This window comes from Passer domesticus, chromosome 3 (genome assembly GCF_036417665.1).
Source record: "Passer domesticus isolate bPasDom1 chromosome 3, bPasDom1.hap1, whole genome shotgun sequence".
NCBI lineage: Eukaryota > Metazoa > Chordata > Aves > Passeriformes > Passeridae > Passer > Passer domesticus.
In genome coordinates this window covers 5,089,781-5,150,728 of record NC_087476.1, presented here as the reverse complement: position 1 = coordinate 5,150,728, position 60,948 = coordinate 5,089,781, and the positions used below count along the sequence as shown (strand labels likewise).

The 60,948-nt window shown below is 39.1% G+C and overlaps 3 long non-coding RNA genes across 5 annotated transcripts; 2 read left to right on the top strand and 1 right to left on the bottom strand.

The window, feature by feature from the left end:
* Positions 1–749: 749 nt before the first annotated feature.
* LOC135295860 (uncharacterized) lies at positions 750–6,763 on the bottom strand. Its single transcript, XR_010357924.1, has 3 exons — positions 6,480–6,763; positions 3,310–3,388; positions 750–829 (listed from the first exon to the last, which is right to left on the bottom strand). It is a non-coding gene; the product is annotated as an uncharacterized LOC135295860 (long non-coding RNA).
* Positions 6,730–22,397, top strand: LOC135295859 (uncharacterized). Of its 3 annotated transcripts, XR_010357923.1 has the most exons (6): positions 7,124–7,424; positions 7,763–8,046; positions 15,569–15,730; positions 19,976–20,065; positions 20,752–20,839; positions 21,300–22,397. It is a non-coding gene; the product is annotated as an uncharacterized LOC135295859 (long non-coding RNA). The 3 variants fall into 3 exon arrangements; XR_010357922.1 differs by lacking the exons at positions 7,124–7,424; positions 15,569–15,730 and adding an exon at positions 6,730–6,849; XR_010357921.1 differs by lacking the exon at positions 15,569–15,730.
* Positions 22,398–41,970: 19,573 nt separating this feature from the next.
* On the top strand, positions 41,971–44,622 carry LOC135297870 (uncharacterized). Its single transcript, XR_010359797.1, has 3 exons — positions 41,971–42,056; positions 43,016–43,174; positions 43,757–44,622. It is a non-coding gene; the product is annotated as an uncharacterized LOC135297870 (long non-coding RNA).
* Positions 44,623–60,948: the final 16,326 nt, after the last annotated feature.

Below are 60,948 nucleotides of genomic sequence, written 5' to 3'. Positions count from 1 at the left end.
AGCAGAACACTGTAAGGTATTTAGAATTTTTTTAGAGGTGTTGATATTTAAGAAACTTAACTGAGACTCCACATCTTCGCTTTGAAACTGTGAATGTAGATTGGCTGAGGCAGTATAACCAAACTATTATTTGGTTATACTGCCTCAGCAGCACCTTTCTGAGCTGCTTATGAGAGAGATTAATATGTATGTGTAGTGGCATGAAGTGTGTCAGCAATGATGTTTTCCATCTAGATAGAAAAAGCAGAGAGAGAAAAATTACTCCTTTTTCACCTTGCAAGTATTTCTTAATGGTAATAAAGCAAAAGAGAACCAACAAGGACCATAACTCCTAATGGCTTTTAGATATGTAGAAAATTTTTAGCCTTTTTAGACTTTTAGAAATTTTCATAGGTTTTGGCATGTTTTAGCATCATCCCAAGTGCTCCTGAAGCAAAGTCTCTCACCCAAAGTCTCACAGGGCTAAACCAAGGATTCGGCACTGTGCATTTGATCTGCATCAAATACTTTACACATAAACCTGCCCTCGCATTTTTTCAGTCGAGTGGGAGAAGGGTTGATCTCATTTCTCATTTCCTACAAGAGTCACATGCTATTTCCCTGGAATCCTGCTGAACACCAGCCTCAGGTGCCTTCCTGCCCTCCTGAGTGTCAGAAACAGTCTGTGGAAGTCACACTTCTGAGAAGAGCACAGCGACTGAGGCTCACCTAACACAGCACGGACCAGGCAGGCGACAGGAGCAGCAGCCCAAGCTTGCTGTCAGATGTAGGCCATTCCTCTTGTAGCTGAACCATCTCCTGTGCACTGTAACTCAGGGAGGCTGTGCTTCTGGGTGAAAAAATAATATATGGTACATGGCTGTTGGTTAAATTATTAATTTGTAAACCTTAGAGAGAAGCTAACTTATATAAAAAGTCCAAGCAGATAAAGATATACTGGATCATTATGACAATGAAAATAGTGTAAGGATACAAGAATGAGAAATACATTACAAGGTGTAACATATGCTTTATTTTTTGCTTGATTGCTTAAACGAGGTAGCAGTGGGAGACCACTATCCTGTGACAATGTTATGCTCCATTGACTTTATAAACCAAAATAGAATTACCCCTAACTAATCTGAAGACAAAATTGCTCTATGGTAACTGTATAGATATTGCTCAGTGGAGGATTTGAATTCATGTGCTTAGTTTGCCTATAACCAGAAAAACACTCCAGCAAAATGCTGTTTGAATTTATGAATTCAAATGGAGTTATTTTTCTCATTCTAACACCTCCTATACCCCAAACAAATGTGAAGGTCATGAAGTTTTCATTTTTCTTCCATTTGTTTGCATCAAGCTTGCACTCTAAAATTTCATTCTGGATAAAGACATACTTTTGTATTTGCATCCATGTGGTTATACAGAGACTCCTACATATCTGTCTGTCCTCAAAATCCACCCTGGGCCTTTCCCAGCAAAGCCATGGCTGGGATCTGACTTGCACATGGGGACTGAAGAGCATTTGGGAGCAGTGGAGGTAAAGTCCCCTCTGGCAGGCAATCTGAGGATCATTCAAAGAATTTTGGTGGAATTTGAGGCAGAGTCTCTCCCAGTAAACTGAAACTGCCAGAGCTTCCTCTCTGGCCACATTTATTAATGTGTTTTATCTTTCAAAATAGACTGGTCTCACCCTTCTGCTCCTCTGGAACAGCACTGAGACCAACCACAGCACTCACTATTTGAAGGGGGCGAGTGCAAGCTGGTCCATGCCAAAAGATGTCAAGGGCTGCTCTAATTATATATTTCTACAAACAGGTAATTTTGGCATCTGATTCCATTGTCCTGACACTAATTTACTAGCAAAGGAGCAACCTGCAGGTACTAGCCCCAAGGCTGATGCAACTTGATGAGAATGGGGGGAACAGGTCCTTCCTGTGCTTCCCAAAACACACATCATACCAGGAAGTTCTTGTGCCAAAATCATGAAAGAGTTGTCACAGGAAACCCTGGGAAAAAGACCCTCTTCAAATATATCGAAGGCAGGAGGTGAATATTGAAAAGGTAAAACTGGCTCAAATACTGAGCATTTTTCAGAACAGAACTGCTTAGTTTAGAGCTTCAGCTTAAGGTGACATCTTATAGACAGAAAATCAAATGACATATAGTAGGAAAATGTTTTGATTAAGAGTTTGTATGTGTATGTATTTAAAATATAGCATATTACACCAATATTAAGAAATCACAGATCATTTTCTTGTCTTGAGACAAGCAGGATCTCATATAGGCTTGTGTTCCTCATCTTCCTTCTTCTGGAAGATTTTTGTGCCCCAAACCTGTTTTTTCCAAGAGATATGGGTTATTTCATGGCTGAATGGAAAGAGAAAGCAATAATGAGAATTTCTTTTACACTAAATCTGCTTTGATTTGCAAGGCAAGAAGCTTTTTGGAAATGAGCTTTGACCTTAGGCTTTGATCCTGCTAAGAAAGTGTGTGTAGAAGCTTAAATATTTGCTCATGTACATCCTGTGAATTCAATGGGATTTTTCACATGATGAGAATTACAGAAGAGTGTGAAAGATTTACTTTTGACTTCAGTGGAAACAGACCATGGAAAAATGTACTTAAAATTTAGTGTTTGTGATGCAGGAAAGTTTTATTTGAGGTACCTCTTTATGCAACCTGACAATTTATTTGTGGTTTTAGTACCTGTAGCACATTAAGAGATCACGTAATCATAGCTCAGCTCCTTCTCACATCTCTGGTGGGTCAGGAAAGAGCTGGATTAATTCTGTGTTACACCTTAAACACAGAACCCTGGTGGTAACTCAGCGAGGGACTACACACTTGAGAGACACCTCCTTATGGACACTTCAAAGAAATCATCACAGGAATTAACACAAGCAGCTGAAGAAAATTGGAACAGTTCTCTTCTTATTACACTCAAAAAAAAAAAAAAAAAAGAAAAAAAATAATAGCACTGTAAATTTAAGTTCTCCACCAGGGTGGAGTTCCAAATCCCATCTTGTCTTTTAAAGTGCTCTGACAGGGAAAAAGAGGAGGAGAAGGTGTGCTGTTATGCACATCAATGTGGAAGCATGAACACAGAAAGGGAGGAGGGGTTTTGGCGGCTTTTCAAGAAATAAGTGTACCTGAATATGCAAATGCACCCTCACTGCTTTGGTGTTTACACCTGATTCAAATGTATACAAACACATAACAGACAAGCCATTACATATTTTTGCATACACATGTATTTATTCATGTGCACACAGACACACAAGAGTGTGTTTGACAGATCTAAGGAAAAACAAGGCTCTGACTCACCCAGTATTGTTTCCTCTGTTGATGCCAGATTTCCTTTTGCTGTTTTGTGTCTTTTGTCAGTAGTAAAGATGCCATTACACTGATAAAAGTTGAAAAGCAACAAATTTTTCTCATCCTTTTTACACCTCAGCCACTATTAGGCTCCTTATTTACAGGAGTTTTAAACCAATTAACTACATTTTCCTGCACCCTTTGGAGAGCAAATGAATGAGACCACAATGAGTTTAATACAAAAGTCAATCCAAGGGACATACAACAGATAGATTTACTTCTCTACTCTTTAAAAACAAAAGCTTGGAAAACTATGCTAGGACTTTCCTGATTCTTGCAGCTGGGTCAGAAATCCAGAATCTCAACGTTCTGACTCACACAGAAAAATAAATTGTCACAATCTTGCTGCTGATGTTTCCCATTTAAAGGTAACTGCTGCTCCCAAAAACAGACTTTACTCTCTCTAATGGTTGTCTGTGGCAAACTTTATATGAATTTCAGAAAGTCAGATCTGGAGATGTTCTGCTTTGGTTTAGAAAAAAAACACCTTGCCACACAATTGCAGGAAAAAAACAACTTGTAGAACCTAAAGATTGTCTTTTTTTCACCACTGTCACACAAGGTATGTATGAGACAGTGACTTGATCACATGATTCAGCAAGACAGTACAAGGCATGGAAGTGGCATCTTTTAATCCAAGTGAGGCATCCAATCTTGAGATCTAAAGTGGCCTCTTCCCTGAGTTTACTTCATTCTTGACCCTTTCATGGTCTCTTCTGTAAAATTAAAGGACATCATCTCATTGTCTTGGCCATGGTGAAGCTTCAGGTAGGAGGCAGAAAAATTCTCTCTGAAGCTGAACTTCTGCAGACACGTGTAGCTAATGCCTAGGACACAGAGAGCTCGTACAAGGGCAAGGGAATTGGGTGTATACAAAAGAAAGCATTAATAGACATGAAGGACAAGTAAATTTATTGATATTTAAATGAGTTTTAGCCAGACTGAATTGTAGAAACAATCCATGACCAGCAAAAGAGCCCAAAAGAGGAGATGGAGGTACAGTTTGTCTACTGTCACATCATCAAAATAACAATATCTCACTGCAGAACACCGTGAGAAGGAAGCCCTTGCTGGGACTGTACCACACAGTTATATTTGATTTTCCTCAGAGGTATTAGAAAGCATTGAAAATATGATGAGATCCACTGGAACATGGATGAAATAAAAGATTGTCATTGTGTAAGCATTCCCTGCTGGTTGTTTGAATCTATTTGTCTTTCCAGAGGGCTCTGCTTCCAAAATCTTGGTGTGTTCACACACATACACAGACACACACAGGTGCAATAAATACACACACACATAAAAGGAAGATGAAACTTTTGCAGTTTCCATTTACAGGTCCATTAGAAAGACATCAAAGGAATATTCTGACATCTCTGGTCATAATCCCAGGCTGTGCTCAGAAAGAAGTGTTAGCTGTGGTGTTCTGGCTTGATTCCAAGTTATATTCAGCTTATCTAAAAAAGGTACTTTCAGGTGAAAAGGTTATCCTTCATTCCCTCTCCAGAGACCCAGGCACATGTTGAAGACAGAGTGGCTGCAGTGCTCTGCCTCAGAAGTGGCTGCATTTCAGAGGTGAGGGAATAATCCCATTCGTTCAACTTCTGCCAGTGCATGTGCACTCATGGGGGAATCAAACTTTAAAACTGCAGGCTGGAAAATGCTTTGGGACTTTCCAGAGTAGAAAGAGAGATTTTAAAATAAAAAGCAAGGAAGGCAAGGAAATAGGGAAAATGAGGAATTGATAAAGAGTGAATAAAGATGGTAAAGAACTGAGAGGGAAAAAAAAGTAAGAATTCAGAGTACAAGAATGATTTGAGATTTTTCTAGCTGAGCTCCAGGGAAAATCAGAAATGTAGAGAAGCTCCTACTGAAGAAATGTACCCAGCTGGTGGCTCAACTTGGTCTTATGATTCTGGCTAAACCAAAGTAATTTAGACATAATGGAATGAGTCTTCTTGTCAGAAATCTTATTATTCCTTCTGGTACTTTCCTGAATATTACAACCTATGGCAGAGGATGGGAAAAGCAAAAGCTTGGCTCTTATTATTGCTGATTTACAGAGAGGGAAATAAAGTCAGAAAGTGTACAGATTTAACTGTAATTTTTGACTAAAATAAGAGCCAAGCAGACTTCTTGTTTCCTTGCCCTCGGTGGAAATGATTGATAGCTGAACAAAAGCTGCTGCACCAAGTTCCAGATGATTAAGGAAATTCCTTCAGCACAGGGTCATTCACAAGCCCAAATGGTTTTGACAAAATGGATAAAATTGATTTAACTTAAGAAGGCCACAATGTTTTTTCTAGCCAGACACCCATCAAACATTAAATATACAATGCAGAGGTACAGTGATCTTGAGCCAAAGCAGACTGTATTCTCTTAAGAGACCTGACTGGTCTTTCAAATGTACAAAGTGCATCCTCTATCTGTTTAGGAGGCTGCCATGCTTTATTAGAGTCAGATCAGCTGCATGATGGTGTGAGTCAGGCAGAATTGTTCCTCCCTGCACATTGAACTGTCAATATCCACCAGACCTCTGCAATTTAAACTTGTGTATGAATAGTGTCTAGAAATGCTCCAGAAGTCTGTACACCCAGAGTTCATCTATGAAGAAGAAGCATCATCAAGCAAAGCATGTGTGTGGCACTGAGGTATCTCCAGGCTGAAAAGGGGTTGAAAAAAAATGTTAAGTGTGCATTTTAATTGTCCAGGTCTTTTTGCTTATTGAAGTCATGATTGCTGAAGGACATAGGTGATCTCCTTGGCTCTGTGTTCTTGTCCTGTTATGTCCCTGGCATTGTGGTGTCCGAATTATGTTCATTCACTGCTCTTTCAAGAAAAACATGCATGGGGTGATTTTGACGCCTTTTGGGACTACCTAAAAACAGCAGCTAGGCAAAACTAAGATAATAAAAAGTGGTTATATTTATTGAAGGCATTTAAGGCCGATGAAGTTTCCCTCCACCTCCCAGGGGCTACACTCAAAAAATGGATGATGGGTCATGGGTTTTCATACTTTTATAAGTTTCGTCCATTTGCATATTATTCTTCCAATTACAGCTGCAGGTAATGAAGTCATTTACCCCAAGTTTGCTGCACCCCAACCCATTTTTGTTTACATTTCTTGGGGCCTGAGGCAGTGAGGTGTCCTTGATTCCCAGGCCTAGAGAGGAATATTTTTGTCTGACCAAAATGTGACGACAGTAGCTAAGACTCTACACAGAGCTATACGCCAAAGAATTGCAGGATTATAAACATATGACAAATACAAAAGCTAAAATCCTAAGGCATCAATTTCTCCTCGCAAAAATCCAGCACAGCAGCGACTTGGGGGAGAGTTTTATCCTCTCCCATTGTTCTCAGCTTCCCCCCCATCCCATCCCGCCGGGCCTGAGGTGCCACCCTCCTCAGGTCGGGCGGGGAGCGGTGCCCCAGCGTGTCCTCATTGTCATTCCGCCCGTGTCCCCCCGATCCCTGTGCTCTCCAAAGGTCAGGCCGAGGTCTGAGCTGCAGAGTTAATGGGCGAGCAGCGCTCGCCAGCCGCTGCTGCCGCTGCGCCGGCACTCGGGCCCGCACATCAAGGCCCGCTCGCTCGCCGTGCTCCCTCGCCCTCCCTCCCTCCCTCTCTGCCTTGCAAATGACTCTGAGGAGCAGAGGCTGGTGGATGATTTAGATCGGGGGGGGTGAAAAGGGAAGGGGGGGTGAAAAAAAAGCACTCAATTTTTTTCCCCCCCCTATTTTTTTTTTTTTTTTGAACTGGGCTCCCAGAGAGCACTCAGGGCTGCCACGCAGTGCACGACGCCTACCTGCTCAACTGCAGGGAAACAAGCTTCTGAAGGCTTTAATGGGATTTTGCCCGAGGCTGTTTTATTAAGATGTCGGCTTTTTCTGCTGCCTCTGCAGCTGACACCATTCACTGTCAGCTGCCCCCCTTCCCCGGTCCCCCTCCTCCCGTCCCCCCCAACAATGCACCAAATTACTCGCTTCATTTAGTGCTCATGGCTCAGCACAGGCAAATAAGAGGAAAGAGTTCGACTTGACCAGATGAGTCTCAGCGAGGGGAGGTGAAAAGACACTGCTGCTTAACTGGGGGGTTTCAAGCAGAAAAGGGAAAAGATCAATACCACTGGGGCTTACTCCCACTCTATTAGAAAGAATCATATTTCATATTAACATAGCCAATTTAGAAGCCACATTTACATTCCTAATTTGCATCTTGGCTTTAAAAGCTCATTTGTAATGCATTGTATAATTATTGATGCCTTATATGTGAATATACCACACAGTGGCAGGTTGGAAAGGGGAGGAAATCCAGTCTGATTTCAATAAACAAACTAGTTACAAGTTTTAATGAATGTTAGTCGTTAATAAATGACTTTTTTTTTTCCTTTTTCCATCTCAGGTTAAAAAAAGAAAGAGCGGAGCTGGACGAGCTAATTAGAGGCTGTGTATTTCAGTAGCAAGAGTAAATGAGATACGGCACAGCAGTGGAAAATGTTCTGTGTAATGCCCCTTTCTCCCTTGTTGTGCCTGAGTGGTACTGGCAGACCGAAGGATGGTTTCCTATCTAGAACTGAGCAGACTGAGGAAATCCTGTCTGGAAGGCAAGGCACGCTTTGCAAGTGTCGGAAAAGATTATCTCTGATATCTCTCATTAAGTTCTCCAGATTTCCATGGAAGCTTAAGGTAAGCTGAGAGGAGGAGAGGAGTGGACAGGAAAAGTAATGATCTGTGAGTCTTGGCAAATGCGTGCTCACTTATTTCTTAGTAGGTTATTTTTCTGGTTGGAAGGCTGGAATTATCACTGAGGTGGGGTAAAATTATCTCTGCATAAGGAAAACAGAAAGGTCCCTAAAGCTGAGGATAATATCATCAACTAGACTGAGGACTCAGGGGCTTGCTGCCTCTGCTGAGGACATGGATGAGAGGAAAAGTCTGGGCAATTCAAGCTCTTTGACTTTCAGAAGCGAAGTGACAAGACATGGAAACCCTCAAGAGACCCCTGTGTTTAACCCTCTCATGGGTGAGCCCACTCTTTGCCTCCAGTCTTGACAATAAATAAAGCTCCTTGATAAATTTCCTTGGCTCTCACAGGAATTTCATCCATTTGACAGACAAACTTCTCACCAGAACACGTTGAATGAGCCTTCACAGGAGGTTTGTTTGATGGCAACACTTGGAATGTCCTGGGTTATGTGCAAGGCTTTTGAACTGGGAATTGGGAACAGAGGGATGGTGTTTTACCCCAGCTGAACCCAACACCACTTTTTATGCATTTTGAATTTTGCAATTTGTGATGTCCTTTACTTCTCCATTTAATTTCTTTCATCTGTCAGAGCAAATGCTTTCTGATTTGAGCTGTTTGGAGTTTTCTCTTCAGCCTTCCTGCAAAAGTTTTGCTCCTTAGCACAGGACATCAGTGACTGCTGTAGATGGACAGATTTTGGATGGTCTGTGTAGACAGCATTTGAAATCCATTTTGTTCATATGACACATAAAAATTCAGATTCAATGAATACAGGTGGAAAGCTGAAATAAAGGCAGTTAAAAACAAAAATTTGCCAAAAGTCAAAATATCTTTTCGGAAGGTATAAAAGAAATAATTTTTGAAAATTTCCTTCTCTTCTGCCATTGCAATTCCTATGTTCAATCTCAATTCACAACTATTTCTTGTTTTTGTCAATTCAGTTTATCTCTATGCAGCTTGAGAAGAATTCCAGGGGCTGTCAACACATATCTAGTGCATCTTCCTCATGTAACACCAACAAAAACTGAGAAAAGGTCATAAAATGTGTCTCTTTTTCATGAAGTATCGTGCTTTTTAGTCACACTGGATATGAAATTGCTCAGCCACTCCCTGTGGTACAGGGGTGTTACTACTCTGTTGATAAAATAAAAGAGTAAAATTCTTCCCAGTGTTCTGTTTCTCCCTCAGGTGCTGAAAACTGATGGAAGGAACATGGTGCTGGTCATGTTCGTGGCCAGCCCTCTGAGTCAGGATATTCCTTCTGACCCTGCAATCCCAACAACTTTCTTATTTGTGGTTGCACACAAGGAAAATTACCCACCCATCTAAATCTTGGCCATCTTCCAAACACTTTCCAAACAAAAAGGAGATGTAGTTCATGAGCTAGAAATTTAGAAATTTCCTGGAAAACAAAGGTAGAGGATGGGGTCTCCAGCTTCCTACTGATTTCCGGGGAATGCTGGCATGCTGTGCTATGCCTTTGTCCCTCTGCATCACAGATGCATCTAAAAAGAGGAGCACAGGTACCTGACTGTACTGAACAAGACAAATTACACAGAAAAGCATTCTGAGAACATGACAAGTTACACCCTGAAGAGGGATTGGGTGTAGTCATTGAAGTCTTGAGGGTTTTCTAGGCTATCTATCCTATAAAAGAGAGAAATTGGCTTTTTCAGTTTCCTATTCATCTTACCTTAAAGTAGACATTCGTAATGCATCATAGGAACTCAGTCTTAAAAGTACTCCTTTTCCCTTTGTTAGGGAAAGACTTCCTAAGAAAATAATTTGCTTAGAAGTTGACAAGTGTTATATGAATATCTAATATGAGATCACTTGATCCCTTCCATATCAGGGAGTTGGAACTATGTGATCTTTAAGGTGATTTTCAAATCAAACCATTCTCTAAATCCTACCTTTAGGGTTTTGGAGATCTCAGTCTGAGAGGAGGAAAGACAGCTCAGTGGTGGTATTGGAACTGTTTTGTTGTTTTTTTTCTTTCTGGTATAGCCCTTTCCCTGGTATAAGTTGAAACTGAAATCAACCAGGGTTTACCAGATGTTTTTGGAGAGCTTATCCATGTCACCACCTGAATCAGTGACATCCCTCTCATTTGCCTCCATCTTACAATAAATGGTAATTTCATACAATCAGTCAAATTCAAATTTTCCCACACAACTCTTTAAATGCAATTAACTTTGAAAAGAATGTCACCTTACTGGACTCAAAGTGGACACTGGTTAATCATGGCAATGGGAATAGGATCAGCACTCAAAGCAATGGGGAAAAAAAAAACTTCTGTGGGGAATGCATGATTCATCTTTTGGGTTTAACTTCTGCTACAAGTTCATTCTGCTGCCTCTCAGTAAATACTGTTTATGCACATGTGCCTGTGTTATAAACAACTAAGAAGTCACTGAAGGGGGTTGAGCAATCCTATGCAAATTATACCTTCATGTAATTTTGTTAATTTCAGAAGACATCAGTGAAAACACTTTTTTTTTAAAACACCTTGAGTGTTAAGAGAACAACAGAAAGTCTGATTTCCTATAAGCTGAAATATATTTAATGCAAAGGGTTTCTCATAGAATATCCTGCGCTTGTTATGTAGCAGATCATCCCTGTAACAGTGTGGATGGAGGAATGAAAGGAGTGAAACAACCTGGGTTTTAAGCATGCAGTTTACATTAATCACCAAAGATTCCTGTGTAATTAGCAGAGAGAAATCAGCACTCCAGGCAACTTCAGCTTTCAGGTTTCTCAGAAGAGATGGAAATATTAATCTTTTGAAAATATTAATCTTTCTCACACTGATGAGAAGTAGCTTAAATGAATAACACAGAGTAGACCTCTCATTTTTGGGTGACTAACTTTCCAAAATGAAAGATATCAACAAGGATTCAGGCTTTCTATCAGTTTATTATTCCATTTACCTGGCTGTCAGGGACACACCTGGCCTTTCCCAAGGCAGAAGTGTTGGCTGTGTAGAGAATTCAGGCACTTCAGGAAGCCGGGTTATGACTGTAATACCCTGTAGGAACATAGGTTTGACTGCTGTGGGAATTAGAAAAATAATAATAATGTTCATGTAAGGCTGAGACTCTCTGAGTGAGTTTCCTTGGGGTTTTGTTGTACCTTATTAAGAACCAGATTTCATACATTCTGCAAAATGCCCTTTTTGCACTGGAGCCATGTGGATATGAGAAATTCATTCTGCTATAAACTTTGTGCCTTGCTGAGAAATCATATACTCCAGAGGAATATGTGTGTATATGTTTCCTAACTATCTGAAAATGTAGGTAGAACTAAATGGAGATACATGCATATGCAGACACAAATATGTGAATTATCCACATATACACGTGTAGCTGGTTGGTGTCTTTTACAGTCAGAGAACAGGTTTGCCTTCAGGTATTTCAATTTAATGATATGAAGCACCTCAGCTACTCTATAACTGTTAAGCTGAATTTTGTTTTGCATTTTGATTATAAATTAGAAGAGCGGTACATTAACTCTGTTTTGAGGATAAGATTAAAAAAGGGCTCTGTTTATTAAGCTGCTACTGTGGTGATATTTTCAGCATACATTACATTTATAATTGACTTATTAAAACTTATACACTGCAAATTATAGTGATAGCACCCACAGGCTAAGAAATCATCAAAATATATAATGGCAATTTAAGGAGGTTTGTATCCACAAATGGGAATTTTTATCTGGTGCTCTCTTGTTCTAGTGTTTTACTCACAGCTTTTGCAATATTCAAATATGTAGCTGGGATGCTGCAAAGAGATATTGAAAAGCAAGCATGAAAAAAAAAGACTCAGAAGAAGAATTGGGTGATAAAAAAAGAGCCAAAGTATAGAAACATAAGACTGTTTAATGTAGGTTTTCATTCAAGCTCAAAGGAAAAATAGGGGAGTCAACTGGGTCATTTTTTTATTCTAAGCTATGGATAATGTGGGCTAATCCCTAACACTTTTTCTTCATAAAAAGATGTCATTATTTCCCTATCTACATTATTAGAACAGTGGAGGTTAGCACAGTGATGATTGCAACAAATTCAGAAATAAGTGCCAAAAAAACCCAACTGACCTCCTAATGATGTCTAATGAGCTCCTAATGACTGCCATAAAAATTTTTATCCTCCTACCATGTAGGCTGTCACAAAAGAGCGAGCAAGGAGTGTTGCAATAAACCCCAATTTAACCAAGCTTCAGCTTGAATTCCTTTGAACATATTTGGTGGCAGGTCAGTGACATGGACTTTTTCAGGCTTGGTGACACTGCACAAAGATGGTCTGCAGATCAGAGGTGGGGCTGAGGAGGTGCCAGGCAACAGGACAAGAGAAAACACAGTGCAGTGCTGTGACAGCCTCTGCCACTTATCACATAACCCAGCAGCATAACCCATGGCTGTAGCACTTTATATCATTCCTGATTCTGCAATGATTGCTTTCCTTTGGCTTGTCCTCAGGACTAAGTAGATAAAGATTTGTTGATCTGGAGATACTGGCCCTTATCATCTGGTAATCAGCATGGGAGGTTGAAATTTAGACCTTGTTTGCAGACCTTGCTGACAGGGATGACAAAACTAGACACAAAATGGTTAAACTTCAAATAGATCATAGAGAATTGCTGGAAGATGATTTATTTTCCTAGTAATAGGAAGATAGTGCCCCAAGACACACAAAACACCCTCCCCCAATCAGCAGAAACAATAAAAGGATCTGAGATCAAAATTCTTTGGAGGAGTAGCCAAAAGTCAGGAACGACACCTTGAAATGCTGTTAAGGGAAAAAAAAATCTTCTTTATTGATGGTGTTGATCAGAGTCTGCATTGGCTTTAAAGGGACCTTTGTCACCTCATTTTAGTATGGAGATCAGCACTGCTGCTCTATAGACACTGAAATGTGGCTTCCTCAGCTTGGAGCTGAGTGGCACTTTATCAGGGTAATCAATTTGTAGTTAATTAGTAAAACAAGGATGAGAAGAGTAGCACGTATCATGTGCTACAGACCATGTCTAGAATCACAAAACTCAGAACCGAGTCAGGAATTTAACTGTCTCCCACTCTTACGACACTGCTGCAAGTCAGCTCACCTCTCTCGTGGTGGTTTAGCACTGGCATTTAAAATATACAAAGTTGTAGGTAACAAATTCATCTCACACAGGTGCACTTAGACTGAGGTTTTGAAGCTAAGATACCTTGTCATGAAGCAGCACATTCCTGGGTCTCACTTCTCCTCGTTTTGAAAACTTCTCTTTTTGCTTCCCCAACTCAGAAAATAATCAGACAGAAATACTGGGAAAGTTTCCGTAAGTTCCTTTCACTGCAGGGTTTTGTGCAGGGTCTATCACAGAAATGTATTGTGCTCTGAGGTTTGACAGAGCTGTGACAAGGCTTAGGTAACCCTGGGCTGCTCAGAGCCAAGAACACATCCTGAAATTATGTGACATTCACTTCACTGAGGTATTTACTGAATGTCACTGAATGTGGCAAGTCAAGCTACGAAATGCTGAGACAGATATGGATCAAGTCCAGAAATAAACACCTTTTAGTTCTGTTGAAGGATGGTTAACATTGCATCTCACTGCAAGCCTGTGTCAACACAATTCAAGTGAAGACTGGCTGAGGCTTTGCACCCATGAAATAACATTTATGGAAACACTAATGGCCATTGTAGCAAAATATTCAAATCACAGAGAGCCTGAGCCCAGAGCTGCAGTGTATTTTCTGGGATGGAGCATGTTTTCTCAGCATATCTTCCACTCATATTTATATTCATTATCAAACCAAAAAAGTTGGTATATTAGGGTTTCTTTAACTTTAAACAGCAGTTCTCTTGCTAGTGGATTTGTTTTTTAGACCCCACAAATGCAGCTGAGTTATTCATAATTAATTTGTGTATCATAATCTTGGAAGGATGAGGGAGAAAAAGCATGAATACTTCCATTGAATAACTTTCATGATTTTGAATGCTGCCTGATTTCTGTCTTTCCTGCTGCCACTTATATCTGAGATAAACTATTCAATGCATATGAAATGTTAATCTTGACTAATTTAAGTGGATGGCTGTGAGTGTTTTTCTGCTTTAATTTGTTTATTAAAATATTATCATTGAGAAAAAATACATTTTAAAAAGGGGCACAAATAAAAAAACATAAAAACATTTGCAATTTCATTAGTTCCTGGTGGGATCTTTGTTATAGACAGGTCTGGACAGAGTAAATGAGAAGAACAAAAATATTTTATAAAAATTGAAGTCCAAAAGACATCAAATGTTTTTTAATTGAGATTGGAAACATTCCAAGTTTGAATTTCAAAAAAGGCTTTGATTTACAGTAGTTCATGTTGGGCTCATGTTGTGCCTGCCAAAAATCCAAAGTAGATCAGAGCTTTTTTTGAAATAAACACAAGCCTAATCTGATGTAGGTATTTCAAAACTCCCACTGCTTTAGTTGTAACATCATCTGTTACTGAATGATTTATAAATCATCCCTCTACAAGCACGTTTCTGCGAGGCTGAGGGTGATATATTTTAACTTGGGGACACAAGAAGTTTAAATTACAATTGATGAAGACCTCCACTGTATTTAAAAGTATTTGTGAATTAGAATGTCTCTGTTGTCCTGTATATTAGACAAAACCAGTAGCTGGGGTACAAAGGTATGATGGAGTGGTTGCTTCTTTTGGTTTTTCACTCAGTAGAAAAGGGACAAAAGGGCAATATTGCTAATAAACATTTTAATAAACTATAAAGGAATTCAGTTCATTTCTAAAAAGGAGGAAAAAAACTACCTATATTTGTATTTTTTTTTAGAAAAAGACTTTCACAACTGGTTATTTGTTTATAGCAAACCACTTTATTCAAAGTGATTATTTCACATTTGTCTGTGCCCCACCAGGCAGCTCAGTTTAGTTATCTAAAAGGAGCACATTTCTTATTTCCACTGGGGTAGATTCCTTCTGGAGCGGATCCCTGGATGTTCTCTATCTCACAGAGGGCAAGTCTTACCACTCTGACACTGTCAGGAGTATTTACCCTCAGTAATATCAATGTGGGACCGCTTTTGCCTTCCCAGAGGGAAATGTTCACCTCTTAAGTTGGAATAGGGGATATCCTGGAATGGTGGTGAGAGCTGTCCAGTCACAGCTTGGTCAAGGCTCCTACAAGGAAAGTGGAGAGAATCTGTTAACAGGAGTAGGTGTAGGTTGGATATTGGGAAGAAATGCTTCCCTGTGAGGGTGGTGAGGCCCTGGCACAGGTTGCCCAGAGAAGCTGTGGCTGCCCCATCCCTAGAAATGTTCCAGGCCAAGCTGGACAGGGTTTGGAGCAACCTGTGCTGGTTTTGGCTGGGGTAGAGATAATTTTCTTCACAGTAGCTGGCAGGGGGCTGTGTTTGGGATTTGTGCAGGGCACAGTGATGGTAATATAGAGATGTTTCTGTTATTGCTTAGCAGAGCTCACCCAGAGCCAAGGACTGTTCTGCTTCTTGAACGGCCACACTGGCAACGAGGCTGGGAGTGAATGAAAAGGGAGGAGACACAGCCAGGACAGGTGACCCCAACTTACCCGAGGGATGTTCCAGACCATGTGACATCATGCTCAGTCTATAAAGTGAGGTGAAAAAGGAGGAAGGGGGGGACATTTGGAGTGATGATCTTTATTGTTCCAAATCACTGTTACTCGTGATGGAGTCTTGCCCTCCTGGAAATGGCTGAACACTTGCCTGGCCCTTGGAAGGCAGTGAGTTAATTCCTTGTTTTGCTTTACTTATGTCTGTAGGCTTTTTCTTTCCCTATTAAACTGATTTTATCTCAATCCAAAGCTAGTTTTTTAGCTTTCACCCTTCCAATTCTCTCCCTTATCCTGCTGGTGGGGAAGTGAGCAAGTGACTCCATGGTGCTTGGTTGATGGCTGGGGTTAACCCACGGCACTGTTGTCCTTGCCCATGACAGGAGGTTTGAAACCAGACAGTCTTCAATTTCGTTTCCAACCCAAACCATTCTGTGACTGTGATTCCTCAATGCTAGGAGTAGTAGGAAGGGCTTCAGTCAGAACTGACCTGGTCTGAGTTTCACAGTAGCTGGTCTGAACAAAATGCTGTAAATACAGGACTGAAGTGGAGCAATCCTTCAAGTTCACAACTTGAATTTTTTTCACAATTTTTCACAATTTTTCACAATTTTTAAAAGATAAACCTTTCTCATGAATTAAAAACAACAACAACAACAAAAGAATAATGTTAATAGATTTTTCCCATTAATAGACTTTATTTTTAGGAAGAAAAACCACAGAAAAACCACAGAAAAACATGCAGGATATGCTGATGAACTCTGGACTTACTGAAAATCCAGAAAGAAGAGTATGTTTTCCTTTCTCCCCCTTACATTTTACATCTTAAGTGTAAAAAACAATCCCTTTGATTTTCAAACTTCAGTATAGAAATTCAAATGCTGATTCCTAACTTCATTATGACAGGGATATATATTTTGCCATTGTGGACATATTCCCTGAAACAAATGTTATGTTGCAAATGTTTTGGAAAAACAATACAGGAAGATTGATAAGAATGCATTTTACAAGCATAAATTATAATTCTGTGATCAGAGAAAAAGCAGAGCAGAAAAACAAAAGTTAAAATATTCTAATAGTTTCAGGCAAATATTAGAGATTTGAGGTTAAATATTTCAATTCTACAAAGAGAATCTCTTGTCTCATTAATCACACTTCTCCACTCTTTCCACAGAAGCAAACTATCTTATTTCAGATAAACTTTACAGCTTATTGAATTATGTCACTTCTTTAACCTGCCACATCAGAAGAACCAATCAATGCATTCCACAGTTTTATGGTTGGAACATCACAAGAAATTTTTGAAAAACATTGCATAGGTCAAATTTACAGTGTAAAAATCTTCAATATGTTCTAGGCTCTATGAATCTACATTAAAAACCACTGGACTTTGTCATGGCAGTCCTGAATGATCTGACCCTGTGAATGTCACTGTATATTAACAATTAGAGAGGCAAAGGGCAGTTTGCTTCTAAAACCTCTAAAAAAGAGCATTTTATTAAAATGCGAACTCCACTCTGAATTGTAAGACTTTATCTGTTTATTTTCTTTCTTTGTCTCTATTTTCAGAAAAAAAAAATTATTTTATTAAGCATATGGCAGACAGACAGATATCAGGTGTCTTCTCACTGGAAAGAGTTAATCATCATCCTCTAACAATGAGATAAATCTAATAATCAAATATAAGCTCCTTTGCATTAGTTTGGGTGAAGTGGCAGAGATGCTAAGTTTTATTTTAAAATGTTAATCTAATAAAATGATGCAGTTTATTTTATATCTTCAGGGAGAGGTGTTGATATTATCTCAACTTTAGATGCATCCTCGCTTGCCTGTACAGATCAGCCTTCCACTTCATCAGGGTGATGTTACTGGATATGGCAATTTATAATTGGAAATGGCAGCCTGGAGATTTTCTAAAAGCATTGGCTTTTTTCTGAATACTGTGGAATTTCATTAATTATTATTATTTTGACTATGAAAAGAGGATTTGCCCAAGGGCAGTTTTGAGGCTCCTTAAAGATTATATTCCTCCATGGAAGGTTGCCAAGATTTCAAATTTCTCTGTCAAGACACTGAGCCTTTTTGGTGGGAGGTGGCTGCAGTGATGGTAAGCATTTACAGCTTTGGGAAGGAGACCTCGAGCATTTCTCATTCTCTTTGAGGCTGTTTTACCTCCCTGGAGTGGGGGCAGCTGTCACGAATTGTAGCCCACCAAACATTCCTCACCAAGGCTGCTGTGCGCAGCATGGGGAGGGACTCGGCAGCCTCATTCCTTGGACAGGGTGTACCCAGCTCAAAGGGGAATGGGTCTGAGCAGGGTGGGGTTATTTGTAACCTTTCACATGCCAGAGAATAACTTTGCTTCTCCAGAAAGCCCTTTCAGCAACACAGCCCAAGAAGTAAATGGGAAAGGGAAGATTTGATATGAATACTGAAATCTGAAGACAGAATCACAGAGTTTTAGAGGCAGGGAATGGTTGAGGTTGGAATCTCTGGAGTTCAACTTGTGCAATCCTCCTGCTCAAGCAGGAGCACCTAGAGCCAGTTGCACAGGAACATGTCCAGCTGGCTTTTAAATATCCCTAAGTGTAAAGAAGCTACAATGTAAACCACCTTGTAAAATGGACATGGTAAGTGATGAAAGTACTGGTAAATAGATCTATTTTGCCTAGGTTTTGGAAGAAAAGAGAGAAAGGTGTAATCTTCTGCAATGAGGGCAAATAAAATGAGAAAGTGAATTGCAATGTTTTATCAAAACCTGAAAATTATTGCAAAACTTTTGAAAGATAGAACTCCCCACTAGCTTTTTTTTCTCCCCACCAAAGAGATCCTTGTGGAACAACTCTCTTCTTTCATCGTCTTCCATTGCACACATGCAGAGGAAACGGGATCAGGGCCCTTTTATACTCTGAGCCTTTCAAACAATTCCCAGCTGATGAGCAAAACACAAAGAAGTTTGGATCCACCCAAGGGCTGTGAGTGACTCATCTGTCTGGAGCAGAGCAGTCCTTGTGATGAGTCATTTTTCTTTTGATGCAAGTTTAAAAGTAATTAAAAAAAAGGTGAGGATACAGTGTTTTACAGCTCTTTTCACTGCAGAAGTTAGATAAAACCAACATCAGCTCTAATTCTGAAGCTTCAAGGTGTAAGTACCCTGCCTAACCATGATGGGAGGTTTTCACCTTGATATCGATGCCTACTGGAGATGAAACCTCCATGGGCATTGCTGCAGAAGAACTGCTGAGATCCACACTGATCAGCTGCCAATCAATTCCCTCAAAGGCTGGACTTTTTGGTCAAAGACTTGATGAACTTGGAGTTCCTTTCCAATCTTAATGTTTCCATGATTCCACAAGATGAGAGCTTCCACTCCATCTGATCTGCACAATAACAAATGGGTGATAAGGACAAAAACAACTCTAAGAGCCTTATGAAGGGAAAGACTGACAAAGATGAGTTACCAAATAATTTAAAAATTATTAATCTACCCATTTATCTTTCCTCTGTAACTCACTTTCAAATTTTAAAGCTGTGTGAGAATATTGGTTTTCTTCCATTCGTGGAAAGAAAGGGCTAAAGCAGAGAGATGATAACCAAGGAAATTAAGCAAAGTTTTCTGAAATGTGCAGGAGGAATAGCAGAAGGAGACTCTTTTAGTCAAAACTTCAGCTCCACAAGTCAGCAGCCCTGTCTAGTCAGGTTTTGCAGGCCATGGTATAGACTTTGGACACCCTGGTTTTGTCCATCCATAGTTATTTCCTGTGGATCCATGAGAAAGTTTATGGTTGGAGAACACAGTTGATGGCTGCCTCACCATCAACAAGTAAGGAGCACACACTTTACAATAAATCAATGTCTGGAGTATTTAGGAAGGACCTCAAGGGGTAGGTGTGGCCTTTAAAAGGAATTTAAATTCTTCAGCATTTGTACTTAATCAATTCCTCAACTAACCATTATGAAAGTTTGTGCACTGAAAGGAGAATCTGCTCCCATCTCTTTTTTTTTTTCTTTCTGTTTTCTCCTTGTTGTTTTTGCTCTAATTTTTCTCCTTTCTGTTTGTGTTTTCTCTGGTCTTCCACCTGTCTTTCTCTCCCTGCAGCAATTCCTCACTCACAGACTCACCCTACTCTCTTTACTGAACTGATCAGCAGCAGAATAGATTTAACGCATATGCAGAAACTTGAACACTTCTGAATATAATTTTCTTTTGGGTTTGCTTTACTTCACACTGAAAAAATTGGGAAATATGTCACAGAAGAAGGTATTCATAGCTGCTAATATTTTTATTGCAGAAACAAAATGAGGCAAAATTACAAGGATCTGCATGCCATACTTGTGGCATTAATGGTGCTACAAAAAAAAAGATTCTCCTGTGATTGAAGGTATGATGGTGTATATGTAATTCCAGACATTTGTGTCCAACCTTTAACCCAGTTGTATCATAGATGATTAAGTGTTTTGGTGGATTTGGCATTTGGACTCTTTATATTTCACTCAGTTTTCTCCATTTTTGAGTCATCTTAAAGACCAGGTGAGCCAAAGGAGCACAAGTTAGGAAAAGCTCCTGTGGTGGTTGTTCTCTGGAAAAATTATTGAAGTGGCATTTGAGCTATGACTAATTTATTTAGTATTCAGAATTTAGTGAATTCTTTTGTCACATCACCCATCATAAATAAAAGGAAAAAAATAGAAACCTGTTTGATGCCTCAGGCATGTTTTAGTTCGTTGCTCAGGTCAGTTCATTTCAATGCTTAATTTTTAATGGTTCATTTAACATAACTGTTTAGACTTGAAAATATTTTCGCATAAAACCTGGGGTTTTGGGGTCAGTTGCTGTCACCTCAAAACATTTTAAGTCTCAGATGACAGATTCAACATCAGTAGGAAAAGGTGGTCTCGTTGTTTGGGCACTTGAATGGGACTCAGCAGACTGAAGCTGAATTTCAATCTCTGCTTCTGATTCTTTATGTGACCTTGGGTAAAACATCTGTGTTGCATCTCCAAAGATCTCTGAGTGCAAATAGTTCTGTTCACACAGTCACTCACAAAGTTTTCCTGTTTGCCACAGAGTGTCCTTCCTGTGGAAGAAAGAATCTAGTACATAGAGAAAAATGACACCCAGGAGTGTCAGAAGTGACCAAAATCATCCATTTTTAGTGAGTATGAGCTTCTACTTCAAAATTATTTTCTAATAGACAACATGTTTTTAAAAGACAAAGTTGTGGTGCAAGATTTACTACATGAGCTGCACAGATTCAAGCCCTCTAATAAGCCTTCCCCTCTATATTTCTTCTTCATTCTGCTGGGTCTAGAATCACAGAATCCCAGAATGTTTTGGGTTGGAAAAGACCTTAAAGATCATCTCATTGCAACCCCTTCCCATGGACAGGGACACCTTCCACTGTCCCAGGCTGCTCCAAGCCCTGTCCAACCCGGCCTTGGACACTTGAGATAGGGCACCCACAGCTTCTCTGGGCATCCTGTGCCAGGGTCTCACCACCCTCACAGGGAGCAATTTTTTTCCTAATATGTAATCTGAACCTACTCTCTTTACGTTTGAAGCCATTCCCCCTTGTCGTGTCACTCTTGTAAAGTCTCTCTCCATCTTTCCTGTAGCTCCTGCAAGCACTGGAAGGCCACAATGAGGTCACCCCAAAGCCTTCTCTTCTCCAGGCTGAACAATCTGAACTCTCTCAGCCTTTCCTCACAGCAGAGCTGCTCCATCCCTCTGATCACCCTGGTGCCTCCTCCTGACTCTCTCCAGCAGCTCCAGGTCCTTCTTGTGCTGGGCCCCAGGGCTGGAGGCAGCTTTGCAGGTGGGTAAATACTCTGCATATACTGAGTATACACTATGCCTTTCTTTCTCCTCAAATAGTGTTAATTCTCATTAGTAATTTCATAATGAAGACCACTGTTTACTGAAACGGCACAACCTAACTTTATGTAAAGTTTTGCCCAAGATCATTACAAATTTATTGGTTAAATGCTGCTTTTATTTAAAAAGTTATTAATCATTTCACTGAACTCTCAGGATTTTCACCTTCACGACTTTCCTAATTCTCAAAAAACAAATCCATGCATGTAGAGTACTGTTAATGCTGCTTATGGTGTCTCTGCAGATAAGTGAAATAATCAAGATATTAAGACCAGGGTTATAGTGAATGAAAAGAGGGTAATTTAATAATGGTTGATTATATTCCTATTGCCAATTTTTCAATATACTCAGTAGCAATCAGTCATATATTGGGCACAAAACACTGAGATTTGCACCCAAGCCACATCTGGAGGAATAAAATCATAGAGTCATTAAAGTTGGAAGAGGTGTCTAAGGTCGTGGAGTCCAATCTTTGACCCAACACCACCATGGCAACCACACCATACATAGCACATGTGCCACATCCACTCATTTTTGGAACACTTCCAGGGATGGGATGGTGACTCCACCACTTCCTTGGGCAGCCTATTCCAAAGTTTAATCACTCTTTCAGTGAAGAAAAAAAAGTGTAAATCTCAGAGCAGTTACCTAAAAAAAACCCATTTCCAAATATTGTGAGATCATGACATTGCTGGGAAGTGCTGGAATATTTCATGAAACTATACTGAGATTCTGCAACTGGAGTGGATAGATAGTAATAATTAGAGGAGAAGGAGATTGTCTTTCATCTCAGAAAACAAAACAAAACAAAACAAAGCATAACAAAACAAAACAAAACAGTTTTACCTGGTTTTGCTAACTTTTCCTGTCTGTAGAAATGATACACCACTATTTTGTGTAGGAATTACAGGGCCAGGGCAAACTGTGGTTTAACAGCAAGAAATTCAGGTTTCACTCCTGAGAGCTGAGTTGTGCTTGTGTATAATTCTACCACCTACATGATAACAGCCTTCATTAAACCTCTTATATTTCTTTTCCTTATCAACTCTCCCTGTCTTATCCATGTAGAGTGTGCATTTTTGAGGACAGGCCTTTGCTTTCATGTGTTTGTGCAAGACCCAACAAAAGGAGACTTCTGTTACACACCTACTGCTATTCCCAGTGTTTGCAGAGTGCTTTCAAGCCCTCTGAGGAGAAGTGATCGATGTGCTACAAGGCATTAAGCACTGCAGAGAGATCCATACTTTGCTATATACAAATAGGCTGATTTCCCTGCTTTCAAAGGGAGGCAGGAGCCTGCTCAAAAGTACTCTGCACAAAGCTGTTTATTGATGCAGTGAGACAGCTCAAGTCAGCTCCCACATTTTAAAATCCAGATTTAATAATGAAATGAAAAAAAAAAGGGGTTTTTTTTGTGGAGGGCCTCTTAGATAATTTCAGAGCTTGAGATGGGGATTTTCTCCCCCAAACAGCTTTCTCTGCCTTTAGTAATGTCAGGGTAAGCAGAGAGGGTTTTCAGACACAATCTCAGCCTGTCTTGTGCCATACCATCCCTCTGCTTGTTAGCTGCCTTCCAAAAGTGAATCCAGGCACTCTCCCGTCCCGAGGAATCCGCGCTGATGAGCTGGGAGCCGGCAAATCACCCGAAAAAGAGCGCCAGGCATTTCAGCATCAGGGCTTCCCACAGGAGACATTATACCTTCAAGGGGGAGAGGCAGAAGGGGAAGGGGGGGAGGCAGGGGAAGGAGGACGGATGTGGAGTGGCAAGGCACCCGGAATGTCACTTACACTCGGTTGGCCACAGTTGTCAGGGTTCACTTCCATTAAGCTTTGTGTCAGTTCAGAAACTTTACACATGAGGCTGTGTGAAGCGTTCTGCCACTGCTGACTGCCCGGGGCTAGCCCACAGTACCTATCTTGTCACTGGTTTTCCAGAAAACCTCTCTGAGAATTAGTTGCATATGTTGGCCAGGCTAACCAGAGGAGTAGAGGTTTTGGCTGTTATTTGTCTGCTTGGGACTGGATTTTTAAAATTATTATTATTAGGTTTGAATATTTTTGTCTCATTTTGCAAGGGGTAGGTCTTGCTTTGGAGGTTTAAGGAAGACTTAATTGTTATAAAATGCTGCAAATGTTAACTGAACATTTAGTGTCATGAGAAAAAGAGAGCAGTGATGTCAATGAGGTGAGTTCTCTTATCACAAAGAAAAGTCTCCACTATGCACTTTTAGCTGTAAAAAAAGCATCAAAAGTGTCTGTAACAATGTGATGGGATTTGTTCTGAGACTGTATTTCATCTACCATAAAAATGTAGAGGTTTTTATTAAGACAACTCCAATAAATTTTTGTTGCATTCAAAACGGAAAAGTCTATGTCTATATAAATATTCTATACCACGTTTGGAAAAGTCTCACAATCCTTGTCCTTGTGGAGGATTTTCACTTATCAGATTCTGCTGGAAATACAACACAGATGAGAGGAAACAATCTAGGAAATTCTTGGAGTTTATGGAAGAGATCTCCCTAACAGCTGGTGAGGGACCTAGGTAGGGAAGATACCTGCTGGGCCTGCAGTTTGTGAACAGAGCAGGATGTGATGGTCACAGGCTGTTTGGGGCACAGTGATCAGGAAACAAGAGAGGTTCTGATTCTTGGAACAGCAAGGAGAGCAATCACAAAAAAAACCCTGCCTTGGACTTCCAGAGGGCAGATTTTGGCCAGTTTGGGTAATAGTTAAGAGATTCCCTTGGGAAGCATTCCTGAAGGGCAAAGAGGTCCAGGAAGGGTGGATTTTCTTTAAGAAGGACACCCTAAAGCAGAGGGGGCAGCCGTTCCTATGTCCCAAAACACAAGCTGGTGGGGAAGAAGATTGACCTGAATGAACAGAGAGTTTTGACTGGAACTCCAGAAAATTGAAGGACCAAAACCCAACTAGAACTTAATCTGGCTACTACCATAGCAGACAGGCAAGAATGAACCTTCTCACTCTCTACAGCTCCCTGAAAGGAGGTCAAAAGCCAGGTGGGGGTCGGTCTCTTCTCCCTCATAGCAAGTGACAGGACAAAAGAAAATGGCCTCAAGTTATGTCAGGGGAGGTTTAGATTGGGTATTAAGGAAAATTTATTCACTGAAAAAGTGGTCAGTTGTTGGAAGAGGCTTCTCAGGGAAGTGGTGGAGTCACCATCCCTGGAGATATTTAGAAGTTGTGTAGATGTGGCACTAAGGGACATGGTTTAGTGGTAGACTTGGCTTTTCTGGGCTTATGGTTGGACTTGATGACCTTAAAGGACTTTTCCAACCTAAACAATTATTTCATTCTACAACTCTTTGATTATTTCCATACTATTGCCAGGTATGGAGCTAAGGAACTGGGACTAATTTTTAAAAATCTACATACCATTAATCAGTCAGAAATAATTATACAATGGCTGTATGCAGACAAAAGTTTAGAGTTGTTTTTTTTACTAGGAACCATCAGTGTTTCTTCTGCACTGATTGTCTTTCATTTTCTTTCTGAGTTAATTTAGAAAGGAATGTACTTTTATAATAAATTGCTTGTTCCCACACTGTGATTGAGGGTTGGTGATTGAGATAGACTCTTCCACACACTAAATACTAAGAAACTATGCTGTGAAAGTTTTTTTCAGGCAGAAATAAATCCCGGGAATGCCAAACTGAATTTTATGTGATCTCTGAGCATCAAGATCTGTGCTCACACTAAACACCACCATCTACCCCTTGCTTAGACTTTGCTTATGCCTTTGCCAATCCCATACAAAGGCTGTAAAACAGGAGGAAGGCAGGAATGGAAATGTCCATTTAGAAGGTAAACCTGGGACCTAGAAAGGCCATATTTAAGTTCATGAGCTGGTTCAGATAGGAAGAGAGAATCCATGTGTGCATAATGGATAAGGCATTTGTCTCTCAGTGAATGACAGGAGTTTGAGTAGATGCCTGAGCTCTTTTCAGAAAGGGGATATGACCCTGGCTCCCCCAAAGCCTGTAAGTAAATATGTCTCTAATCTACACATTTTCATTTTCCTTGGCTGACAATAACCAGTTAACATTTATGGATCAAGCTGAAGACAATTTTACTCTGATTATAAATCTTGGGGTGCAAACTTTGTCTCCATCTCTGATCTCTGCCTCACATCTCACCAGTCAGGATGCTTAGGTTTAATAGGTGAATAATGAGGTTGGAAAAAAAAAGGTAAAACCTTTTTTTTTGTATTGTGACAAGTTCATAAGCCAATCCCCTGCTTCTAGGAAACATTTCTCCTGTTCTCAGAAAAGCAAATATGTTTTTTTATTTTATTTTAAGTTGCTCTTTTAGGTTTGATATCTCAGGCCTTTTTATTTTCCCTTCCTCAGGCTTTTTTTTTTTGACTTGCAGAAAAGGAAAAAGGGCAGGAAAGGAAAAAAGGGCAGAGAAGAAAAGAAAGAAAAAGAAAGCTGAATATTTGCCAGACAAATGTTTTTGAAACATAACATTTATACACTGAATAGAACTTTCCTTTTTCAAGTGCTAACTGAGTTTCTTTAAACTTCCAGGAGTCTACTTAAGATTGTCTCTTCAGAGAAGGGGGAGAAAATGCATCTCCTACACAGGGCTCATTCCTCCTGGTTTTAGATTGGTGAGGTAGGATGGGATTGTCTGAGGCAAAGTATCCTGATGCCTGTGTGTCATCAGCTTATTACTAGGCCTTGTGTCTAGTATAAGCATCTGCTTCCTGTCTGTAATCAGGGGAGAAAAATAAAGGAAAACATTTAAAAGAATCAATCTTAAGACCAAAGATTGTGCTACATTGACTAAGTTACCTTCTGAAAGCTTCTCTTTCTTCCCATTAAATAGGGAAATCCTAGTTTTCAAGTGAAGTTAGGCAGATGACTCAACCTGATGAGAGCTGCTTTAATGTCATTGCTAAAAATTCTGGACTCTTCAGTAAAACTGGGACTTCTGCAGCCATGGAAGAAATGGATGTCATGAGGTGATATCCACCCTGTGGCATGTAGGTTGTCTACAATTGGCAGTGAGAAAGAGGCACTCCAGGATGTCTTTAACAGCCTGCAGAAGATATCTGAGCCAGATGAGTTATTCTTTAGAAATGCAGCTTTTTATTTTTCTGATTAATTATCAAGAAAGCCTTAGGTGAGTGAATCCCCTCTGCTCAATTACAAGGCTTTACTTTTTTAGATGCCGTATATTGGGTGAAATGAACCATGTCCAGAAAGTCTGACCTGTTCCAAGAACTTAACTAGAGCAACCCAAATAATTTGCAATAAGGTAGCCAAAGCTGTGACTGGATCCCTGGATCCCTGGAAGTGCCCAAGGCCAGGTTGGATGGGGCTTGGAGCAGCCTGGGATAGTGGAAGTTGCCCCTGCCCATAGTAGGGGAGTTGGAATTAGATGATCTTTAAGGTCCATTCTAACATTCTATTATTCCTAAATTTTATATTATTCCTAAATCTTCTATTATTCCTAAATCTTCTATTATTCCTAAATTTGTGTACAAACTACACTGAACAGGTATATAATCAGAGATTAAAAGACTTCTTTGATTGAAAGGATCAAACATTTTCAAATATCTCTCCCTGTTTTGAACTGCAAATCCTGGGGAATGGCTGAACTTTACAGAAGACCATGAATTAGTATGCAAGTAACTCTGTTATTCTCAACTTTCCTCTGGGATTGTTCCATTGCCTGCCTAAATGAAAGATCACTTCTTCTGTGGAAAGTGTCAAGCCACACTGCAATGTTCTGACACAAAAAAATTCCAGGGAAAACCTAAAATAAGGGATAAACCCAGGTGGGCTTGTGTTTTGTTACATCTCAACTACATACTTTGAGGGAAGGGGAATGGAGACATGCAGGCAAAGTTTAGTTGGCAGATCAATGGAGATCCATGATGAAAAAAAAGTTCAGATCTGGCGTCTATCAGTATCAGCAAGGCTGAGAGAGATGTCAAAGGTGCAGGTACATTTCTGAATTTCTGAGTATGTTGGTGTGAGACTGTAAACACTGGTGAAAACATTCAAGGAAAATCCGCTTGTATTTTTCCTTTTTTTTTGCCTTCCACTGAGGAGCTGAAGAGGTTCCCTGTTCTGTGCCCCCAATATAGCTCAGATACACATATCCAGCCATTGTCAGTTATCACTAAAATACAACCATTTCTACAAACTAATAACTCTCAGTCCTCTTCATTATGGTGGAACAGTAACAAAAGCCATTCAAGAGTGGCTCCAGACCCAGCTCACAAGAATTGGGGTCGTGTGAGCAGAAAGCTCTTGCTAGGAAAGCCTTTAGGTTATAAGCCAGCTGGGACAGATGGTTTTCTGAAGATGTCCAGAAAGGTCTTACTGAGACAAATTTTTCCACCTTCACAAAAATTTCTATATATCATCACTTGGTTTTGTTAGGAAAATATCCCCTTTATCAAGCATGTTCAAATCCTACCACAGAGAAGGGAGGAGCCAAAAGTCCCTTGGCATTGTGCTGGGCCTGGTCACTGTGGGCCAGAATGGAAAGTACTTTGGTGTCACCGTCATATTTCTGAAAAATCTCTTTGCCCAGGATTCTTCTCCTGGGAAGCTGAGAAGCCTCCGAGAAAAATGAAAACAATAATTATCTGGTTTGCTTCTCCTGTGTTTTGCTGCTTTGGAATGTGTTTGGACATTGTTTACTAACAGATGGTTGTTTCATTGGTTTCATGTGAATTATTTTGACTTATTGGTCAGTTATGGCCAAGCTGTGTCAAGACTCTGGAAGGAGTCATGAGTTTTTCATTGGTATCTTTTTAGCCTTCTGTCTGTATACTTTCTGTATTCTTTAGTATAGTTTAGTTTAGCATTTTTTAATGTTATATAGATCTTAAAATAATAAATTAGCCTTCTAAGAACATGGAGTCAGATTCATCATTTCCTCCCTTCGTCAGGGGTCCTTGAAAATGCAAGATTTTGGTCTTTTGGAGAAGTTCATACTTTTGAGCCTTATAAGAGGTCCAAGGTACTGTGCAGCTCTAGGTACACCTTCTGTGACTCTGCATGGTACGTGGTGAGAAATAAATTCCCACAGGCTGAGCTACTCAGTTGCACATGCTGTCAGACTGATCTGTGTTTTAAATCCCATCTTTTGCCTTTCCACCTTAGTACTTTTATGGTTATATAAAATACTTGCTCTGTGGTGTCATAGCCTTTCTCCTTGAGGCTGTTTCATGCTAAATACAGATGGATGGGCATTTCTGAGGCACCAAGAATCCATTTTCAGATAATTCCTCCACAAGCCAGGCCAAATGGTAACTTGTTGGAGATGGTAATTAGAGGAGGAAAGTCAGGAGTAAGGCTGCAGCACCTTGGAGGTGATGAGCAGTGCAACAAGCACTGAGATAGTTAAAAAAGGCTGCAGAGGAAGAGGACAGCAGTTTTTTTAAGAATAAAATGGGAGTCAACCCATGGAGAGACTCCAGAGACCATGCAAATCCTTTGAAAAAAGTGAAACCAACCAACCAACCAAACCCCCTCAATGTTGCCTCATTCTAGGTTACAAGAGAAATTAATACCCTGTTTTGATTGCCTTTGAAAAACAAGGCTCATTAATATTTTTTTCTATGTGCATTGAGAACACCTAGGAAATGCCAGAACTACTCCAGTCCTTTGGAGGTGCAATCAGCAGAAGTGACCTCAAAGAATGCAGTTTTGAGCTATCTATTAGTCAGTAATTAGTGAAAAGTTAAACTGAAATAACTCTTCTTAGTAGGAATGGGGTATTTTTAATCTTTTTCCTTACACAATATGGCTGACTGCATGGGGTTTTTTTTATTTTTTACCATATGAGCAAATAACAATTGTATTTAGTGTGGGAAGATCATGGTTTATATTTTCAAAATGTGTGAAAAACATCAAAATGTTGTGGCAGGGTCATTGTAGCCTTCTGTGTTAAATCAGAAGAGACTGACAAAAATGCTAAAAGAAGTGGGTAGGTTTTGAAAAGACCAAGAGGGACTTAATTTTCTCACTCTTTTAATGGACGTTGGAAACCTAATTGTGATTTGTGCCTTAAAACTCTCTGCCTATTATAATAAAAGAAAGAAAAAAACCCAGATGTTCACTGAAAATAAGTTTGAGATCTGTGGACACCAGTATCACTTTTTCATGTATCTATAACTTTTAGGTTTCATGTGATGTGAGATTTTCTTTGACAAAAATATTATTTCTGAATCCTCAGTGGAAAATTTATGATTAAATCCTATATTGGATGTTTGATTTTAAGCACAAGCACTTATTTATGCTTGGACTAAGTCTGTTGTAATTAAGCAGACTGTACTTCTCTCTCATTTGGGACCTGCGAGTGCTAGGATAAGCATCCAAGTGATTTTGTAGGGGAAAAAAGCAATTAATTAAGACCTATGATTTCTGTATTCTGTTCCTAACCTAGCCAGATGACAGGGATGAAATTATGTCTTGAAATTAAATTCTTTGTAAAATGTAGGGAAATCTACCAACCTCCTTTGTTGAACACTTTGCAATTTCTTGAGGATCAGCAGTAAACAATATCATCACAATGAACTAACACCAATTACAAAAAGAGGGGCTCACTCATTAAAACTCCAGATGCACTTTAACTATTGGGGATAATTGGAATAACAAATAGCTCCTCACTCTGTTCCCACTGTCCACTCCTTTCTTCAATCCTTGAAATCTGTGAGGTGTGGATTGCGAGACACTGATGTCCTGAAGGGAGAGATCAGAAAAATTTTAAGATGCTGGAGGTGTCATCAAGGCTCCAGGAAGAGAAGGGCTGAGGTTGGGAAACTCTGTGGGTGCAGCCAGGTTTGAGAGTGCAGAGGTATTTTACTCTGCTTTCAGAAAAGCAGATGGATACTGTATATTACACAGGCTGATGTACAAAGGGAAAGGTATGGAAATTAACTTTCTCTCTGGCTATGATAAACCACCAAGGGAAATTCATAGCAAATCTGTCTACTACAGTTAGTGCTGTGACAGAGCTATTACAGAAAAATAAATAGTGGCAATGGTCAAAAGAATGTCAAGATGCTTTCAAGTTGGCTAAACAGACACTTCTATCCTCCAGGGGCTTAGTGCACTTTGTCCCATCCCTGCCAATCTGTTAAACTACTGATGCTTCACTGTATGAGGTCAGGAGTGGTGATTTCTCACATAATACCAAACAGCCCAGAAAAGCCCGTAGCATTTGCATCGAAAATGCTTCCTAAAGAGGAAAGGGAATACAAACAGATGAGGTGAAAGAAGATGGTGTGGAGGAACTCACAGAGACTGCATGAAGTGCACTTTGGCCTCTAGTAAGAATCCAGCAGAAAATATGGCCCACTTGACAGAAATGTTTCTGAGGCTTGATAAGTGCATTCTAGCAACACTGAATATAGTAATCAGCATTTAAAATTGATTTTTGGGAGACAAAAATACATAAAATTAAACAGGAAGTACCAGAGAATCACCCATGTTTTATCCTAAAATGGCCTGATGTAAAATCATACACAGATTAAATATATGCCTGATTTTGCTATGTAGATTTAGCCATTGAGCATTAAAAGAACAATTCCTTAAAACCTGAAAGAAATTAAGTCCTATGTCAGCAAATGAAGTTTCAGTAAAACCTAAACACTGAGCCCAAAATCTTTGTTGTAGACACAAACTGAAGCTTGACCATCCATCCTGTGGCATTGCCAGCATGATTGCTGGCACAGATTTCATCCAGAATGCCTACAAAATCCTGAAAGTATTCATAGGTCATGTGTAAGACTTGGGATGTGAACAAATGCACTCCCAAAGAGTAGCTTAGACATAAATACGAGCATTGAAATAGTAGGGAAGAGTTTGGAGAGAATTTGATAGGATGACAACAGCCACAACATTGGCTTCTTTGAAAGAATGGTTCCTGGCATTTTTTTGCTTGCTAACAGAAATATGTCCTTGAGGTAAAGTTTTCTTAGACTGGTTGAGGTCCTGCCAAGGCAGAGCAGTCCAAGAAGCTTTCCATGAAGGACAGATTCAGGAAGCTGATGATGCTGTTGTGTTGAGGTTTTGGAAAGCTCTCAGGGATGAAGGAATAAGAAAAGGTCAACCAAAGTAATCATCATTGTTACTGAAAGAAATTACATGACTAATTAGGGGGGGTGGGGGGATGAAGATAATGTTAAATCATTGATGAGAATGATATCCAGACCCAAAATTATTATGCTTTTGTACTAGAGTGTAGCTTCCTCTGGCTGAATGTGAGATAACCCTGGAAAGAATATCTATGAATAGTAGGTTAAACTGGTACCTACAGTAAGGGAAATAATTTTTTGTTGTTCTAGCAAATAATTTCTCTATCATAAGCAGCTGGTTTTTTTATGCAGGGCTTCTTGGGATTGAAGACTAATTTAACGATGGGGTGTTGGTGATGACAATTTTTTCAGGTAAAGTCACAAAACTGTTCAGGCAAAACCACACTTTCTTTCAATTCCCTCTTTAAGCTGTACAGCATGACACTGAAAAGAAAGAAAAGACACCCAAAGAAAGAAAAGTACTGACCCTCAGCTGCCTGACAACCTGGTTAATATAGAATCTTTGAGAATATTGGATAAAAGTCTCAATATGTAAGCTTAGAAGCCCGTGTAAAAACTATGTACCAGTCTATAGAATAAAGAGAAAATTACAGACTATTGAAATTGCATTTCTTTTGGGGGAGTGTGTAGAAATAATTTGAGTATGTATTGTCTAACACCATTCAGAAACAGGGAATGACAAATTTAAAGTACCTTCTTAGGATATCAATGGAGCAATATTCTCCTTTTACAAGAATCACCTTTCACAGTATCAACTACATGATTTTGCACCCTTACAGTGAAAGCAGAGTCCTTTCATCTGAAGAGCCATCATGTGAGACACCAGATCAAAACAGAAACCAGACATTCTCATCAGAGGATTATACTCATCAGAGTGTAATCCAAAACAAACACAAATTTAAGAGGATTTTTTTTTTCTAGTGAATTCCTTGATTTGTTAGATCAGAACAATGGCCTGTAAATCCCAAGTCGAGCTTTCTTCCTCCTCCTAAGCCAGAATCACAAGATCTCAAAATCATAGGACAATTCAACTTGGAAGGGACATCAGGAGGTCTTTAGTCCAAAAAGCTGCTCCAAACAGGGTCATTTTGGGGGTCAGCACAGATTACTGTGTGCAGGCTGCACAATCTCCCAGGAAAAGTAGCCCCAATACCCATCTGTCACGGAGAAATTTTCCTTCATTTTGTTTTCTGTTGCTCCTACTATTTCTCATTTTTTCACCATATGAACAGCCTGGCTAGATCTTCTCAATAACCCTATCATAAGCAGTACAGGTTGATCTCAGGCCTCTCCAAGCAGCCACCTCTCTGGGTGGAACAATTCCACCACATTCCTGCACCAAGCAGCTGCTCCACTGGTGACCCTCCTTGAACACGCTATGGTTGGTTGGTCTTTTATGGGTAAGGGACCCCAAACTGCAGTAGAGTATTTGTGATCTGAGTGCTGAGTCAAGGAGGACAATCCCTTTCCTTGGACTGCTGGCTCTGCTCAGGATCGTACAGCCCAGGGTGCTGTAGGTCCTTCCTGCTGCCAGAGCTCACTGTGGACATTGCCACAGAGCTGCCCCTGAATCTCTCAGTGCCCAGCCTGCATCACTGCAAAAGGCTTTTCCTTCCTGTGGGCTGGGCATTTGTCCTTGTTGTGTTCCATCAGGCGCCTGTCAGCTCATCAATCCCCACTGTCTGAAACCCTCTGGTCATAACCCAGCCTTGCACTGTATCAACTGGTCCCATCAGTTTGGCATCACCTGACAACTTGCTGAGAGCAGACTCCATCTCCTCCTTCGGGGCATCAGCACAGAAATTAAACAGGACAAGTCTCAGGAGGGATCATGAGTTACTCACTGGCCTCCAGCCTGAGTGTGATCCATTAACCACCACTCTCTGAGTCCAGCCACACAAGCACCTTTTTGTGCCCATCCCATTGCCCATTTCCAAATCCTCTCTCATCTCAATCTTTCCCAGAGCATGAAGTCAGTCTCCTTTTGAGGAATTTGATAGCACTCAATCAAAAATAAAATCTCAATCTCTACTTAGAATCCTGTTTTATCACAATAAGAATAAATGCCACAAGTTGAAATCTCAGCTATTGAAAGGATTTTTTTTTTTTATTTTTTCTTTTGGTTGCATATTGGTGGTCTGGATCGAGTTAAAACGTTTAGAATAAGAAACATACCTGGGGCAATTACAGACAATGATTTCTAAAGTTCTCAATACAGCCCAAACATCACTATCTAGGCTGTAAGTATTTGAGTCTAGATAATATCAAGTTGGTGGTAAGAAACTGTTCTGGCTGCCCAGGTTTGATGATAGACAGTTCAGCACATTGCTTAAATAGCTAGGAGCAATGCCAATTAAAGTGAAATTCTGCTCTAACACTGCCTTACAAGCCTTTTAAACAGACTGGCAAATCAAGAAACAGACTTCACTGGATATTATGGTGTGCATGTTTCAGAGGAACTTTGGAGGAAATTCTTTAAACCTTCATTAAAAAATACATCTAGTATCACAAAGCATGAAAAAATATTTTTTAGGCAGGTGGTTATAAAAGGAGGGCAGCCAGGGGAAGTCTTATATGTTCATATTAAAGTCCAGAGCAGAAGGTTCAAGTTGCTGGTTCCATTACAGAAATATCCCCGTCTCTATCAAAAAAAGTCTGTTTCTAAGGGGAGCTCTTTATTCGCTGTGTTGAGATGGAAACACGAATTTGATATCTATGAGAGGCCAACAGGGTTAGCAAGAAAACAGAGAGAAAAAAAGGACAGAAGTAACCTTTACAAAGCACTTCTCCATCTGATACTGTTGAGTAGACTTGGCTGAATAATCTACCTCAGATATTATTCATCAGTGTGAATGCTGGCATTTTTCTCACCCATTCCTTCCAAATAATGATTTGTAAATAATTTTTATTTGTAGGTAGTTTGCTAGTAAAAGTGCAAACATTAGCCATCAACATTTAAGTGTTTGCAAACTGATTATTTTTCCTCCTTGTTTTCCCCACACCCCCCCTCCACTCCCTCCTTCCTGCCAGATGCAACTATAAAAGAAATCCAAAGAGATGAAGCGAAAATTATATTCAAGTGTGTATTTTCCTGGAAACATTGTGAGGAGGCTGCAGCTTATGCTGCAGAGAGGAGTAAGTGGTCTGAGGCTTAAGCAGCACATTAAATGGCCAAGAGCAGCAGAAGCCAAAGCTCTGGACATTAGGTACACAGCCTCTGATGTCTCCCAGGAAAGCTGGGATCATTAGTCCTGGTTCACTGACTTAGAGTTGGAGGTTCCTGATGAAAAGGACATAACACCAGGCTCAAGCTGAGACTAATGGGAAACAATACACATCTGCAGACTCTGATGTTGCTAATCCAGCTCCTGCTGAGGAGGAACAATTGGAGCAAGGGAATATTCCTGAAGCACTGACAAACTGCAATTGAGGATTAGAAAAGCCCCCTGAATGTCTGAATTTGTAATATGTCTCCAAGTTGGCATTATTAACAGTTGTCCCATAAAGCAAAGAATTTTTTCTCACTCAGGAGTATTTTACCAAAAATCATAGCAGTGTTAAGCTTCTGGTGGTGGTGCTTCCTTTCTTCCCTTATTTTTTATCTTGCTGAGTTTGGTAGGAAATTTAATATGGCTGTTTGTATCAGCTGCAGATAAATGAGGCAGAAAGAACCCTGACACCTCAATACAATAATTTTCAATTCTAGTACATATAATTTAGTGATACTTTACATCACCACACACTCTCATATGCCCCATTTCCTCTTGAAGGTTCAGTGTAGTCAAACATACAGCAAAATCTGATCAGTGACAAACTTCAGCATTCAAAGATCCTTCTTGTTCTGTAAATTGTTTTGTGTCACACAGTATGAGCTCCAAAATTTGATTGTCTGCCCCTTTACACTATTAGAAAATACCTAGTGAGTTTTTGGCTCAGTTTAACTACACCTTCCAGCCAATTTGCAGGCACTGTTCAGGAATTGGCTTGGGCACTGACCATTTCCAATAAGCATTTAGGATGTGCTCACCTGTTTTGGAGAGCCAGAGAGGTCAGTAAGGTGGATGTAGCCAGAAAATTGCAGCTGACCTCAGAGGAGGAGCTAGAAGACCACTCAGGGTGCCAGGGTAAATTTGTCCTGATTGTCCTGGGTAACAGCCACTGCAGGTCTGAATAATTCTAGTTTTTACTACAGTATTGGAGCTGCCTGGAGTCAAACTGATTTGTTTTTAACAAGGTAATAGAAGGTAGATTTGACTTCCTGCTAAACCTGGCAGAGAACTGAGCCCAAACAGGCTGGACCTCCCAGAGCAATGATGATGCAGTTGTGATGATCTTTCTGTTAGCAGACATCCACATTTTTTAGGCTGGGGGATGAGCTTTTGGATAGAGAGGTTCAACCTGTTGCCAAAAAAGGTCCATTTCCTTCAGTTGCTTTTCACAAATGGTAGGAGGATTCTTTGAGCTCTAGGCTGTACCTAATCACAGAATCAGAGAATGATTTGGATTGGAAGGGATCATCAAAATTATCCTCCTGCCATAGGTGGGGACACCTTCAACCTTCAACTAGAAAAAAATTACTCTTTAATTAATTTTTGTTATACCTAATAATTATTATGCCCTCTCCTTTCAAAGCTTGTGCTGGGGGCCTATCTTGGACATAGGATAAGATAAGCTTGGGAGAGGAAAAAAAAGTTTATTTTTTACTCATCACTTAATCCAAAGTTGATAACTTTCAGTGAAAAAAAATATTCTGTGTAAAATCATAATAAAAGACTCCTTTACAGCTCCATTTTACTGTGAAAGGCAATAAACAGATTCAATCTATTGACTCAAGTCAACAGAATAAAACCCTGTAACAAAATTTATAATCCAGTTTGTTTTTTTTTCTTTTTTAGGCTGAGATTTGGAATTGTACATTGTTCTATAGTACAATTATTTTCCTTTTTTAATAAATAGTGGAATTGTTCTTTGAATGGTGAATACTGTAGCACTGAGGTAACCAATTATCTCTGCTCATTTTCATAAACAAAGAATATTCTTTACGATCTTTGTTGAGGAACAATGAACAGTTAAAATGAAAACAGAAAGGCTGAACAACTGTTAGGTACATATTTGATAAAAGTTCAAGGTTACAGATCTTACTTTGTGTCCTCGTAAAAGGAATTAATTCTGCCAAATACACATCCAGAACTTCTCTTTAGAATCAGACTGTGATTCATCTTCTTCTGAAGCAGACATCTAATATAAATCAGTAATGAGTTCAGCTAAAGACGTTTGTTGCAGACACCTAATTTCTCATAAAAAGATAAAATTAAGGGAGTTGAATTCCACCCTTTTCAACTAAATTTCTGAGTATTGACCCAGATTCTTAATTGTACAAACTACTCTGTAACTCCTTTTAGGAGCTACACCCATTTGTACATATTGAATATCTTGCCTTTTTCTTTTTTTTTTCCTCTCCTTACACCAGTGACATCAAAAGGTAAAAAGTGTAGATCAAAGCTCCTGCTGAAGATCAAAGATAAAAGCAAAAAGAAATTCAAGAGGCACAGTCAGTTTTCTAAAATCATGGGTGGAAAAGGATCATCCCCTCTTTTCCCTTTTATTTCAGGGAGAGCCAATAACCATCCACAAACCAAGGTTTGAATCCCTGCTCTGAATCAGTTACAGCAAACTGGTGGGGTCTTGGCATTCTTGTCCTTGAGGTTTTTTCCCCTGATTTTTTCCTAAATTCAGCCTGTGTTGTTGGTTTGGAATCCTTATTCACCTGAACACAAATAGAATTTTAGCATCTTTTTCTTGTGGCAAAGAGCTGCCCAGCCTAACTCTGCACTGAGTAAATAAACACCTTTTTTATTTGTTTTGTCCACATTACCTGAGAACTCCATTTGATGCCCCCTTGTGTTGGGAGAGCCAAGGAACAATCATTTCCTCATTTTCTCCTTGCCACTCAAGATTTTTAGAAATGTCATATTTTTCTTCAAGTGTTTTGTGCTTTTTTTTTTTCTTTTCCATTTTTTTTTCTTGCCCCCAGGCAAAGAACCTTGTCTATGTAATAGTCTGACATTCTTGTTCCCACACTGTCTTCCTGTTCATGGCTGCTCCCAGAAAGACAGCAGCAGCAAATTCTTTATGTGGGGTGAAATGGGAAAGCAGCACAACAGCAACAAAAAAAGTCAACAAAAATATTCTGTTGTGATAAAAATGTCTAAGCATTTCCAGATTCAAAAATATGAAAGCAGAATGATGACAAAGTAATAAATGGGGCACTTTTTCACCTTTTTTCCTTGAAAATATGTTAGATTTGAAAGAAATATTTCCTAATTTGCTTTGCTTCTTTATTTTCTGCTCTTTCACTTTTTTGCTAGCTGGAACTCAAGGCAAAGATAATGAAAAATATGCAAAAATTGCAGAAAGTAAGTATTGTGATACTTGATGTTCTAGAAAGAGAAAAAAAAAGTGTCATAAATTTAATCAGACACTATAATTACAATATAACTACCTTAGTTTCTGCTATTTAAGAATTTCTTGCCCCAAGAACTCCTGCTGACCCCACTGTCCTACCCACCCCAAAGCATTATTTTAAATTAATTCAGACTAATTGTGTCAAATTAAGGTGAGGAGTTTGCAGACAGATTGCTGAAACCAGGAAAAATGTTATAGAGTCGGTTACACAGTATTTATAAAATATTAGTTAAATATAGTTTGCTTCCACTCTGGGCATCTTTTAGTACATATCTTGACTTTTAATAGTTATTTGAGGAAAATTTCCTCTTTTCAAAAGAGCTAACTCCCACATCAGTAAGACTTTTGCTCTTAAGTCCTGGCTGCTGGCAACAAAAGCAATTTTAAAACCTCAGCTGCCATTTTTTCAATAGCAACTATGCATGCTTCTTCCATTACACAAGAAATAACAGTGATAACAAAAACTTTGTGATGTTTTGTCAGCAAGTCCTAATTAATGTCCTGCAAAAAAACATTTCTAGAGAAAGCAGGTGTAATTACTTTCCCATTTCTATATAGTTTTTAGAGGATTAGAAATATGAAAATGTATTTTTATGTCATCAGAGCTTGTCAAATGTTGTGGTGGTACCGTTTGAGGATCTTGAAGATTCTATGAACTTTTGTCTTAAAATCACTTTTCCTTTGAAAACAGTAATTCAGGAATAAATGATAAATTGTCTTTTAATTTTAAATTATTTAAATTTTTTAAATTAACCATTTAAAAAAAAAAATTAATAGATGAGCACTTAGGAGATTTGAAGGTTTTATCCAACTTCAAGACAAGCAAAAAACCCCTCAAAACCTGAAACACAAAAGCATTTCTGCCAGTCCCTAAGATTCACTTTTAAAAGGGCATAAAGGGACAATTCATGGAAAAAATACCACCTTCTTCTTGTCTCTAACCCCAAATCCAGATATCCATCTGTAAAAGTAATTTTATGGCAGGCTGATATTGGAATAGTCAAGATTTAGAGGAAATAAAACTGATGGCTTCTGTCAAAGTTAATAATTAATACAACATTGTACTTGAAAATTTATCCACAACATTTAAATTTTAACTTTCTCCATTATCAGAGCATCCTCCTATTCCAGTGCAAACAACAATAAGTCTGAGGCAATACCTGTGACCTTCCTATTAATGCTCACTCTGCTTCACTGACCTTCAGGACACAATGCCACATTTCTTTTATCTTATTCACTTTTTACAATATCAAAAGCACAACACTCTTAGTGCAGAAATACTGGTTTGAAATGGTCCAAGATGTAATAGAAAAAAAAATTCCTTGCAGTGAATTGAACATGTAATGTGAAATTGCATTAATGCTGTGCATAAAAATAATACACTGATTGTGGAGAATGATGTGGATTGAGAACCCTGATAGACATAAAAAATCATTGTTTTAGTTACAAACTTTCTCTTTTTCAGCCTCAGTCCCATTACACCAGATTGTTTGCACTCAGGTCATAAAACACAGACATGTTTGTCCTTGCTTTATTCTTGTGTTCAGGGCAGGAAATAAGATGAACACTATAAAGAGGTAAAGTCAATAGCAGGTTTTGTTGCCTGATTATTTTAATTTTAACAAGGATTTTTCAGGTTGGAGGGGAAGAAGGTGGATGCAGAATTACTCATGGAAATAATTCACTTGTTATTAAGTGCCTCTACCAGGTATAGTGTATATAAAAAACGACCTAAGCAGATCCTCATCCATGATGTTCTTATACAAATATATGCAAATAGTCATATTGACTAAGCAATATTGAAGAGGGGAAAACCGACTCACTGGAGTTTAGCTTTTCATGATTATGAACCATGAACCTCCAAATTAAAGGACACAAGGCTGTCCCAATCTGCTCCCTAAAGTGTGATGTACAGGCAGCAAAATAATATAACATGGTACAAATTGAGAATTTAATTGCTTTTCTATCAGTTAATTTATTTTTGCATGCTGTCCTGTTTTCAGATTGACCAAATGTATTTAGTAAAAATACCATTAATTTGTAAAGAAAAATTTGGCTTCAATGCGAATTCTTCTTTCGGTTCTCCAACTTTCTGTTGTAAGCCATGAGTCACAAAGGATTGTTTTGTCGCTTACATTGAGCTTGGTTTTTTTAAATTTTTGACTGGAATGAATAAAAATGCAAAAGTAGAGAAAAATGGATATCAAAGAACTTCAAAAATATAGCAATTAACCATCTGAATATTTTTGGCAAAAGTCAAATAGTCATTGCAAAATTAATCAGAATCCAATTCACTAAGATAACTTTTAATAAGATTTTTTTCATGTTAATGGTCTTTTAAAAAATCTAAACATTCTAAACATTTGATTTTGGTTTGCATTTTCTTGTGTTCAAAAAATTTCAATTCTTAGTGCCAAAACCTGGTTATTTTTTAGCTCAGAATTTCTCTGTGGAAATTTCTATCAAATGACAATCTTCAGATGCAGCTTCAGTTCTGTCAAAATGTTATTTAACACTTGAGAGAGGAGGAAACAATCAAACCCCTTTATTTTAGCCCCAAGTATCACTTTCAAGTCTTCTTGGATCATCTCAAATTCAAAAATTATTATCTGATGTTAGGAGCTTGAGGCAAATGACTCCTCTTGGAAATCAGGGTCATCCCAACCATCACATTTTCCTTCATGTGTATCAGGATTTACACATTAGTCAGTATTTGGCCACAGGCAGGTGAAATAAGACCAAAAGCCAACACTGGGAGAGTCATCCCAAACTTTCCTGAAACTTGAGCTCAGCCACGCTGCTTTTCTGCCACATCTCCCATGTCGGTCCAAGACATGTGTCCTCATGGTTTCCTAATCTGGAGACAAAACCATGTCTAAAGATCTCTGCTGAGAAGCAATGAATATAAAAGCCCTTGGTACCAGTTAAAGCATTTACTGCTTCTGCTGCTTCCTTGAGGGAGGATGTTCCCTGTGGTTGTTTTACTCCTGGGTGCCTTAGGCTCCAGGTTGGGAAAACCAGGGAACAGATGAGAAAAGAAATCTCTCCCTTCATTCTGCCCAGGGTTCATTTGTGAACTTTATCCTGCCCCAACTTCTTGGGTTTGTGGTTTTGGTTTTTTTCAGGTGTGCATAAATCCCCTGAAAAATCATTTTCATTTGGGTTTTCCATTTTCATGTCACCACGCTTCACTTATTCTTATTTACTTGGTTTTAGGTTTGTCAGATAGACCCCCATCAGTCTCTGAACACATTTACATAATTTAAATACAAAATGCAAACATGCTGACTAATGTCTGCCTTAAATAGACTCTCTTAGGATAAGCTAGACATGTTCCCTATCTCCAACCCCTCAGGCAAAAACCAGGGAACATAGATGAGCTTCATGCACTGCTCTGCAAGTTGACAGACTAAAGGCTGGTGTGGGCCAAGTGCAGGAAGCAAACTCCAAGGTTCAGGACCTCCTTTGGCAATGTCCAGGCTGAAATCAGGGCATTTTGGGAAAAGTCCCACAGTTGTTAAAACTTTTCACAGTGTTTGAAGTACTCTCTCAGGCTGGAGTGGCTCCCCGTATTGTGAAGCATCATGTAACACATGCCAAATTCCTCACAGCTAAAATAATTTCCAGGTAAAATTTGGTGAGTTCAGGAGGCTCTGAAACTGGAGTCCACAGGCCCTGTGACTCAGATGGCAGGAAAATGCTCTGCCTTTAGCCAAAATGAATGATTCCTCCAGAGCTTCTCCTTTCTGTGCTGGTAAAATAATATTTCTTGTCTTTCCCTGACCTCAATTTCCATGGTGGGATTTTCAGGCATCTTCAGTCTTATACATAATGGGATTAATTTCATTAACTTCTGTCTATTAGGTGGTTCAAGTTTTCTCTGAAAGAGTTGTCAGGCAGCCTCAGTTATCCATGAAGAAAACAACACTCCTCAGAACAACTTTTCAAGGTGGGATGAGTTGATTCTTTCTCTATTGATCAGAGACCAAGACTTGATGGCAGGTTCATATCAGAGATGAAGTCTTAGATGGTTATAGGTGGATTGGATGAACCCCACAGTGTTTGTGGATAAATAAGGAAGAGTTTCATACTGGGAGGTCATGAAGAGCCTAGCACAATAGTGGCCTGCACTTATCTGATCATAGAATATCCTGAGCTGGAAGGAATCCACAAGGATCATTGAGGCCAACTCCTAATAACAATAACCTACAATAAAAATCCTGATAATTTTTAGGAGAGGGCTTAAGTGTTTTTAAAATATACTTTAAGGCAGTTTTTAACTCAGATATACCTAAAAGGCTTAGAAAAAGGGAGAAAATGTGAAATTAGTTATACTCAAGGAATTATGATACAAATATTGAAAACTAGACAACCCAAGTCCTGTCAGAAATGGACATTCCCAAGTCAAAGAGAAAATCAATCTGCAAAGCTTTTTCTTCCTCATGGTTTCCTTTTGCATACTGATACAAAAACTCAAGCTACCTCTTTGAGAAACTAAACATTAAACACATTTAGACTTACACTGGGTTATACATTGCATCTTAAATATCTTCTCTAAAAATCTTTTTAAGGAAAACTTTAGACACTACATAAATGAAAGAAACACCATATGATTTAGCCAGTAGTAAGACTATAACATTTCTAAGACTGTATTAAGTCCTAGTGGTCATTGATGATTAGTGTGTCTGGTTTTGTGATTTGTCTGTATTTGGTATGTTTTACTTCCCATTAGATGCTGATTTTTAATCATTACCTTGATTCTGCAGTGCCACAATTTTTCTCTCCTTCATTTTCTTAAGCTATTCTTTATCTTTCACATTTCTGATAATGAAGAAATTAATCAATTTTTTTCTATCCTTGCAACTATAGTTTTCTTAATTTTCCTGTAATAATGGTATTTCTTGATAGACTACTGAGACCACATCAGTGCTGCTGGAAACATTGCAGGAGCATTTATTTCAGCTTTGGTTTCCTCTGAATTATGTATTTGGAAATCAGTGTCACCATACTAGCACAGGAAAAAAACAAAAATACACCTCAGCATCCTCATTGTTTGGTCTTTGACAGGTATGAACCAAATTCCCCTGGAGTGAGCCTGCAGGGTTCCACTCAAACAGAGTTTCACAAAGACTCTTAAAATTAGGAAACAACTTTATGGAGGCTGGCAACTTTTGGCCTGTCTGGTTAAAGAAATCAGAACAACTTCCCTCCTGATGATTTTATAACTCCACTTGAGGGATTTTTTTGTCAATATAAAAAATTCTTCCCTGTTGCTCATTTGATTAAAGAATAAAGCCAATTGTGTGGCAAACCTGGTAAAGCAGAAGAGTTCTGGTTCTGTTTGTGGCTCTGGCACACCCTGTGGAATAACTGCAAATGCTTTATTTGTTTCCACACACCTCATTTTACTCACTGAAATAGGATATTTGTCTGAAATCGGATATTTGTGTATTTACTGAAAATCTGAACTCCTTCAGAATATTGAAATTATTTGAAAATCTTGAATATAAAAGCCTTTTTAGTGCAATATCTTTATTTAATTCAGCTTTCTGTGAACATCTTCCTCCCTCCCAAGACTTTGAGAGTAAATTTGTCTGTCTGGAATCCCTTTCCTCTTTTCAATCTGTTTTTTTCTTTCTTTGTATGCAGAATGAAAAATGAATCTGCTCAGCAGGACACAGTGACTGCTTTCTAAGCAAACTGATGCATAGAGACAAGCCCTTATGTTAAGGACAAGGAGAATACCAGTAGGTCAGAGCATCTCTTCTCTTTCTGTCACTGTCCTGTTACTCCTGGAGAGGACCCACATCTCAGTGAAGCTGTGGCTTTCATTTGTCATTAAATCATGGAATATCCTGAGTTGGAAGGGATCCACAAGGACCATCCAGTCCATCTCCTGCCCCAGCACAAGACAACCCCAACAATCCCACCCTGTGCCTGAGAGCTTTGGCCAAACACTTACTGAGCTCTGTCACCACCGGGGCTGTGATAATTCTCTGGGGAGAAATAAAAACTCCAGAAAATAAAAATCCTGGAGTCCTGTGTTGTCAGTGGTTTCAAGTTCATGTGACTGAAACGAGAAAACCAAAAACTGAAACACCAGCTGGAAGTTAGTCAAGCAATTAAAGACAGACATCTGAAATAACCTTGGCTGCTCAACACTGGGACAAATTACCAAAGGAAGTGATAAATTGTTCACTTTTTTTGAGACTTCAGATTAAAATCATAAGCTCTTCCTTGAAAAGTTCTGTGATTGCACTCAAGCTGGCAGATTTAAGATGTGAATTGCTAAATAAACTTCTAATTTAGAAAGTCCAAAGCAGACACATCCTAAAGGTAATTCATCCTGCTCACTCTTTCTTCTAAGAACTGATAATTATTTTTGAAAGTTCCTCCCTGCCTTCACTGACTAAATGGAACCCACAAAGTTTATTTGCTTGGATACTTCAGTGTGCATGGCTAATGCAAATGTTTTTCTGTTTTGTTTGGCTTGAAATTAATAACAATGATTGGAAAAAAAAAAGCCTGAATCACAGAAGCATGAAATGATTTCTTGAAAGTCACAGGACAAGCAAATGGCAATAACAGAACCCACATCACTTCAAGTAGTTTTTAAAATAGGTGGAGCTACATTGCAGATAATTCCCCACAGGTAGAATGTGCCACCTTACTGGGGAGATGGTACAACACTGGAGCTCTGTCTGCTTTTCAAGGTGTCCATTATAAAATAAAATAAAATAAAATAAAATAAAATAAAATAATTATATAAAATAATTATATAAAATATTAAATTTAAAAATTAAAAATACGTACATCAAAAACCCACCCCCAAACAAACATATAAAAAAAACCCCCACCCCCTGTTGATCTGTTAGATTAAGCAGGTCATTGATATCAGGAGTCAATTTGAAAACTCAACCTGAAGACATAAACCTTTAGGATGTTAAGTTTAATCAGTTGAGTAATTATAGAACTATTTGTTACTGCACCCCAACATAGAAGAAGCTCCTCAGAGCTGGACCCACAGCAAGAAAGGTGTGTATCCAGCAGGAAGGGCAAGGAATTTTTGGGTTCTGCAACCAGATTTTTTATCTGTCCTTATAAAAAAGTGTCTTAATGGCGTGAGCAGGCAGAGTAACCTGTGTTCATGAATATATTTCATTTACAGGGGAGTTTATTTATTTCTTTTAATCAAAGACTGCTGGTTAAGCCTAAGCATGAGCTCAGCTATACAAGTACAAGGATGCTGCACTGAGTATTCCCCTTTTGGGAGCAAACCATATTGGATAAATAGTTCTATTACTGGGCTCTGGCTCGGGAGGTTGCCCAGATGCAATTACACTGGTATAATTGGTAGTGCTTTGGTGTGGAGGCAAGGCTTCATTGTGGATAATTTGTTGACAAAATGATTAATCATTTATCATTTGACAGTTAATCTCGAAGTCTATTAATTCACTTCTTACTCCTCCCCAGCCTCTCTCCCCAGCACTCACATCACATATCCCAGTCTGGACCAATAATCCACACTGGTGGGCCACTTGCAGGCTCACTGTGGGGAATTGAAATCTATGTCACTTTTAAACTAATTTTCCTGGTACTGGAGAGACCAATTCTGTCTTTTTTTTTCTTTTTTTTTTTTTCCCCTCTGTTTTAATATACAGCTTTCAAGTCTGATATATTGGGCACAAAACCTGACCTCCTGACCTCGTCTTTCAAGCTGAAGTATGAGCCAATATCTGACCAATTATGTTTCAGTTGCAAGCCCTATGTAGATGGAATATTTCTCAGGATGTGGATAGAAGTCAGTAGTATTTCCCTTTGTGTTTAAATGGCTTTTTTAGCCACTTAGAGATGAAGTGGTGAATATAAAGGGAGAGACCAAAAAAAGGACTTTAAAAGGTGTTAAATTTATCATGTGTCATAAAAGCAAAGATATCTAATAAGCCACCAGTACTTCTTGGGTGGTTTTTCAGTTTCGTTTTACACTTTTGAGATTAAAAGATACATGCAAAAATATGTACAAAGTACCTTTTAGAAACTTTGGAAGAGGTCAAGGAGAAAATAGCTGGATTTCAAAAGCTGAACTTTTCAAGGATTTTCTCTGATTTCTCTAAAACAAGATAGCCTCCTCCTCCTCTTAATAGTTCTTCAATGCCTTTTTGGTAGCCAAAATCTTTGTTCTTTTTTTTTTTTTTTTTTTTTTTAAGCAGCTTTGTAAAAGAAGAACTAAAAATTAATTATGGCTATGGAACTTTTGCACAGAAGAGTTTAAAAAGCACAGACGTAAAGAAGGGAAAAAGATGAGGGCCCATTTATCTCATATTGACAGGACTAGCTTCAAAAGATGACCTTGAATCATAATCATCCTAATGAGCTGAAAATATTTCACTTTAACAAGTGAAACTATAATCAAATCAGTTTCTGAAAGCTCTACTAATGAGCATTTCCTTTGATGAAAACATGGTTCACTGTCTTAGTCTGCAGGAGGTGCACTACAGTAAGAGGCCAGCTCATGACAACTCATTAGCTGACCTGGGGAGAGACTAATTTGAATGCTTTTGATAAAAATTTCAAGGCTTTTTACTTAAATTACAATTTATGCACTTTTATAAATAGTCTAATTTTTATAAGTTGGGGGAAACGGGTAAGGAAGACTTCAAAGTCAGGGAACAAAGTTTGTTTACAACATTTATTCTGTAGGATCTACAGAACTTTCAGGGGAGAATATTTTTAGTTGGTACTTTTATTTTTTTTCCTTCATAAAAAACAAATGTCCTGAATTCAACCAATTCTTATGTTTGTTTATGCACAGAAGAAGAGATCTCCTCTCCCCGGCTCCCTTTTTTCCTGACTGATGAAAACACTTTAAACTTTATAGCATTTAGCACTGGCAATATTTAAAGTCACTATTATTTACTGTGAGCTACTATATCAATTATCTCCAGAAAAACAGGCTTGTCTCATTAGGAATCTCAGTAATTCATTCAATTTCTTTAAGCTAGCAGCAGAACTGAAATGAGAAATGATTACACAAATCTGGTTTACTACCATGGAGCCCCCCTTCCAGGGATTATTCATTAGGACTATTCATCATTTTAACTCCTGCTCTGCTCAGCACCGAGAAACACTTTCCTGTTTTTCCTCCCTGCATGGCAGAGTTGCTGTCAAAGCTGCACTTCACACCAGAGTGTTCTTCAGCTGTTTTAAGTTTCACTCCCAGTCAGATCTTGGCTTTCAGAGACTTTTCTTTTCCCTCTCCAGCTTTGCCTTTGCTGCAGACTTTTAAGGCTGCTCGACTCGTGTGTGTGTGTTATGTGTCAACGTGCTCTCCTCATCCTCTGTGTGCTGCAAAAGCTGCACTGAGAGGCACGGAATGTGCACCTTGTCACTGTTTAGCAGATTATCCTGGCTCAAACTGAAGTTGGGGATGTGATGCTTCCAGTTTGTGTTCCACTCACTAGGTGATTTTTCTGCAGTACACACAGCAAGGGCTTTGTACATTGAGTATAAGAGATGTTATACTGCTCTTGCCCAGAAAAATTGGGGCCGCCCCACTCTGGAAGTGTTCAAGGCTGGGTTGGATGGGACTAGGAACAGTCTGGGATAGAGGAAGTGGAACAGGATGATCTTTAAAGTCTCCTTCAACCCAAACAATTCCATGATTCTGTGGTTCTCTGAGTCCAGAATAAATCAGTGCTGGCTGCCTGGGATAAGCATTGCAGAGCTCAAAGTATCTCCTATCAGCTGCAGAGATCCATGAAAATGCACTTTATTAGTGCTTTGCAGCTGGAGATTATGGTCTTGATTCAAAACTTGCTAAGAAGGTCTCTCTGATGTTCCCCAGTCATGGAATCACACACGGAATTTTCAAGGCTGAAAAAGACCTCTGGGATCATCAATCCAGCCTTTGAATATCACATGGATTATTATCAAGACGTGAAGTACCACATCTACTCATTTTTTGAACACTTCCAGGGATGATGACTCCACGACTGCTCTGATTAGGATGCTCCATTGCCTGACCACACCTTTTGTGAAGAAAATGTTCATAATGTTCAATCTAAAACTTTCCTGGTATGACTTTAGGCCATTTCCCATTGTCCTGCCCTTTGTTACCTGAAAGCAGAGCCTGACCCCCACCTAGCCACAACCTCCTTTCAGGTCCCTGTAGAGAACTATAAGGTCCCCCCAAGCCTCCTTTTCTCCAAGATAAGTCTCCCAGCTCCCTCAGCTGCTCCTCATTATTCTTTGGACAAGGCTTTTTAGTGGTTGTAGTAATTTGGTGGTTCACAGTTTGGGTATTTGCAAGTGCTATCAGCAAAGCCAGTTTTTAAAAATGGTTAGACTGCGTAACAGGAATGGTGAAATAAAAAACTGGGAAGGAATATTGAGGCAGTAGGTAAATTTTTCTTTTTATTTGCAAGTCTTTTGTAAATTCAGAACACAAGGTAGTCTGTGTTTGGAAGGTCACTGGAATTAAGTGTGATGTCCCTGGTGCCCAACTCAAACAAACAAACAGGAAAATAAAAACAAACCTAAGCAACTGCAGGCCGTGATTTTGAATAATTTCCATCTGGGGGGAGGCTTTATAGGATTTCAGTGACTTTGGACAAGGAAAAGCAAAGGTATTCTCAAACCTTGAAGTGGAACAAGGCATCATGGAGGAGCAAACATTGCCTCATCTCTGCACAACTGGAAAATGATGGGGGAATCCTAAAAAATGTAAAACCAAACAATAATGAATTAGACTTACAAATTCCTGTGCTTTTGGAGCTCCTTGCACAAAATATGCATATTCATGGGAGATCCACGGGTTTTTCTGTCACAAATCAAAGGTGGGAGTACAGCTTTAGATGAGTTTTATCAAATTTCATTTCAAGTTTTATTTCAAGGCCAGGTTGTATGGGGCTGTGAGCAACCTGGTGTAGTGGAAAGTGTCCCTGCCCATTACAGGGGGGTGGAATGAGATGAGCTTCAAGATTAACTCCAACTCAAGCCATTATATGATTCTGTGAAGTTTTTGTGCAAATCAACAGAATTTAATCACTAAGAGTTATGAGAGTTTATCACTTAAAAATTAAGCCAATTGGAAGTGTTAGTAAATTTTTATTTTAATCTCAGGTTTAGCTCATCTTTGTGGCAGTAGTTCCATCAAGGTGGAAAAAAAAAAAAAAAGAAAAGTAAGAACTTTCCTAGGTCCCTTGTAGGACTGTACTTTTTTAAGTCCTTGCAAATGTAAAATAGAAGCAGTGGTGGTTTGACAGAAGTGGGAAGCAAGGGAAGGAAAAAAATCTCCTAGAAGCCTCCAGAAACTGAGGTGCTGAAGGCTCCACACTGCAGCAAGCAGGTGGATGGCATGAGATCCTCTCTAGAGAAAGGAGAAAGTGGACCTGCTAAAGACTCTGACTGATGATCCCTGTCAAATTTAGTTGCTGTGACTGAGGAATTTGCCAGCTTAGCTGTCAAGCCGTAGTCATGGTCTGCAGCTTGCTGCTCTTTTACCAGAGGCAGAGGAATGGGTTTATGCTCCTGGAATATTAATTTAAAGTCCTTTTGTTACGGTTTGGGTTTTGCTAAATCTGACAGGGATTGTTAAATTGAGCCTTAAATTTGCATGTGCCAATTCTTACTGCTCCAGCATCTTCTTACAATTCTCTTGGAGCCTTTGTACCTCCTGCACCATCATAGTGTGGTGATTATACTTTTGTGGAAAGGACATATTTTAGGTAGGGTAGTTCAGGAATCACCCACCTCATGGGCTGGCAAGATCTCCTTTTACCTTCTTTTTCCCCTTTCATGAAATAATAATAAAAGTGCACATTGGGATTGCACATTCAACTTTGTAAATGCCTTGTATCCCTCCACTGAATATCTCACTGAAGGAACACTGAAAAATCCTGTAGGAGAATCCAAAACCTCTGAGGTTTTATAGAAAGCTGTGATCTCCTTTACATATTATTTCTTATTTCAGGGGTTAATTCTGGTATAAAAAAGTGAATTTTCCTTTGAGAATTACAAGAACATGGAAAAAAACCCAAAACAATGAACTCACAACATAAAGAATAAAAAGAAACTTGGTTGAAATATATTTCTAATACTTTCTTATTTCCCTTTACAGAAGTCTTAGTAGGAGAAAAATCAAAGGATAGTAAATAGTGCAAGAAAATGCAGTTAATTAGGAAAGTTTTGTGGCTAGCCCAGCATCCAACTGTTCCAGCTAATAGAATGAACTGTTCATAAACGAAGCGAGCAAACTCACCACAGAAAAATAGAATGGTAGAAATATTAAAAACTCTAGTTGGTGGATGTTTTTATAAGGAGAAAAGAAAACTTTTATATTTCATTTACAATTTTTTTCATTACACTTTTCCCCTTTTTCTTTTTTAGCATCGTGGTGGTGGCTGAGCCTAAAATAAGCCATCATGAGATATCATGAAAAAAAAAAAAATTGAATGTGCTAAAACCTCCAGAAACCCTGAAAAAAAATGTCAGTGAGTGCTTAGGTGGACAGAGTGAGTATTTGTGTAATGTTCCATAAATTAACATGTTATCACAAATGTTAGTACAACGCAATATTCTTCCAAACATTTATAAAAGACATCATGCTTCACCATCTACTTAAAAAAATAATTTTCGAAGGGAGAATCAGAAGGAATTATGCATGACTTGCACAGCTAATCATACATCTTGAGTAACAAACATCAAATAGTTGCAGCAAACAGCTCATGAGCAACCAAATGTCTGAAAATTATTCATTAAAATAATTCTGCTAGCACTTAATAATCATGCTGGAAAAAAATAATCACAAAAAGCAAACAAAAATGGTCTGTGAGCATTTAAAAAAATATTTATGCTACTGAATTATACTCAGACAAGGATATTTGGCTTCAGGGACAGAGGCCCCACAGGGGTCTGATAATGCTTCATTCCTAGGACTATCTCCCTATTAAAGCCGTGGGATCACTTTGAGAATAAAGTTTAGTAAGAGACTCTTATTTTATGATTCTTAGACAATTTCTTTACAAAGACCCAGCGAGACAGGAAGTCACCCCCACCCTCCACCTGCTCCTTTTAAATGTCATGGAGACATTTAGATGAAAAGGCAAAGTTGATGAACAGTACATAAAGGGGACTCACAATAAAAAATGAGAGCAAATAGGGATAGGACAAGGAGGAATGCTTTTCAATTAAAAGAGAGGAGATTTAGATTAGATATTAAAAAAGAAAAAAATTCCTGTTGGGGTGGTGGCACAAGTTGCCCAGAGAAGCTGTGGCTGCCCCATCCCTGGAAGTGTCCGAGGTCAGGCTGGAAAGGGCTTGGAGTGACCTGGGATGGTGGAAGGTGTCCCTGCCCATGGCAGGGGTATAGAACTGGATGATCTTTAAGGTCCCTTTCAGACCAAACCATCCTGTGATTCTATGATTCTAAATTGCTCCTTTCTAAAAGAGATTATTCCAATCCTTACTTTCTCTTCCTTTTCCTTCTGGCTTGATGGTCTTGCATGTCCTCTGCTTTCCACCAGTCTCAGTCCTTTTTGAAAGGATTTGCTTGTTGTGCCAGGAAAAAAAAAAAAAAATTATCCAAGGACAAACATGGACAGCTCTTGGACTTTCAAGTGCAGCACCATGAACATTAGTGCCAAATACCTGAGAAGGAGGCAGGCTGGAGTGTGGAGGTGGAAATTAGTGGCCTCAGGGAGGGGTAAAAAGGAATTCATGATAGTGTCATGGCTGGCAGTGTTATTCTATTGTAAAGTTCAGTCTGTGGATGAGTATGGATAAGGATGACCATTTCTTCCATAGTGGGATATATAAAAGAGAAAAATGTAGGAAAAGAAGAAAGGAGAAAAGTTTCAAAAATGGCAACTATGTGAATTATTTCCATCTTCATTCATGGTGCTCAGCAGCTAGGATTTTGGTACTAAGAGATTCTGAAAGATATATCACAAAAAAATGATGCATAAAATGTGAATAATGCAGGAGAAGATTTTCTTAGTAATTGGAATTTTTCATTTTCTAATATCAATATTAGAGCAAAATGTGCACATGCATGTATGAATACACAATGCTGAAATGTAGACATCAAAATGCATCTGTTTATCTTTTAGGATGCAAAAAGGAGACAACGTTAGAAAGGGTGTATATACAGTTATATACATGTGTTCAGAATTAATTTAACTGAAGATTTAATTTTAATGCTTAATTTCTATGTAATCATAATGAAAAAGTTAAAATTATTTTTAAAGGCTACTTGCTAGTGATAGATGTTGAAAAATTTATTTGATACAGTCTCATAACATGTTCTCATTTATCAAGATGCTTTGTTACAGAGAAAAAAATGATTCAGCTAAAAATATTGTAGTGTTGTTGATATTTACATCTACTCTGTCCTTACCCAAACTTCTCATGACTCACTTTTACACCATTATTTTCCTGATGAATGTTCTCTTTCTTGCTCATTTGCATCTTGGCACTCGTGCATCACTTCTGCTCCATGGCTGGTGTTTTAGGTGCCAGTGAGCTTGACTGGCAGTCTGAGGATGGATTTATAGGGTCAGGAATGGAAAGCAGAGGCCACCTCCATGTGCCACAAGCTGCCAGGAGCTGGAACCTGGTGAGACCTTGTCCTCCAGGTATCTCCTTTAATGCTCACACCCCTGTTTGCATCCCAGCTCTGTGGCTTCTCCCCAGTCAGATGATCCCCTGCTTTCCTCTTCCTGCTCTTTACCTGGTTCAGGTGCCTCAAACCCGGGGAGAGAAGGAATTTCAGAGGTTTGCCTGAGGGTGTGAGGCAGGAAGCCACGTCAGACAGAGCCTGCTGCCTGACCCAGCTCTAATGTTGTGGATTGCTGCCTCCAGGATGCCTGTAGCATGTCCACATGGTTCTGCTGGCTCTCTGAGCCTGAAATGCAGTTTAGACCTAGTTAGTGGGAGCAGCACACGAAGGGACTGGTTCAGACAGCTACGCTAGGGAGGGAAGACATCGCTTTGAAGCTCTCTCTGAAGAGGCTTTGCTTGGCTCCCTGCTTGTCCCTCTGTCCTCATGACATTGATGGTTCACAGAGCTGTTTTCCAAAATACATTTCATACTTCAAAAGAAGAAAAATTTTTAAAAAATTAAAAATTCTTTTGTTTTGAACAATTTTCCCTGATAATTTTGTTCTTCTGACAGAAAAAGCTTGTTTTCTGAGCAGAAATTCAACTTAAGTTTTGAAATTGTCATCTAAGCTTATTCAGAAAACAAGGTGTTGGCTTTTTCCCAGTGCCATGGATTGATGTTCCTTTTCAGGGAATATATACAGTTAAATTGCAAAGGGGAGGATGGACTCTACCGAGTGTGTATTTAGAGTGTTCGTATAAATATAAATATAAATATAAATATAAATATAAATATAAATATAAATATAAATATAAATATAAATATAAATATAAATAAACACACTCCATTCCAGTGAGACCCCACTTGCAGAGCTGCCTCCAGCCCTGGAGTTCCCACCACAGGAAGGACCTGGAGCTCCTTGAGTCCAGAGGAGGCACCAAGTTGATCAGAGGGGTGGAGTAGCTCTGCCATGAGGAAAGGCTGAGAGAACAGGGATTGTTCAGCCTGGAGAAGAGAAGGCTTCAGAGTGCCCTAACTGTGGCCTTCCAGTGCCTGAAAGCAGCCAACAAAAATATGGAGAGAGACTTCCTACAAGAGTGAGAGGACAAGAGGGAATGACTTCAAACTGCAAGAGAGTAGGTTTAGATTTGATATCAGAAAAAATTTCTTTACTGTGAGGGTGATGAGGCCCAGGAACAGGTTGCCCAGAGAAGTTATGGATGTCCTACCCCTGGATACATTCAAGGCCAGTCTGGATGGAGTTGTGAGCAACCTGCTCTAGTGGATGGTCCCTGCCCATTACAGGGAGCTTGGAACAAAGTGATCTGTAAAGTGCTTTTTAACTCAAACCATTCTATGATTCTTGATCTTGATTCTATCTTGATACCCCGGATATCTCCACCTAGCATCACCTGAAGAAGATGAAGAAACTGAGAAAACAGATGATGCTTATATGGAGCTGAAAATCCATTTTAGCTCATGTACTTACCACTTAATACTTCAGGATTTATTGATGGCCCACAACCAGGCAGCACTAGAACTGACAGACCTGGCTAGAATTCAGCTTAATTAAATGGTTGTTTCCATGGATCTTCCTTTGTATTGCAAAACCTCACGTGCTTCAGACTTTTCTGCTTCTTCAAATATTTTTCTGTTGGTTTCTACAGCACATGTACTGCTGAATGCAATGGAAATTGTTAAAAGGTTAAATCAAAAAGATTTGTGCTTATTTTTTCCTTTAGAGTGGTTATTAAATATTCATAAACTTCTATACTTTGGAATAATTTTTTTTCTTGCATCACATTATTCACATTTTCCTATCTCTTTGCACTTGTCCATGGAAATGGCTGTGATCCTAGAGGAGAAAAACAAAACCTTTACAAACCACAGAGGCTCTCACATTCAGACACTACACTTGTGAGCACTTTGTGTATAATAAATGCAGTTTTAATCCCTGTCACTTACAGGCTACTCTGTCATTGATCCTTGCTGGAGGTTAATTCTCCTTCACGTGTAGTGAAAAGCACAGTATAAATACTCCTCACCTGCCTTCAGTGCAAATTGTTCACAGTAAAAGTCACTTTCAGCTCATTTGGGTTCCTTTGCTGGGACACATATTGGGATATAGTGAGAAACTGCTCCTGGCATCAGGACTGGGGGACATTAATCTTGGCATGGCAAGAAACTACCAAAGACACAAATGTCGTGGACAAGTACAGCTTAGATTGCAACAGCAGCAAGTGGAGTCATGGAGGTGACAGTAAGAGGTGGTGAGAGATCATTCCACTCATCCAGACTGCACAGTTTTCTTGAGTTACTTAATAAAATAGATATACCCTGTTCATATGAGGTGATTAGCTTTTTACTATCAACTTTTTTCAGTTAGAATGTGAACAAGAAAATAAGGTGCATTCCTGTGTCTTTCTCAAAGTTTCCTCAGTGTTCATTTTTCCATCTTTTTAGCTGAGTTCAACTTTTCTTATATGATTTTTGTTTGTATATTACAATCTGATTACACCAACTTGATTGCTTTTAATTTTCTTTGCTGTGGAAGAATATGAATTAAATAGATTTTTGGCTTGTATTGATGATGTTTTGTCTCTCCTTTGCCACAGTAACACTATTCTCTTTGATTTAACTGTTTTCATTATTATTTTCTCATGATGTCCCCAAAACAAAAAGCAAGAATCTTATTGACTTTAAACCATTGTGTGAAAGAAGATTAAAAGGAAAAAAAAAAAACAGAGCAAGTGAGGTAAGTTACCTGTTTAAGAAAGGTTAGATCCAAATATATATGAAATTGAATTTTTCCATCTATATTTGAGTCCAAATAAATGTATTCCTTTCCTTCAGGAATTCCATCTGTCTCTTCCGTGAGCATATAAGTGATGTTTTGGCTGTACTGCATGTAAAAAACTGACCTTCCTCCTCCCCACTCCTGCCTGGACACCCTGGGCCTGTTTGGGTGCAGATTTAGATCACAAATGTACCATTTGTTTCAATTGCTTGTGTTGTAAAACATTATTGTGCCTCAGGAAGAAATTCAAGGGCTGAACTCAACTTATCAAGTGAATGGGAATTTCAGCAGCGTCCTAAGAGAAATCAGGCCAAATTCTTAATTTGCTCTTTCACTAAGACTTCACTAGCACTAAACAAGCATTGAAACTTGACTGTTGGCACAGATCTGGAATGGTTTTCTCCTGGACCACCGAGTGGCACTGACCTAGAATTTCTCCAGAGTCCTGGGATTTATAATGGATGAAGAACCATTCCCAGAAAGCACTTTACAGCCAATCACTTTGTCTTATTTCAATAGCAGAGACATGCCCAGGCCATAATGGACACTTCTTGGGCCAGAGAATGTTACTTTCATTAGGGTATATTTAAATTTATTAATATATATGCAGTACATTGACCAAAAATAAAGAACAACAATTATTGACCATATATTGATTGCTCAGACACAGGAAGCAAACTTTTCCTCATACAAGTTAGGAGTTCCCAACCAAAAGGGTTTGGAATATTAATCTTCCTTTCTTCTCTTTTCTCTCCTTTCTCTCGTTCCTTTTTTCATAAATAATTAGTTAACCTATGGCAAAGGGGAATAACCTAAAGTTCGTTTTCAAGGCTTAAATAAAACATTAGCTGGTTTGGCATTTTCAGATTTCAAAAGCTTCTTTCAAGAGGTAAAGAGAGTTCTTAGATATTAAAGACTAAAGCCAGTAATAATTGCCACTGGGTTAATTTGGAATGAGAGAGAGCGAGCTTGGTACCCACTCAAATTACTTATGGATTAATGAAGCCAAGGAAAATAATAAGTTAACGTTGTAATTGATAAAACTATATCAAAGGCTATGTGTTTTGCTTGGGTTTTTCACCAGTTTTTTTGTACCCAGAATTCTCTGCCCCTCTCCCAAACTATTAATAGCCAAAATCTTCATGCTCCACAAATCCAGAGTAACTTCAGCCTTGTCTTCCAAAAAGTCAGGATTTCATGATGCAGACAATCACTGTTGCTGCATGGGGAGAAAGAACAGATATTATCACATCCTTAATCCTCAGAGAAATCTGTCTCTGCTGCACTGCAGACAGTGCACTGCACCTCACTTACCTCTCAGGAAACATAATATGATTTTCTCAGGTAACAGCTAATTTCTAGGGTTTCTCAGGAGGAAAGGGCAAAGAAACAGGGATTATCTCTTGCCCAGGATAAGCATGTAAGTAGGAGAATAACCCTACCTAGAAATATTATGACATACTCTGATATATGTTAGTTAATCACAGGCATTTACCATCTGGCAGTTAAGTGTCTTGTCAGAGAAGAGAGATAAAAATTATCAGAAAATAATTTGTCTCATGTTGATGTCAGTAAAATGAACTGCCTCCCTCTCACTGGCCTAGGAATGATACTAAATGTTTGGTTTATGTGCTATTTTAGATGTTTATCTTCTATATGGGAAAGTATTCCCATTATCCCATAAAGAGAGAAACTGGTACATAGGCATAGGGAAGCTAAAAGTTATTGGGTCTTGCTGGCAAATAACTCAGCTGGACAGGGTTCTTTCTTCACAGGACTCCCTCAAAAATCCAACAGACTTCTAGAGCTGAAGATCCTGCACAAGTGATTGACACAGGCAAATTCTTTTACAATATCTGGGAATGATCTACGTTTGCTGAAGAGTTCTGTGAGGGTTCTGGCTCATGGAAGAAATACACAATCCACTTTTACAGGCAGTTATTCATCTGCCCTAAAGATGAATATCTTCTCAAAGGCTGAAGGTCTTTAAGGGTATCCTAGGGCAGGTCTGTATCTCCTCTTAGATCCATATCTCATGTGAAGAGCTGAGCACAGTAACTTAGGACCCCTTGATAGATATCTAATCAAAAAGGAAGCCAACAATCAAGATAAAGTAAGAGAAATCTCGTAGGGATTGTTTGTTCTCAGATATTTTTCTCTTTTTAATGATCAGAATATATATAAGTATAATTTGTAGATGTTTAATTGGGTCAAACAAATGTTACCATGTACCCTGTATGAGGAACATGCTTAGAGACATCCTTTCTTCTCACATGATAATTTTCTTTAGATGGAATTTCAGAGTTGAGGACATTTTTTAGAGGTTTCCATCCATTATTTTGCATTGGACCCAGGTGAAATGGGTCTTTCACTTTAATCTTGCCTGTCCATATGCTCTGCAGAGGCCAGTGGATGTTCACTACATTATCTTTCCTTTACAGTTACTGTAGTGACTCTGTACAGAACAGTAAAAGCAATAATTTTTTTGGAAATGTCAGATAAAAATATGACAGTTTTACTTCAGACACAGTGGCCAGGAACGTGCTTTCTTAGCAGCCAAAAACCCCCTAAATTTACTCCTTGCTTGGAAGTCTTAGATAGGAGTGGAAGCCCAGATGTCAGGAATTACAGGTGACTGCAGAAACTTGATAAAAGAAGGGCATAAAACTGAGACCATCCCTTAGGTCTAGGGTCTGCATGAAGAGAGGAGTTCCTGATAAAGCAGAAGGCATTAAAGAGAGGTTATGTTTCTCCTGAAGCCTTCCTTGTGTCTCTTGCTCTTATAGTCTTGGAGGTACTGTAAAGGCAGAGCATTTTTACATCTCCAAAGTTCACTGAAGGGATGGATATTGGCATTTCACTGGTGTGGAGACAACTGAATATCATGTCTTCAGCAGCCTTCCTTCAAAAAGTTCCAGTATCCTGTTCTTTGCAGTATATTGCTCTTAAAATAATATGCTGATTGAACCTTTTGTGAGAGACTTCAAGTCTTGGTTCTTATTTCTTGAACTACATGCTTATACTGACTGAAAAAAACCAAACCCCTCCACCAAAATTTTGTTTACTTCTCCAGTGTTTGTTTGCAGTAATATCAGGTTGTAACAACTGGGCTGAGCAATAGTTTATTTATCTATAAATAGGTTATTTGCAGAGCAGTCACTAATCACCACCATAAATTCGGATGGAAGAACCTGACCCTGAAACACCACAATGCAGTTGAACAGTTGACAGCGTTTAAAGACTATTGAAATCCTATTAATTGGGCTTCTGTTTAATTTGCACTTTCAAAGAAGACTGTAGTCTTGGAAAAATTATTATCCATCAAAGGTGACCTTATTGAGACATCACAATGAATATTAGTCTGGGGTAATATGTAAATCTGGGTGCCATTTGCATGACAATGCAGCCTAACCCAGCCCGTGCTTCCATCTGACAGCCCAGTACCAACATGTAAACTGTACACAATAAAAGGGCACAGAATGGCCCAGCGGGGGTCCTGCACCACGCAACAACAAAACGTCTCCTGCAGACACAAAGCCCAATCCGTTAGTTTAATAGGAGTGAAACCAATTCAGGAGCTTTCTGGTCAAAGATCTGACACAATTTCCAAGCTAGTCCCCAACATTGCTGTCATGATCTACTGTAACTTATGGTGAGACCCAAAGAAGTTTAATCAAGCAAAATTGCTAAAGGTAGAAATCTTTACAAGATCACTAAGAGCTCCTCTTTAAAGACTAGCCTTCTTTTTATTGGAAGCTGACATTTCATGCTTCAAGAATTATTCTCTTCAAAACAGTTTTCATAGAGGGATTAGGAACAGGACAGTAGAAACACATAAGCCTTTAATCAATAGGTCACCCGTTAAAATTTGGCTTACAATAGCAGTGTTTGCAAGCGACTGACATCTGTGAACAGCATGTGTAAACTGTCAAGGCTTGGTTGGTGTCAGAGAAACTAAGATAATTTACCCCAGTTTAATATCAGACCCCTGAAGTCTTCTCCTCCATCACTGGAGGGGAAAATTTCTATGTGTGATTCACAATTCATGAGTCGATTAATCCAAAAACTGTGACTGTATTTTGACTCTACTGAATACTGATCTCTCATGCCCTTCAAATCCAAATAATGAAAGCACTGATATACTCTCTTGCCCATTCTCTCATCTTCCATATCCTTTCTCTAGCCTCACTTCTTCAAAGAGGCTTTAAACTCCTACAATGCAATGTAAATGAGGAGAGAAGCTCTACTGAAGTTTCCAGTACCATGGAATATGGGCAACACGGCTGGAGAAACAGCTCCACGTTCCTAAATGTACCCACCATGGAAAGTGATGCACTCTGAGATAACACAGATGTTAATGTTTTTTGAGTCAGGCAAAAATTCTAATGGATTCCCTGTATCTCTGCAGGAAATGTGAGCAGAGGGGTCAGCAGCTGAAGACACCTGGAGAATGGACATCTGCCTTGCTGGTGCTGAGGGTGAAACACACTCCAGAACTGTGTCCTGCATGCTGAGGTTCCCTGTTTATTGTCTGAGGAGCATTGTGCACCTCAGGCATGAAAACTTAAACACGACTATGATCCCTTGGCAAGGAGCTGGTTGGTTGTACAGGGCTATCTCTGAGATCCTACTGTTTCCAGAGCTTGGCAGCTGGTCGGAGCTGGAGTCAGAGATGTTCCTTTACTGTTCAAAGTCTTCTCCTCTTTTTTCAGTGTTTGGAAAGACAGCTGTTTCTTTTATTTTAATGCACAGAGATGCTTTTACCCACCTTTACACCATAAAGTGCTGGATGTGGTGTTACATTCCAAGTAAGAAACATTGGGTTTCATCCCTTCTTGGCTTGAGGTCAGCCATGCAGGTTTACTGCTCTTCAACAAGAGCATGCTAAGAGATCTTGATGTTTTTGTCTTTACATCAAACATCACTGGAAAAGTCACCACTGAAAACAAAAAAGAGTTCAGGCAGCAGCAGCTTGAACCCACCAGATGCTGTGGCTTCTCTTCTGAGTGGAGAGAAAATGAACCTGTGTGCTTGAGAAGGAACATGGCCTTCTTTCCCATGTGTGTCTGTGCTCTAACCATTGGATTATAATATGAAAGACAGACATTGTCACTCTTCTCAATAGAACGTGTCTGTATCTCTACTTAATGAAGTGTCTGTCTGAACTGGTAAACTGGTAATCTGAAAACATCTGCTAGCTCAACTGCCTCAGGGGATGTCGCTGATATCAAAGCAATCACACAGGAACATCTCTGAGCATGCACAAAAGTGGAATTCAAGGAGCTTCAGAAATGTTTAAATGAGCTGAGAAACGCCATAATAACGTAATCTTTTCCAAAACTTGGCAGCTATTCTCTTGAATAGGCAAATAGAGGATTTGGGTTTCAAGCCCTATCATATGCATCCAGACTCTGGATGTGAAGTTTTCAGAAAGTTTTAGAATAA